The sequence below is a fragment of the Triticum aestivum genome, chromosome 6A, assembly GCF_018294505.1.
Source record: "Triticum aestivum cultivar Chinese Spring chromosome 6A, IWGSC CS RefSeq v2.1, whole genome shotgun sequence".
Classification (NCBI taxonomy): Eukaryota; Viridiplantae; Streptophyta; class Magnoliopsida; order Poales; family Poaceae; genus Triticum; species Triticum aestivum.
In genome coordinates this window covers 225237139-225309227 of record NC_057809.1, presented here as the reverse complement: position 1 = coordinate 225309227, position 72089 = coordinate 225237139, and positions in this window count along the sequence as shown.

Genomic DNA, 72089 nt, shown 5'->3' with positions numbered 1-72089 from the left:
TTTCTTTTATAGCCCTTAAAGGCTCATCTAGTAACGCGCCACTCGCGCTCATTAAACCTGGGGGCTTCTTTAATAGAAGCTTATTTATACAGGCTTCATGCCCAACACATGCGTCAAACTTCCGCATGTACCTTTTTCTTCACCATTATATGCATCGATATGACTTAAGTTTTGGCCAAGCTGGGTTGCCTGGCTCCTGTGCTTACCCCTACGTTCCCGATTGTTCGGCTAGGTGGTAAAGGGAGCACCTCTGCGATTGTTACTACCGGGTCAGCCGGATGTGTACCTCAGACTGGGTAAAGCCGAAAGCTAGCGTTCTTAAGGGAATATTCGGTCGGTGAGATAAAATGTAGCGACCAGACCTCAAACAGTCTGATCTCTGTGCTCTGGTGTCATCCCTAGATCAGTAATGCTGACACCACACAGTACTCGAAGGATTTATAGCAGAGTAGCAATCACACACTTATTACATCAGGTGTCTCAAAAGAGAACTTATTACAATAAATATGGCTTAAAGCCACCTAATAACGATAACAGCGGAAGGCTTGGAAGATAAGTGAGTCCATCAACTCCAACGGCATCACTGAGTATAGAACCACGACCTAAAAACTCCTTAATCGTCGTCTGAAAAGTCTGCAACATTAACGTTGCAGCCCGAAAACGGGTCAGCACATGGAATATGCTGGCAAGGTAACACATAGAGAGTAATGGAATGCAACAGCTATACTATATGCATATTTGGCTGGTGGAAAGCTCTATGGTTACAGTTTTTGCGTAAAGCCAATTTTTCCCTACTTCAAAGGAATAAATTTAATTACTATCATGGTGGTTGTTAAACATTGAGAATGGTTGACAGCATTCTCAATCCCAATTAAGTAACATCATTAAACCCAACAAAATTAACTTTAGAGTAACATGTTGAGATTCACATGATAATCCAGGTACTAGATACTCAAGATGTCCATAACCGGGGACACGGCTAACCATGATTAGTTTATTACACTCTGCAGAGGTTTGCGCACTTTTCCCCACAAGACTCGATCGCCTCCGTTGGATTTCTCGCACTACATGGTGTTTGAGAAACGGATGACCGAGACATAGTCTTTCAGAAGCGCTAGCACCTTACGATCGGGTAGACCGTACCACCTACATCCCCTACATCTGCTAGTCTACCACTGTAAGAGTTCGCACAACTTAATCAACTATGCCAGAGCCCATAATGGCTTGTGGCTGCACACGGAAGTTTCTAGTATGAATAATCTCATGATCCCTTTGAGCCTGGGTGGCGGTCCAAAAGAAAAACAGGCAAGTCCTGGAATACCCAGGTGCCTCAATCCACCCAGATGTGTGTTTAGGTTGCCACCTTAGATAAACCATTAATTAACAATCTCACATCTGTCATGGATATCACTCACCCAATCCACGTCTACTAGCATAGCATGGCATAATAAGCAAACGTAGAAGTAACTCCCAAAGGTTTGATAATAAACAGGTAATAGGTACTACCTCATCTACTTCCCATCCCACAATTTAATTAGATCCTAATCATGCAATGTGTGAGGATTGATCTAATGCAATAAAACTGGGTTGTAGAAAAAGGTATGATCAAAGTGTTACTTGCCTTGCTGATGATCCGCGAAACCTAGAGATTCAAAGTAACAGGCGGCGCACTCCGGGTATTCTATCGCAGACAAACAAACAAGCATACAATAAGTACTCATCTAATGCACAGGTAAAACTCAAATAGAAGATCTAACCAGAAAGTTCAACTTAAGAACCCTGGTTTGCAAAAAGAATCAAATCGAACGAAGCAAAAGAAATCAAACGGCGAAAGAAAACAACTTCGTTCTAGTAATCTGGATCTAAGTCAAATTTTACAGTAGCAAAAACTTGTTTAAGTTGATTATTCGGAAAGAGGGTTTCGAGACGAAACTCCAGGCGCTTGAATCGCCTGATTCCGATAAACGAGCGAAAAGTTATACTAAAACGAAAATCGGATCAGAAATCGCGATCAGAAAATAACCGCGGAAAAATCCGACGAAAAAGAAAAACGACGAACGGAATTTTTTTTAAAAACGGCACGGATTCGAGGGCGGCGAACCTCGGGCGACGCGCGGCTCCGGCGGATCGGCGGCGGGGCGGCGGCGGCGGCGGCGGCGGCTGGCGGCGGGCTGGGCCTAGGGTTTCGGGGCGGCTGGCCTTCGGGCTGGCTTGCCCCGGCTTATAAAGGCCCCGGCCAGGGGAGTCCTGGCCGAGTACGGCCCATAGTCGGTTCCGCTCTTTTTTTTAATAATTACGCTCGGAAAAAAAGTAAAATAAAAAATACTAAACGGACTCCAAAAATCCTGAAATAAATTTTCCGGGTTTCTAAAATCAAGCCCGATAAAGTGAACATTTATTTGGGCCCTAAATGCAATTTTGAAAAACGCGCATTTTTCCTAAATTCAAATAAAAATACCGAAAAACTCCGAAATAAATCTTATTTGATTTTTTATTAAATCCTCAATATTTCTATATTTTGGGAAAGTCATTTTATTCCCTCTCTCATATTTTTGTAATAGAAATAATTGATGATAAAATAAATAAAATCAAATGATCCTGTTTACAAAATTTGAGAAAACTCAAATATGTAAATAACGAAATCCCCAACTCTCTCCGTGGGTCCTTGAGTTGCTTAGGATTTTCTAGGATCAAAACCAAAAGCAAAATAAAATATGATATGCATGATGATCTAATGTATAACATTCCAAATTGAAAATTTGGGATGTTACAAACCTACCCCCCTTAAGATGAATCTCGCCCTCGAGATTCGGGTTGGCTAGAAAATAGGTGAGGGTGGTCCTTGAGCAAATCTTCCTCTCGCTCCCAGGTGGCTTCATCCTCCGTGTGGTGGCTCCACTGAACTTTGCAAAACTTGATAACCTTGCTGCGAGTGACTCGGCTGGCAAACTCGAGAATCTTGACTGGTTTCTCCTCATAGGTCAAATTGTTATCCAACTGAATTGCTTCTAATGGCACTGTGTCTCTCAAAGGTATGTCAGCCATCTCCGCGTGACACTTCTTCAACTGAGAAACGTGGAACACATCATGAACTCCTGTCAATCCTTCTGGCAATTCCAACTTGTAGGCCACTTCTCCCATACGCTCCAAAACTCGATATGGCCCTACAAATCGTGGCGCTAACTTCCCCTTAACTCCAAAGCGCTTAATCCCTCGAAGTGGGGATACTCGAAGATAAGCTCTGTCTCCGACTTCGTAAACTGTCTCCTTGCGTTTAGAATCTGCGTAGCTCTTCTGCCTGGACTGGGCTACCTTGAGCCTATCGCGAATCAACTTCACCTTCTGTTCAGACTCTTTAATCAGATCTGGTCCAAACAACTGGCGGTCTCCAACTTCGTCCCATGACAACGGTGTCCTGCACCTCCTTCCGTACAGAGCTTCGAAAGGGGCCATCTTCAAACTGGTCTGATAGCTATTATTGTAAGAGAACTCTGCATATGGCAAATTATCGTCCCAACTAGATCCATAATCTAGCGCACAAGCTCTCAGCATATCCTCCAAAATCTGATTGACTCTCTCGGTCTGTCCATCTGTCTGCGGATGAAAAGCTGTACTAAATTCTAGCCTAGTACCCAAAGTCTCATGCAACTGCTTCCAGAACTTTGAGGTAAACTGGGTTCCTCTATCTGATACGATGCTCCTCGGAACTCCATGCAAACATACGATCCTGGTCATGTATATCTTTGCCAACTTAGCACTGGTGTAAGTGGTCTTTACTGGGATGAAATGAGCTACCTTCGTCAATCGATCAACTACAACCCAAATCGAGTCATAGCCTGAACGAGTCCTTGGTAATCCCGTGATAAAATCCATGCCTAGCTTATCCCACTTCCATTCGGGTATCGGCAATGGTTGCAACAATCCTGCTGGCTTCTGATGCTCTGCCTTTACTCTCTGACATACGTCACAAACTGCTACATACTCCGCAATATCCTTCTTCATTCCGGTCCACCAGAAAATATCCTTCAAATCCAAATACATCTTGGTATTTCCTGGGTGAATCGAATACGGTGAATCATGTGCCTCTTGCAGAATCAACTTTCTGATCTCCGGGTCATTGGGTACATAAACACGGTCTTCAAACCATAGGGTGTCGTGCTCATCCTCACGAAATCCTTTAGCTTTTCCTTGCTCATTTTCTCCTTTATAGAAGCAATCTCCTTGTCAGTTTTCTGAGCTTCTCTGATTCTATCCATCAAAGTTGACTGAATCTCCAAGTGCTGCTACATAGCCTCTCGGAACTATTTCCAAACATAGTTCACGAAGATTTTCTGCTAACTCCTTGGGTATTTCTCCCGTCATTAACGTATTGACATGGCTCTTGCGGCTTAATGCATCAGCTACTACATTAGCCTTCCCGGGATGATAATGCAATCTCATATCATAATCCTTGATGAGCTCCAACCATCTCCTTTGTCTGAGGTTCAACTCCTTCTGCGTGAAAATGTACTTCAAACTCTTGTGATCCGTGTACACCTCACAATGATTTCCAATGAGGAAATGTCTCCATGTCTTCAATGCATGCACTACGGCTGCTAACTCCAAATCATGCGTGGCATAATTCAATTCGTGAGGCTTCAGTTGTCGTGAAGCATACGAAACAACTCTCCCTTCCTGCATAAGCACTGCTCCAAGTCCTCGACGTGAAGCGTCGCAATACACCTCATAATCCTTGGTTTGATCTGGCAAAATCAACACTGGTGAGGTAACCAAACGGTTCTTCAATTCCTGAAAACTTGCCTCACACTCCTCAGTCCATTTGAACTTAGTATCCTTCTTCAACAACTCCGTCATAGGCTTCGCAATCTTTGAGAAATTCTCAATAAACCTCCGGTAGTATCCTGCGAGTCCAAGAAAACTCCGGATCTCTCCAACTGTTGTTGGGGCTTCCCACTTGGTCACGGTTTCAACTTTAGCGGGATCTACTGCTATACCTTCTCCGGATATAACGTGTCCGAGGAATCCTACTTCCTTCAACCAAAACTCACATTTGCTGAACTTGGCGTATAATTGGTGTTCTCTGAGCTTTCCAAGTACCAAACGCAAATGCTCCTTATGCTCCTCTTCATTCTTTGAATATACCAGGATATCATCAATGAACACTATGACGAACTTATCCAAAAACTCCATAAACACTTTGTTCATCATGTTCATAAAATAGGTAGGCGCGTTAGTCAGACCAAATGACATAACGGTATACTCATACAGCCCATACCTGGTGGTAAAAGCTGTCTTCGGAATATCATGTTCTCGAATCTTCAACTGGTGGTATCCTGATCGCAAATCGATCTTGGAAAATACTTTAGCTCCTTGCAATCGATCAAATAGATCGTTGATCATTGGTAGTGGGTACTTGTTCTTGATTGTTACTTCGTTCAATCCTCGATAATCAACAACCATCCTTAACGATCCATCCTTCTTCTCCACTAGAAGTACTGGCGATCCCCAAGGCGAAGAACTTGGGCGAATGTAACCTTTATCCAGTAACTCCTTAATCTGCTTCTTAATTTCCACCAAATCTTTTGCTGGCATCCTATATGGTCTCTTCGATATTGGCCCAGTGCCTGGCAAAAGCTCAATCAAAAACTCAATGTCTCTATCCGGTGGCATGCCTGGCAACTCTTCGGGAAATACATCAGGAAAATCCTTTACCACTGGTACTTCCTCCTGCACAACTCCTGATAAGGAATTTACTTGTGTCCTCTTTGGCACATGCCGGGATACATACTTGATCCTTCTCCCTTCTGGTGTGGTAAGAGAAATTGACTTACTAGCACACTCAATATTCCCTTCATACTTTGATAACCAATCCATGCCTAATATCACATCCAATCCTTGAGATTCCAATACTACTAGGTCTGAGGGAAAAACATAGTTACCAATCCTTAATGGTAACCGATCACACCATAGACTAGCCACATACTCTGCTCCTGGCGAGGTTACTAACATGGGTGACCTAATGGCTTGGGTTGGTAGGTTATACTTATCCACAAATCCCCTTGAGATGTATGAATGCGATGCACCAGTATCAAAAAGAACGAGTGCAGTAAATGACTTAACCAAAAACTTACCTATTACTGCATCGGGCTGAGTTTCAACCTCCTCCACATTAACGTGGTTCACCTGTCCCCTGTTGAAAGGGTTCGGCTTCTTTCCATAGCTTCCATTGCCGTTTTGGCCTTCAGGACATTCATTGGCATAATGTCCGGTCTTGGAACACTTGAAACAGGTGACTTGACTCAGATCTCTCTTGGCTGGGGTTGATGGGGTGCTGCGGTTCTGGCCATTGCTTCCTCCATTCCCATTACCATTCTTGGTGCCATTGTGATTGTGCGAGCTACCTACTCCATGGGTATGCTGAAAATGTCCTCCCGGTCTAGGGGTAAAACGTGGCTTCTGCTGAGCTCCTGAATTATACTTTCCTTGTCCATACTTCCTCTTGCGGTTCTCAATTTGCTGCTGCTTCCCTTCAATCATAAGAGCACGATCTACCAACTCCTGGTAGTTGTTGAAGGTGGCTACCATCAACTGCATACTCAACTCATCATTCAGTCCTTCCAGGAATTTCTCCTGCTTAGCTGCATCCGTAGCAACGTCATCTGGGGCATAACGTGCTAGCTTACTAAACTCCTCCACATACTGGCCAACTGTCCGTCCTCCTTGGCGCAAGTTACGAAACTCACGCTTCTTCATGGCCATTGCTCCTGCTGAAACATGGGCAGTACGGAAAGCCTGCTGAAACTGGTCCCATGTGACAGTGTCGACTGGGAAGGTGGCTGTGAAATTCTCCCACCATGATGCTGCGGGTCCTTCTAACTGATGTGCGGCAAACTTCACCTTCTCCGCATCTGTGCATCCTGCTGTGGTCAACTCCCTAGCTGTCTTGCGGAGCCAATCATCTGCTACTATCGGCTCGGTGCTACTGGAAAACACCGGCGGATTCAGCCTAAGAAAACGGGCTAAGTGGTTAACAGGTGGTGGTGGTGGTGGTGGGTTGTTGTTGTTGTTCCCCTGATTCTGATTCTGAACTAGCAACTGCATCAAGGTGTTCTGCTGCTGGATCAACTGGGTGAGCTCCGGCGGAAAGGCAAATCCGGGGTCACGTCTCGGAGGCATCTGAGGGTTTAGAAAAGATGAGATATAAGAATAGAGGGGGTCTAAAGAGAAAACACTACCCATATGCACATGAGGCAAAAGCAAACAATTCACTTCACTCAATCAAACAAAGGCATACAATCGATCTAGTTATCACAAGAGTGCTCGGACTACTATATTTACATGGTGGACTACTACTACTGATGAGGTGGTCTACTAGAAATATTCTACGGTTGTAGACTCCATGATATCTGCTCCTGCTTCATCAACATAGTCATCATTGCTACTATCTTGTTCCGAGTCGGTGCCGTCAATGATGATGTAGTCTTCCGGGCTAATCTCCTTGGGTTCTTCGTCTTCATCTACTGGTGTCGGGCCTCCCATAAATATGCCAATCTTCTTGATCAGATCGTCATTCTTCTCCACCAATACTTCAATTTCTTCTTCATAATCTTCGCGTGTAGCCTTGAGTTCTTCCTCCAGTTCCTTGATTCTAGTCTTAGCCTTCTTCAGATCTATCATGTCGGCGCACATCTGATTCTCCTGTCGTCGAATGTGCTGATTTAACTCCTGAATAAAAGCTGCAATTGATCTATCTTTCCTGGTGCTGATCATCTCCCAGTGTTCATCTCGGCGCCCACAAATCTGGTAGATAGTATCCTTGAGATCCTTGCGGTAGACTTCTCCAATGCGTCCCATGGCGATGTGAGCTGCCATACTCTTTCCTAGACTCCAAGTTGGTGCATCAAAAGAAAACTCTATGGGCTCAGTGACTGGCATGAACGTCCTTCCTGGAACTTGAACTTGAATCATCCAGCGCTCTTCTTCAGGTAAAGTGGCGTTGTAGGTTCCCGTGAAGCTTGGTATTCCTATGTTCAGGTATCTAGTGACTTCCTTCAAGTGGCGTCCAAAGGGTGTATCTTCATCTGGTTGGGTGAACTTGTTCCTTGCATCCGCCATCCTAAAGAGTAGAAAAGATGAGAGGTCAGAAGAGAAGAGAGTGAGTAGTGATCTAGGTCTTTAGCTTAGTGGTCGTGTCCTACAGTCAGCGTGTGCTCTGATACCATCTCTGTAGCGACCAGACCTCAAACAGTCTGATCTCTGTGCTCCGGTGTCATCCCTGGATCAGTAATGCTGACACCACACAGTACTCGAAGGATTTATAGCAGAGTAGCAATCACACACTTATTACATCGAGTGTCTCAAAAGAGAACTTATTATAATAAATATGGCTTAAGGCCATCTAATAACGATAACAGCGGAAGGCTTGGAAGATAAGTGAGTCCATCAACTCCAACGGCATCACTGAGTATAGAACCACGACCTAAAAACTCCTTAATCGTCGTATGAAAAGTCTACAACATTAACGTTGCAGCCCGAAAACGGGTCAGCACATGGAATATGCTGGCAAGGTAACACATAGAGAGTAATGGAATGCAACAGCTATACTATATGCATATTTGGCTGGTGGAAAGCTCTATGGTTACAGTTTTGCGTAAAGCCAATTTTTCCCTACTTCAAAGGAATAAATTTAATTACTATCATGGTGGTTGTTAAACATTGAGAATGGTTGACAGCATTCTCAATCCCAATTAAAGTAACATCATTAAACCCAACAAAATTTACTTTAGAGTAACATGTTGAGATTCACATGATAATCCAGGTACTAGATACTCAAGATGTCCATAACCGGGGACATGGCTAACCATGATTAGTTTATTACACTCTGCAGAGGTTTGCACACTTTTCCCCACAAGACTCGATCGCCTCCGTTGATTTCTCGCACTACATGGTGTTTGAGAAACGGATGACCGAGACATAGTCTTTCAGAAGCGCTAGCACCTTACGATCGGGTAGACCGTACCACCTACATCCCCTACATCTGCTGGTCTACCCTGTAAGAGTTCGCACAACTTAATCAACTATGCCAGAGCCCATAATGGCTTGTGGCTGCACACGGAAGTTTCTAGTATGAATAATTTCATGATCCCTTTGAGCCTGGGTGGCGGTCCAAAAGAAAAACAGGCAAGTCCTGGAATACCCAGGTGCCTCAATCCACCCAGATGTGTGTTTAGGTTGCCACCTTAGATAAACCATTAATTAACAATCTCACATCTGTCATGGATATCACTCACCCAATCCACGTCTACTAGCATAGCATGGCATAATAAGCAAACGTAGAAGTAACTCCCAAAGGTTTGATAATAAACAGGTAATAGGTACTACCTCATCTACTTCCCATCCCACAATTTAATTAGATCCTAATCATGCAATGTGTGAGGATTGATCTAATGCAATAAAACCGGGTTGTAGAAAAATGTATGATCAAAGTGTTACTTGCCTTGCTGATGATCCGCGAAACCTAGAGATTCAAAGTAACAGGTGGCGCACTCCGGGTATTCTATCGCAGACAAACAAACAAGCATACAATAAGTACTCATCTAATGCACAGGTAAAACTCAAATAGAAGATCTAACCAGAAAGTTCAACTTAAGAACCCTGGTTTGCAAAAAGAATCAAATCGAACGAAGCAAAAGAAATCAAACGGCGAAAGAAAACAACTTTGTTCTAGTAATCTGGATCTATGTCAAATTTTACAGTAGCAAAAACTTGTTTAAGTTGATTATTCGGAAAGAGAGTTTCGAGACGAAACTCCAGGCGCTTGAATCGCCTGATTCCAATAAACGAGCGAAAAGTTATACTAAAACGAAAATCGGATCGGAAATCACGATCAGAAAATAATCGCGGAAAAATCCGACAAAAAAGAAAAACGACGAACGGAATTTTCTTTTTCCAAAAAAAAACTGCACGGATTTCGAGGGCGGCGAACCTCGGGCGACGCGCGGCTCCGGCGGATCGACGGCAGGGCGGCGGCGGTTGGGCCTAGGGTTTCGGGGCGGCTGGCCTTCGGGCTGGCTTGCCCCGGCTTATAAAGGCCCCGGCCAGGGGAGTCCTGGCCGAGTACGGCCCATAGTCGGTTCCGCTCTTTTTTTTAATAATTACGCTCGGAAAAAAAATAAAAAATAAAATACTAAATAGACTCCAAAAATCCTGAAATAAATTTTCCCGGGTTTCTAAAATCAAGCCCGATAAAGTGAACATTTATTTGGGCCCTAAATGCAATTTTGAAAAACGCACATTTTTCCTAAATTCAAATAAAAATACCGAAAAACTCCGAAATAAATCTTATTTGATTTTTTTTATTAAATCCTCAATATTTCTATATTTTGGGAAAGTCATTTTATTCCCTCTCTCATATTTTTGTAATAGAAATAATTGATGATAAAATAAATAAAATCAAATGATTCTGTTTACAAAATTTGAGAAAACTCAAATATGTAAATAACGAAATCCCCAACTCTCTCCGTGGGTCCTTGAGTTGCTTAGGATTTTCTAGGATCAAAACCAAAAGCAAAATAAAATATGATATGCATGATGATCTAATGTATAACATTCCAAATTGAAAATTTGGGATGTTACATAAAAGATGATCTTTTTTACTCATTTTATGCGCCCCCAGATGCCTTTTTCTGCGTCTTTTTACGCAGTACGGATATGCACTTTAGGGCATGCCTCCCAGCGAAAGGAACCCCTAACGGAACTATTCTCTCTGGAAGATGTTTCTTACTAACCATGTAATATAACATAACTAGTTGGGCACTTGTCTGATAAAGCACTAATGACCCATACGCCTGGTCTCCACGCATACCACGGTTCTTATATAACCGCTATGGTATTCGGACACACTCCGGACTGTCAGGTCCCGAGGTTGAAGCGAAAAGGTCGGCAACGACAAACGATCTACAGTCCGGCTAGAAGGCATTACACATGTCAATTCAAAATTACATAGTCATTCTGACTAATTGTATTCCTCTTCTATACCATCTAACAGGCTGTCTAATTTACAATCCTGCTGGGAATACTTCACGATCAACTCTACTTGGCCGTATACTAAGCTCACAGGGATCTCCTTCCCATCAGGCCCCACTGGTCCGACCTCGGCCATGTGGTTTGGGTCAGACTTCGTAAAACGGGTCTTCACCATGGCCCAGGCTTCCCTAGCGCCTTGTCGGTAGGCCGATATCTTCCACAACCGAAAGCGCCGCCGAGCTCCCTTCAGCTTCTCCGCAAGCTCTCCAAGGCCCTCAGGCATGGAGTGGGTAGGCCATAAGGCTTGGGCAACACCTCGCATCGCCTACCGAATTCGCTCGCGCAGTTGCATGAGTTCGGGAAGAAGGTCACCCGTAGAACCGGGCATCTCCTCTGCAGGGCGACCTGTGAGCATACCTACAAACATTACTCTGTTAGTCGACTTCCTCGCCGAACTCTTTTTTCAAAGTTCGTTCAAGCACTTACTAAAAATGCCGCGTCGAAGCCGCTGATTCTCCTTCGTGGAGTCCGATAGCTGGCCACGAACATCTTTAAGTTCGATGTCCAGCTTGGTGTTGAACTCCGCCTATGTTGTCTCAACATAGCCGGTCCCAAGCCCGGGTAAAGGAGGAGGGTTGTGATAGGCTTGGCGAGCCAACGTAAAAACTCAGCCACTCTTATGGAGATGAAACCCAAAAGATTTTCGTTGGGGCGTAACCCTCTCAGTGACGCGCCACATCGGAACCCGGGTGTGGTGGAAAATGGGCAAGGGCCGGGCCGTCACCCCCCAGGTGGCGCGCCGTATCTTGATCCGGATACGGTGGCAAGTGAGCGAGGATCGGGTCGTCGCATCCTTAGTGGCGCGCTACATCGGCGCCCGGATGTAGTGGAAAATGAGCAAGGGTCTTCGCATTTGACTCGACGAGTGCGAAGGGTAAGGAAGCTAGCCGAGCCTAGGAGGATTCGCTTAGGTAGCTGGAACGTAGGGTCTCTGACAGGGAAGCTTCGGGAGCTAGTTGATGCAGCGGTGAGGAGAGGTGTTGATATCCTTTGCGTCCAAGAAACCAAATGGAGAGGACAGAAGGCGAAGGAGGTGGAGGATACCGGCTTCAAGCTATGGTACACGGGGACGGCTGCAAACAGAAATGGCGTAGGCATCTTGATCAACAAGAGCCTCAAGTATGGAGTGGTAGACGTCAAGAGACGTGGGGATCGGATTATCCTGGTCAAGCTGGTAGTTGAGGACTTGGTTCTCAATGTTATCAGCGCGTATGCCCCGCAAGTAGGCCACAATGAGAACACCAAGAGGGAGTTCTGGGAAGGCCTGGAAGACATGGTTAGGAGTGTACCGATTGGTGAGAAGCTCTTCATAGGAGGAGACCTCAATGGCCACGTGGGTACATCTAACACAGGTTTTGAAGGGGCGCATGGGGGCTTTGGCTATGGCATCAGGAATCAAGAAGGAGACGATGTCTTAAGCTTTGCTCTAGCCTACAACATGATTGTAGCCAACACCCTCTTTAGAAAGAGAGAATCACATCTGGTGACTTTTAGTAGTGGCCAACACTCTAGCCAGATTGATTTCATCCTCTCGAGAAGGGAACATAGGCGTGCGTGCCTAGACTGTAAGGTGATACCTGGAGAGAGTGTTGTACCCCAGCATAAGCTGGTGGTTGCTGACTTCCGCTTTCGGATTCGTGTCCAGCGGGATAAGCGGGCTAAAGTTGCTAGAACGAAGTGGTGGAAGCTCAAGGGGGAGGTAGCTCAGGCGTTCAAGGAGAGGGTCATTAAGGAGGGCCCTTGGGAGGAAGGAGGGGATGCGGACAATGTGTGGATGAAGATGGCGACTTGCATTCGTAAGGTGGCCTCAGAGGAGTTTGGAGTGTCCAGGGGAAGGAGAAGCGAAGATAAGGATACCTGGTGGTGGAATGATGATGTCCAGAAGGCGATTAAAGAGAAGAAAGATTGCTTTAGACGCCTATACCTGGATAGGAGTGCACACAACATAGAGAAGTACAAGATGGCGAAGAAGGCCGCAAAGCGAGCTGTTGGTGAAGCAAGGGGTCGGGCGTATGAGGACCTCTACCAACGGTTAGGCACGAAGGAAGGCGAAAGGGACATCTATAAGATGGCCAAGATCCGAGAGAGGAAGACGAGGGATATTGGCCAAGTCAAATGCATCAAGGACGGAGCAGGCCAACTCTTGGTGAAGGACGAGGAGATTAAGCATAGATGGCGGGAGTACTTCGACAAGCTGTTCAATGGGGAGAATGAAAGCTCTACCATTGAACTGGACGACTCTTTTGATGAGACCAGCATGCGTTTTGTGCGTCGAATCCAGGAGTCTGAGGTCAAGGAGGCTTTAAAAAGGATGAAGGGAGGCAAGGCGATGGGCCCGGATTGTATCCCCATTGAGGTGTGGAAAGGTCTCGGGGACATAGCGATAGTATGGCTAACCAGGCTTTTCAATCTCATTTTTCGGGCAAACAAGATGCCAGAAGAATGGAGACGGAGTATATTAGTACCAATCTTCAAGAACAAGGGGGATGTTCAGAGTTGTACTAATTATCGTGGAATTAAGCTGATGAGCCATACAATGAAGCTATGGGAGAGAGTCATTGAGCACCGCTTAAGAAGAATGACAAGCGTGACCAAAAACCAGTTTGGTTTCATGCCTGGGAGGTCGACCATGGAAGCCATTTTCTTGGTACGACAGCTTATGGAGAGATATAGGGAGCAAAAGAAGGACTTGCATATGGTGTTCATTGACTTGGAGAAGGCCTATGATAAGATACCGCGGAATGTCATGTGGTGGGCCTTGGAGAAACACAAAGTCCCAGCAAAGTACATTACCCTCATCAAGGACATGTACGATAATGTTGTGACAAGTGTTCGAACAAGTGATGTCGACACTGATGACTTCCCGATTAAGATAGGACTGCATCAGGGGTCAGCTTTGAGCCCTTATCTTTTTGCATTGGTGATGGATGAGGTCACAAGGGATATACAAGGAGATATCCCATGGTGTATGCTCTTTGCGGATGATGTGGTGCTAGTTGACGATAGTCGGGCGGGGGTAAATAGGAAGTTAGAGTTATGGAGACAAACCTTGGAATCGAAAGGGTTTAGGCTTAGTAGGACTAAAACCGAGTACATGATGTGCGGTTTCAGTACTACTAGGTGTGAGGAGGAGGAGGTTAGCCTTGATGGTCAGGTGGTACCTCGGAAGGACACCTTTCGGTATTTGGGGTCAATGCTGCAGGAGGATGGGGGTATTGATGAAGATGTGAACCATCGGATCAAAGCTGGATGGATGAAGTGGCGCCAAGCTTCTGGCATTCTCTGTGACAAGAGAGTGCCACAAAAGCTAAAAGGCAAGTTCTACAGGACGGCGGTTCGACCCGCAATGTTGTATGGCGCTGAGTGTTGGCCGACTAAAAGGCGACATGTTCAACAGTTAGGTGTGGCGGAGATGCATATGTTGAGATGGATGTGTGGCCACACGAGGAAGGATCGAGTCCGGAATGATGATATACGAGATAGAGTTGGGGTAGCACCAATTGAAGAGAAGCTTGTCCAACATCGTCTGAGATGGTTTGGGCATATCCAGCGCAGGCCTCCAGAAGCTCCAGTGCATAGCGGATGGCTAAAGCGTGCGGAGAATGTCAAGAGAGGGCGGGGTAGACCGAATTTGACATGGGAGGAGTCCGTTAAGAGAGACCTGAAGGATTGGGGTATCACCGAAGAGCTAGCTATGGACAGGGGTGCATGGAAGCTTGCTATCCATGTGCCAGAGCCATGAGTTGGTTGCGAGATCTTATGGGTTTCACCTCTAGCCTACCCCAACTTGCTTGGGACTAAAGGCTTTGTTGTTGTTGTTGTTGTTGTCCAGCTTGGTGTTGGCATCCTGAAGATCATTCTTCTCTCGCCTCACCCTTGTCGACATACTCTCACCGGCCTTTAGCTGGCGTAAGAGCTGTTGTTTGTCCGGATCGAGTCCGGCGCCATCTGCAATATGATTTGTCAGATTTACACCCGCACCGCACAATACTAATCTTTCGAAGTGTATCTTACCTGAGGGGGTCTCTTTGGACTCCCCTGCTGCGGCTAGTGTGGCTTCTAGTTGAGCCTTGCACTTTTCCAGCTCCTGGGACAGTACAGTATTCTTCTCTGTAAGAACCTGCATATTAAATGATCCTTAAATCAGTTGCTCTAACTGTTTCAAGTCTCGGGGGCTATTGGTATATATATATGTGACCAAAATTTTCTTACCCGTATGTCTTTTACATACTGCTCCGTGGCTCTGGCTAAACCATTTTGAGCGGCACGAGGTACGCATCTCCCGAATTAAAGGCATCTAAAGCCTCTTGGGAGAAACAAGCGTCGCGTAGAATTGTCCGGCGACGCTTGTGGTTCATGGCACTCTCCACTTCAGAATTTGTGGCAGACAACCTGTCCTCATCCTCTGTCGGAGGAGTGTCTGGTACGTGCCTTGTGCTCGCCTCTGCTTCCTGGCCAGCCGTTGGAGCCTGGCTGGTGGAGGCGCGATTGGCAACCTCTCCGGATGTAGTCCGGGGAGGTCTCTTCGTTCTAAAGATAGCACGAACGTTAATATGCCCTGACAGAATAACACCAGGGAAATAGAGGGTGCGCTATACCTTTGTGCCGGCATCTCAGCCCGGACTTCATTCCTTTTTGCCCCACGGGGCCCTGCGGCCCCTCGTTGGCTAGCCGCCGCAGGTTCGGCCTCCTGCCTCGGAAAACTCCCCTGCAAAACACGGTTGTCGTCAGAAAACACCGGAATACGCAAGAATGCGATCTCTCTCAAGGGAATGAGACTCCAGATTCTGTCACCTGGGAGGCCGGAATTAACCCTGGGTAATCAGCCATGATGGCTACCAAGGTATTGTCCTTGCTTAGCTGATGGAACACCCCGTCGATAAGATCCACCGATATGTCCGGATCCTCTTTGGAGTCCAGATCGAGGGACCGTTCTGGGTCCTCGGGCTGTGGAGGACGGTTGTTCATATCCTTTACCTCCTGTCGCAGTTCCTGCACTGAAGTCGTTAGACTACATATCTAACCGTGGGAGTATAGAACAAACGGGCAAGGGCAATTATTCACTTACCCAACTTGGAGTATCGTACATAGTAAATCAGGCCTGCGGATTGACACGGAGGAATTCCTCCTTTTCTCCCTTATACAAAGAGGACAAGATCTTTACTAAGGCGGCGGCTAAGTCCGGCCCCTTACGACCATAACATGTGGCGTCATCCTCCCCGTTGAAATCCCACATGGGGTGGCCTCTATATTGAAGCGGCTGCACCCCCCGCATAATGCATGCAACCATGACTCCAATCATGGTTAGTCCGGAATGAGCCAACAGTCTTATCCGGCCCATCAGGTAAAGGACGTCTCTGTCACTTTCTCTCTGAGAGCTCCGCGGACGCCAGCTCAAGCGTTTCTTCAATGGAGCACTGTTGAACTCAGGGAGACCGACCCGGATAGGGTCCGATAGCGGGACGTCATCTATGTAAAACCATTCCGAAGGCCAGTCCTCGGACGCCTTCTTTGGGGTTCCGGATAGGTATCCGGTCCCGGCGATGCGCCATACTTTGGCTTCGCCCACTTGATATATAGACCCCTTTTCAGAATGGGGCACCAGGCAGAATAATCTCTTCCACAGCACGAAATGAGACTCAACGCCTAAAAATAGCTCGCAAAGGGCGACGAAACCCGCGATGTGCAATACAGAGGCGGGCGTGAGATTGTGCAGCTGGAGGCCGTAGAACTCCAGAAGCCCGCGGAGAAATGGGTGAATTGGAAATCCCAGTCCCCTTATTAGATAGGGGACAAGGCACACCCGCTCTCCTTTAGAAGGATTGGGGGTGCTCTCCGCTTGTTTTCTGCCATTATAGGTGGCGAGACCGGCTCGGACCGGGACCATGCATGCCTGAGGGAGGAATCCCTGGGCCTGAAGTGACGCTAACTTGCTATGTGGGATGGTGCAACTCTCCCAGTCCCCGGGTTTGGGACCGGAGGGGCGAGGGGAGGAGCTGCGACGACTGGTCATGTTGGAATGGACCTTTGCTGGAAGCACTCTGATGATAACTCGCGGAGAGGAGAAGATGTGGTTTGGACCTAAATCCCCATCCCGTTAAATAGGTGGCTCGTTTATACGGCTAGGGGTGTGGATGTAAAAATTCCCCGGCTTTTTCGCATTTGAACACGTGGAAGACGGCCATTATTGGGCATGGGAGCCGAGGAGCACTACGTTACAAAAATCGGACATTATTCTATAGGTACACAAGATTTGGAGAAGAACCCGCCTTGCAATGCCGAACAATCTACGCGCCGGACTCATCGTCATTGAAGCCTGGTTTGGGGGCTACTGTGGGAGTCCTGGATTAGGGGGTGTTCGGATAGCCGGACTATACCTTCAGCCGGACTCCTGGACTATGAAGATACAAGATTGAAGACTTCGTCCCGTGTCCGGATGGGACTTTCCTTGGCGTGGAAGGCAAGCTTGGCAATCCGATATTCAAGATCTCCTACCATTGTAACCGACTCTGTGTAACCCTAACCCTATCCGGTGTCTATATAAACTGGAGGGTTGTAGTCCGTAGGCAATCAACTCCATACACAACAATCATACCATAGGCTAGCTTCTAGGGTTTAGCCTCCTTGATCTCCTGGTAGATCTACTCTTGTACTACCCATATCATCAAGATTAATCAAGGAGGAGTAGGTGTAAGGGCATATCTTTCCCTAAGTGTTTTGGTGATTGATGACAATGCTCGTGCAGACTAATCGTGTGCTTTGAGTTCCTCAGACTCCTCATCATTAGGCACAAGACGATTCCGTGCCCCTCGGAGACTGTTGAAGCCGGCGTTGTTATACGTTTCTCCTTGGTGGAGTTGAGTCGTAGGAGAGCCGTACTATTAAGAGGGGGTCCGCGGCGGAAAGGAAGGGTGGAATCACACATACACTTGTCCCTCCTTTCCTTGCACTTTGGAGCTACCCGTCGTTATCTTGGTTGTGTGGAAATCTGGCGACTACTGCTGTACTTGCGGTAGTACCGCAGGTACAAGCGGTAGTACCGCGGCGCTTCACGGTAGTACCGCCCCTTGGTGCGGTAGTACCGCGGCTCCCTGGCCTAGTGCCGCTCCGGTGCGGTAGTAGGGGCGAATGTAATTTTTTACATCCGCGCCGCCCACGGTAGTACCGCTCGTCCAGCGCGGTAGTACTGTGGCGGCCCATGGTAGTACAGCTCCCTTGGAGTCGTAGTACCGTGGCCCATAGGCCTAGTACCGCAGTGTCACGGTAGTAGGCGCGGATGAAATTTTTTACATCCGCGCCGACCACGGTAGTACCGCGCCTCGCAGGCGGTAGTACCGCGTCGGGTTTTCGCACCACCCTAGTTTCTGCGGAAGTTTGCACGGATGTATTTTATTTCATCCGCGCCCTTCCGAGGCCGTGACCCTCCTGCCTTGCGGTAGTACCGCAAGGGGAGCGGTAGTACCGCGCAAGCGGTAGTACTGCTCCTTCTTCAGGCTTGTTCCGGCCTGTGCAGTTGCCACGGTAGTACCGTGGTGGTCCACGGTAGTACCGCGCGGCGCCGCGGTAGTACCGCTTCCTTGGAGCGGTAGTACCGTGAGTCGCGGGCAGAACTAGTGGATAACGGTTGGATTCTTTCCACGACTATATAAGGGATGTCTTCTACCTCTAGTTGACTATCTCTTCCACCTCTAAGCTCCATTGTTGCTCCAAGCTCCATTTTCGCCCGATCTCTCTCCCTAGCCAATCAAACTTGTTGATTTGCTCGGGATTGGGTGACAAGGGCCCGATCTACACTTCCACCAAAGGATATTTGATTCCCCCCACTTATCCCTTGCGGATCTTGTTACTCTTGGGTGTTGAGCACCCTAGACGGTTGAGGTCACCTCGAAGCCATACTCCATTGCGGTGAAGCTTCGTGGTGTTGTTGTTGGGAGCCTCCGATTGTTGTGGAGATTGCCCCAACCTTGCTTGTAAAGGTTCGGTCGCCGCCTTCAAGGGCACCAATAGTGGAATCACGGCATCTCGCATCGTGTGAGGGCGTGAGGAGAATACGGTGGCCCTAGTGGCTCCTTGGGGAGCATTGTGCCTCCACACCGCTCTAACGGAGACGTACTTCCCTTTAAAAGGAAGGAACTCCGGTAACACATCCTTGTCTCCACCGGCTCCACTATTGGTTATTTCGTGCCTTTACTTTCGCAAGCTTACTTATTGTTACATCTCTTGTTTGCTTGCGTGCTAGTTGATATTGCATCATATAGGTTGCTCACTTAGTTGCACATCTAGACAACCTATTTGTTGCAAAGTTTAATTTGGTAAAGAAAAGGTTAAAAATTGTTAGTTGCCTATTCACCCCCCCTCTAGTCAACCATATCGATCCTTTCAATTGGTATCAGAGCCTCGTCTCTTTATTAAGGACTTTGCCGTCCGAAGAGTATGGTTGACACCAACGATGGTGCGGAGGAACACTCCGGTGTGAATCCCATCTCATCTTCGGCCGAAGGGGGAACCTCGGTCTCTCGTGAGGAGTTCAATGTGGCTTTAGACACATTGAAAACCTCCATGACGGCCGAGGTTAAAAGCATGTTTAATGATTTCCTAGAGGGACTCAAACTATCTACCGCGCCTATGAAAGTGGGTGATCCTACTAACAAGGTGACGGATGCTATCTCCGACAAAGGGGAAGCTAACAATGAAAAGAGTCCTTCTACTAGTGGTAGAAATGGCACCGGCATCTTTGCCCATGTGGAACCCCCGGTTTATGGAGGGCCTATCCCCTCCACTCATTTGAATCATGCCGGTCCACCTCCTAAATATGAGAAACATGAAGATTTTGATAATTGGGTCTATCGCTTTAAGCGTCATTTGAAACATGTGAACACTAACCTTTGGAGAATCATTGAAGAAGGTTTTTATCCTCATGACCCAAGCAACTTCACCCCCCGAGAAGCCGTGGACAATCAATTCAATGAGAGTGCTCTCTTCATCATCCAAGATGCAATCCTCCCCGAAGATCTCCCTCACCTTCGACCCCATGTCGTGGCTAAAGAAGCATGGAAATGTGTCGAGGGTCTCTATCGTGGAAGTGCTAGCATTCAACGGTCCAACTATGAAGTGGTGCAAGATGAAGCCGATGAGTTTGCAATGAAAGAAGACGAAGAACCTCGTGAGCTCTTTCGAAGAGTGACCAAACTCGCGGTGGCACTCCGAGATCATGGAAGCAAGGACACGGATGACAATTGGATCAAGCGGAAGTTCCTCAAGGCCATGATGCCCTACAACAAAGCCATGTCCTCCGTCATTCGTCAACGACCGGACTTCCACACCATGACCTCAAGTGAAGTGTTGGATGAGTTCGTTGCAATGAGCATCTTGGACAAGACCGCCGACAATGCGGTACTCCGTTCTCAAAGAGTAAAGAAGCCTAACATTGCCTTGAAGGCCAAGGTTATTGTGGAAGAAGAGGAAGAAGTGGAGGATGAGGAAAGCAACCCCGAAGACACCAAGTTTGACTACCATGAGCACATGGCCCTTGCTTCAAGACAATTTTGGAGCAAGAAGAGCTCAAGACCCAACTTCAACAAGAACAACTCAAGTGGCGTCAAGGGCAAGCAACGAGTGAGAACTTGTTTCAACTGTGGCAATGTGAGCCATTTCGTTGCGGATTGTCCTTACGAGAAGCGGGAAGACAATGGTGGCAAGTTCATTCGAAAAGACAAAGCCAAGTACTTCCCCAACAAGAACAACTTCGCCAAGAAGACTCCCACGCGTGGGTTGGTGGTTCAAGAAGAATACCAAGAGGATGACGATGATGATGAGAATGAAGAAGCAACGGCCATGGCATCCATTGCCATTGCTACTCCCCGGGTGTCTCTCTTCGAATCACCCAACGAAAACATCACCGCTAGATGCCTCATGGCTAAGGCTTCAAACAAGGTAACCCCCAACATCACAACCACCATCATTACTAATCCCTCCGTGGAGGATTGCATTGATGGACATGTTGAGTCTAATGAGGAAGTGAATGAATTTGAGTCTTTTATGAGTAAGCTCAAGGGAAAGTCCAAGAAGCACTTTGTTGCTCTCTTGGAACAACTTGGTGAGGCCAATGACATGATCGAGGCTCACGAAGAAACCATCTCCAAGATGGAAGGTCATAGTCGTGACTATGCCGATGAGATATCGGATCTCTCTAATGCTCTTGAGGAAGAGCGTGTGCATCGTTTGACTCTTGAGGAGTCACACAATGATGACCATGCTAAGTTAAAGAAAGATCTTGATCATGCTCTTGTCATGTCTCGTGTGCTAACCTCCGAGAAGGCTAAACTTGGGGTTGATCATGCTAGACTCAAAGAGGAGTTTGAGATACTTGACAAGGCCCACAAGGTCTTGAAGGGTACTCATGCTAGCCTCAAGGAGTCTCATGCTCAACTCCAAGTTAAGCTAATCAAGGAAAAGGCCACCTTTCCTCATATGGTATTAATTGATAATGCATGTGCTACTAACCCTTGTTGTGAGCATGTGCATCTTGTGGAGGAAAATGCCAAGTTGAAGGAACAAATTGAGAAGGGCCTTGTGACTTGTATTCAAGGTGAGAAAACCCTCAACGACCTTTTGAGCAACCAAAAGGAAGTTGTGGGCAAAGAAGGAATTGGGTTTGCACCCAAGTCCAAGAGCAAGAAGAAGAAGAACAACAAGGCCAATCGTCCTCCTCCCCTCAAACAAACGTTCGTGAAAGAGGGAGAGGGTACTTCTAAGAAGAAGAAGGAGAAAGTGAAGGAAGTTGATGTCCAAAAGGGCAAGAACATTTCCTCAAACAAAGCCGGCGACTTTAACCCTTCATATGTGTTGTGCCGTGCTAGTGATGGACATGTTTATGCTAAATTTGTTGGTTCCTCGTATGAATACATTGAATGGTCTATTTGGGTTCCCAAGACCCTTGTTACTAACATCAAAGGACCCATTACTAAATGGGTACCTAAAACCAAGCATTGATCTCGTGTAGGTGTTTGCTTCCGGTGGGGGATCATGGTTGCTCGATAGTGGAGCAACAAATCATATGACCGGGAGCAAGGACTTGGTGGTGGACGTGCAAGAGATTCCATCTATGCCCACCAATGTCGAGTGGGGTGATGCATCACATTCTAAGGTATTGGGTCTCGGCAAGGTTGTCATTTCTCATGATCTAACGATCGAGAAAGTGATGCTTGTTGAGTCCCTTGCATTTAATTTACTTTCCGTTCGTCAACTTGCACTCATGGGCTTTGCCACATTCTTTGATATTGATACCGTGGCCCTCTTGTGGAGCAAGACTCTTAAAGTAGCCTTCGTTGGGCATGTCGAGAACGGTCTCTATGTGGTTAACTTTTCGGAGCAACCTACTAAGACCGCGACATGCCTAATGGCTAAAGTTGACGTGGGATGGCTTTGGCATCGCCGTTTAGCCCACGTCAATATGAGATCTTTGCAAAGTCTTCTCAAGGGGGACCATGTTCGTGGACTAACAAATGTTAGTTTTGCCAAAGATCGTGCTTGCAGTGCTTGTATCGAAGGAAAGCTTCATGAAAAGGCTCACCCTCCCTCAACCATCATCTACTCGAAGAGACCCTTGGAGCTCCTTCACATGGATCTCTTCGGGCCTCCATCTTTTGATAGTCTTGGAGGAAGAAAGTATTGCTTGGTGATTGTGGATGATTATTCAAGATACACTTGGGTATACTTCTTCAAGAGGAAAAGTGAGACCCAACAAGCCGTCATCAACTTTGCAAATGAAGCTCAACGTCAACATGATGCAAAGATCTTGACAATAAGAAGCGACAACGGCACTGAGTTCAAGAACTACACCTTGGATGAGTTTCTTAGTGATGAGGGGATCAAGCATCAATATGCGGCACCTTATACCCCTCAACAAAATGGTGTTGCGGAGAGGAAGAACCGGACGTTGATGGATGCGGCAAGGACCATGATGGCGGAGTTCAAGTCTCCGTACAACTTTTGGGCCGAAGCCATCAACACCGCATGTCATGCATCCAATCGGCTCTATCTTCGCAAAGGCTTGAACAAGACTCCTTATGAGATCCTCACCGGCAACAAGCCCAACCTCAAGTACTTCCGGGTGTTCGGTTGTAAGTGTTTCATTCTCAAGAAAGGTGTTCGGTTGTCTAAATTTGAGGCTAGAGCTCATGAGGGCATATTTGTTGGTTATGCTACAAACTCTCATGCTTACCGTGTCCTCAACAAGTCCACCGGACTCATCGAGGAGACGTGTAACGTGGAGTTTGACGAAAATAACGGCTCCCAAGTGGAGCAAAGTGGTACTTGTGATATAGGTGATGAAATTCCTCCCCAAGCCATAAGAAGAATGGGTATTGGTCAAATCCTACCCATTGAGGAACCCCTTGTGGCCGAAGGAGAAGGACAATGCTCTACTCTAGTAGAGCCATCACCTCATCAAGACCCACACGCTTCCGAAGAACAAAGTGAAGGCCCTCAACCTCGTGAACAAGACCAAGGGCAAGATCCACCTCAAGACGGTGATGAATCACTAATTGATGCCCAAGGTCAAGTTCTCCCCTCGAGCGAGTTCAAGACCAAGATCAACCTCAAGGTCAAGAACAAGCTCAAGACGGCGCTCAAGATCATCAAGTCAACCCTCCTCCTTCCACACCCGAGGAGGAATTAGAGCGTCGTGCCGCGAAGATTGCCTCCAAGCTCACCACCCAAGGCCATCTCATGGAAAATGTGGTTGGAAGCCTAAGAAAGGGGGTAAGCACTCGTAGACAATTGGCAAACTATTGTGAACATCACGCGTTTGTCTCTTGTGTCGAACCCCAAAAGGTCTATGAGGCGCTCGAAGACTCGGATTGGCTCAATGCCATGCATGAAGAACTCAACAACTTCGAGTACAACAAGGTGTGGAGATTGGTGCCAAGACCGTCCGGGAACCACAACGTCATTGGAACCAAGTGGATCTTCAAGAACAAGCAAGATGCTCATGGGAACATCATTCGCAACAAGGCGAGATTGGTAGCACAAGGCTACTCCCAAGTCGAGGGTATCGACTACGGTGAAACCTTTGCTCCCGTTGCTCGTCTTGAATCCATTCGTTTGTTGATTGCTTATGCTTCCCATCACAACTTTAAGTTGCAACAAATGGATGTGAAAAGTGCTTTTCTTAATGGTCCTATTAATGAGTTGGTCTATGTCAAACAACCCCCCGGGTTCGAGGATCCCTACTTTCCGATCATGTGTATCAACTCGATAAGGCACTCTATGGCCTTAAACAAGCCCCACGTGCGTGGTATGACCACCTTACCGAGTTGCTACAAGATCGTGGATTTGAAGTAGGGCTAATCGACCCCACTCTTTTTACTAAGAAGGTCAACGGGGAGTTGTTTGTATGCCAACTATATGTTGATGATATTATCTTTGGTTCTCCTAACAAAGCTTTCAATGAAGAATTTGCCGCTCTCATGACCTCCAAGTTTAAGATGTCTTCGATGGGAGAGTTGAAGTTCTTCCTTGGTTTCGACATCAAACAAAGAAGAGAAGGAACCTTCATCAACCAAGCCAAATACACTCAAGACATGCTTAAAAGATTCAAGCTAAGTGATGTCAAGCCGGCTACTACACCAATGCCTACCAAGTGCCAACTTGACATCGATCCCAATGGTAAAGCGGTGGATCAAAAGGTATATCGCTCCATGATTGGCTCCTTGCTTTACCTTTGTGCATCTAGACCGGATATCATGTTGAGTGTGGGGATGTGTGCACGTTTTCAAGCCGCACCAAAGGAAAGTCACTTTGTGGCGGTCAAGCGAATCTTTCGATATTTGGCTCATACCCCAAACTTTGGCTTATGGTACCCAAGAGGAGCAAACTTCAAGCTTGAAGGTTTCACGGATTCCGATTGGGCGGGAGACAAAGTGGATAGGAAGTCCACTTCCGGAGGGTGCCAATTTCTTGGTTGCTCCTTGGTAAGTTGGTCTTCCAAGAAGCAAAGTTGTGTGTCTCTCTCGTCCACCGAAGCGGAGTATGTGGCGGCCGGTAGTTGTTGTGCTCAACTCCTATGGATGAGGCAAACTTTAACGGAGTACGGTGTCATTTGTGACAAAGTGCCTCTTTGGTGTGACAATGAAAGTGCCATCAAGATCTCTCTCAACCCGGTGCAACACTTCAAGACGAAGCACATTGAGATTCGGTATCACTTCATCCGGGATCACATTAGGCGAGGGGAGATCGAGCTCAAGTATGTCAACACTCATGATAACCTTGCAGATATTTTCACGAAGCCCTTGGATGAAGCAAGATTTCGCGAGTTAAGGCATGAGCTAAATATCATTGATTTGAGCAATGTGACTTGAACCCGTGCACCCCCCACCACACTCAACTTGTTGTCTAGTTTAGGTGTAGGCATGGACATAGGGGGAGTGTTGTTCTCTCAATGAACTCTCCCTCCCCCCATTATGCATAAATAGATCACCTCTTTCACATTAGCCATTTTTGATGGTACTTGTGCTTCAAAGACGAGTTTTGGTCATGGGCCCAAGGATAATTCTTCGCGGTGCCATACCATCCAACTCAAACATAGGTGGCTTCGGCCACCGCCCTCTCTCCTCGAGAGGTTTTGTCGCTTAGGGTTTTTCTGTTGTTTCCTTGGTTTGTGCTTGTTTTTGTGTAGTTTTGGGTTGTGTCTGCTTTTCCGTGCAAAGGCGTTTTTCTTTTCTCTTGTTTGAAACCTTCGGTGGCGTGAGCTCACGGTACTACCGCAATCGGCCACGGTTCTACCGCAGCCAACCACGGTACTACCGCTGATGGGAGCACGGTACTACCGTCCCCAAGCGGCAGTAATTTTTTACTGCCGCCTGGTGGAGCGGTACTACCGCCACGGCGCGGTACTTCCGCCCGGGCGGTACTACCGCGATGACCCGCGGTACTACCGTGCCGGTTCGAGCGCGTGGGGATAAGGCCGGGCAGGGGGAGTTCTAACTTCCCATACCCTTTCGTCCTCTTTCTCTCCACGTTGTCTCTTCCTCTCTCGTGCTCACGAACGGAGCCGGCGTTCGTCGCCGGATCTCCTCCACCGGCTGCCCTCCCGTGATTCCGTCCGGTGGGATCGTTCCCCACCACGTGCTCTTGCTATGGACCAAGGTTTTTCCCCAATTCCTTCCCCTTTTTGTTTGTGTTTGGTCCTTCTAGGTTTTGGGGGAGGCTTGTATGTTCTTGAGATTCCTAGACTAAATCTCTGCAAGATTAGGATGAAGGAGTGTGGTATTGCATAGGATTTACACTTGCATTGTTGTCTAGCGCTAGATCTGATCTCCATAGCACCGCCATGGCTTCGCGGTTCTTTTTCAGATTCAAATCCTGTTAGATCTGTCGCGACGCGGTACTACCGCCCCTACGGTGCGGTACTACTGCGCATTGTGTGGTACTAAAACTTTACTACTGCCCCAGCCACGGTACTACCGTGACCCCGCACGGTACTACCGCGTCTGGAGCTGTACTAGGCCTTTAGTACCGCAAACCATGGCAGATCTACCGTGGTTCACATCTATCGCATGCCAACTTTCTCGTTTATCTTCTATGGGTTTCTTGTGCTGTCTTTGGCCTTTGCATTGATTCTTTTCGCCTTTTGTTTTGGTGTCTTGCGTGTGTGTCTCAGGTGGTGGCTCTCGCCGGGCCAATCCCGTTCGTGACACTGGCTCCAAGCGTCTGCGCAACCCAGGAGAAGTTCCCGAGGGATCATCTGCGTCCAAGCGAAATGTCAAGACCACAGCTAGCAAGCACAAGGAGCCCGCCAGGGGTATGGATGAGATAGGCCCTACAGAGTATGTCCGTCTCAGGCAGCTTCACCCTTATGCGACCCCTCGCTCCACTGTCAGAGGGTGTGAACTGTTCTGGAACAAGACCCAAACCCAGATCTACTTGGATGTCATCAAGAACAAGCAAAATACCTATGTGGAGGTAAAGTGGATTGATATGCACCACATGAGGAAGGACAAGTTTCGTGACTACTTTGGGGAAGCTCTGGACTTGGTGGAGCAGTTTGGAATTGAGCATGTGCTCTCTTTCCACTTGGACTATGACCCTGAGATCATCTGTCAGTTCTTTGCCTCAGTGTATTTTCACACCAATGATGAAAGGAGGATGACTTGGATGACCAATGGCCGCAAGCTGTCTGCTACCTGGAAGGAGTTCATGGATTTGCTTCAAGTTGTTGATGATGGACTTGACACTCCCGTTGGTGTTCGCCCTCACGGCAATGCTGACTCTGCTGACAAGGACAAGCTCACCCCGTTCATGGTTGAGAAGACGCTCGCCAATAGCAAGACAATCTTGGTTCTCAACCCCTTTCTGGATATCATGTACCGCATCTTCCGCAACTCCTTGTTCCCCCGCATCGGTGACAAAGACAAGGTTCATGCCTATATGGTGGACATGATGCTTATTTGCCAGGAGGCTCGCTCGTCTCAGACTCAGCCACTTGATGTCTCTCACATCATGTGGTGTGAGCTTCGGTTTGCTGTGTTCAACCGCAAGGTGCCTATTTATGGGCCCTACCTGTTTCTGCTGATTTCGAAGACTTGGGAGAAGATGTACCCTGCGGAGGAGTTCCTGGCTCCAGACTGGATTCGCCACGAGCCCATTTGTCTGAGGGTCAAACCCAACTGGGCTAACACCGCTACCCGTGCTGAGGCGTCTGCTGCTAGGGCTGCTGCTGTTGATGAGGATGTTGCTGGCGCCGAGGGCCGTTCTGCTAGGCCCTCTCAGAGTGACTCTAGGCCATCTTGGGCCAAGAAGTTGAAGGATAAGATGAAGTCTCTTTTCTGCATGCAAGCCAAGGGCCAGTACAGGGCTCACGTGGAGTCCAAGGAGAGTCGTCGCCGGCACAACAAGGTCTTGCAGCTCTATGGCGAGGATGTGTCTGGCGGGTCTGAGGAGCACATCACTCCTGAGACCGAGTGGTTGGAGAAGCAAGGATACAGGTGGACTGATTCTAAGGAGGAGGTCGAGGAGTCCATTCCAGCTGCAGAGGCGTCTGACAAAGAGCCATGGGACGACTTCTCTGCTTGAGCCACCTCTTGTGTGTTTAGGTGTCCTCTCTGCCTTTTTGGCGTCTCGATGCCAAAGGGGGAGAGAGTGTAGGGATTTGCGAGTTTGTGTGTGTCGTGTGGTTGCTGCTTTCAGTTGTTCTCTCTGCTTTTGCTTTCGTTTGAACCTTGGTTACTTACCTCATATGGTGTAAGACATATGCACTCTATCTATCCTAGCTAGCTTGTGTTATTGTGCTACTTTCATGCTATGCTATGCCTATTATCCTGTCTTGGTCTCTAAAATATAGGGGGAGTGTTGATCCTAGTTTGTGTGCCATGCAGTCCAAAGCATTCTTCTAAAGTGCACACATCTAGGGGGAGCCCCGTCTATATTTTAGAGAAGTGGGGTTTGCCACTGCTCTAATATTATCTTATCTTTGTGCAAATCCCGTGTTGTCATCAATACACCAAAAAGGGGGAGATTGTAAGGGCATATCTTTCCCTAAGTGTTTTGGTGATTGATGACAATGCTCGTGCGGACTAATCGTGTGCTTTGAGTTCCTCAGACTCCTCATCATTAGGCACAAGACGATTCCGTGCCCCTCGGAGACTGTTGAAGCCGGCGTTGTTCTACGTTTCTCCTTGGTGGAGTTGAGTCGTAGGAGAGCCGTACTATTAAGAGGGGGTCCGCGGCGGAAAGGTAGGGTGGAATCACACGTACACTTGTCCCTCCTTTCCTTGCACTTTGGAGCTACCCGTCGTTATCTTGGTTGTGTGGAAATCTGGCGACTACTGCTGTACTTGCGGTAGTACCGCAGGTACAAGCGGTAGTACCGCGGCGCTTCACGGTAGTACCGCCCCTTGGTGCGGTAGTACCGCGGCTCCCTGGCCTAGTGCCGCTCCGGTGCGGTAGTAGGGGCGGATGTAATTTTTTACATCCGCGCCGCCCACGGTAGTACCGCTCGTCCAGCACGGTAGTACTGTGGCGGCCCACGGTAGTACAGCTCCCTTGGAGTCGTAGTACCGTGGCCCATAGGCCTAGTACCGCAGTGTCACGGTAGTAGGCGCGGATGAAATTTTTACATCCGCGCCGACCACGGTAGTACCGCGCCTCGCAGGCGGTAGTACCGCGTCGGGTTTTCGCACCACCCTAGTTTCTGCGGAAGTTTGCACGGATGTATTTTATTTCATCCGCGCCCTTCCGAGGCCGTGACCCTCCTGCCTTGCGGTAGTACCGCAAGGGGAGCGGTAGTACCGCGCAAGCGGTAGTACTGCTCCTTCTTCAGGCTTGTTCCGGCCTGTGCAGTTGCCACGGTAGTACCGTGGTGGTCCACGGTAGTACCGCGCGGCGCCGCGGTAGTACCGCTTCCTTGGAGCGGTAGTACCGTGAGTCGCGGGCAGAACTAGTGGATAACGGTTGGATTCTTTCCACGACTATATAAGGGATGTCTTCTACCTCTAGTTGACTATCTCTTCCACCTCTAAGCTCCATTGTTGCTCCAAGCTCCATTTTCGCCCGATCTCTCTCCCTAGCCAATCAAACTTGTTGATTTGCTCGGGATTGGGTGACAAGGGCCCGATCTACACTTCCACCAAAGGATATTTGATTCCCCCCACTTATCCCTTGCGGATCTTGTTACTCTTGGGTGTTGAGCACCCTAGACGGTTGAGGTCACCTCGAAGCCATACTCCATTGCGGTGAAGCTTCGTGGTGTTGTTGTTGGGAGCCTCCGATTGTTGTGGAGATTGCCCCAACCTTGCTTGTAAAGGTTCGGTCGCCGCCTTCAAGGGCACCAATAGTGGAATCACGGTATCTCGCATCGTGTGAGGGCGTGAGGAGAATACGGTGGCCCTAGTGGCTCCTTGGGGAGCATTGTGCCTCCACACCGCTCTAACGGAGACGTACTTCCCTTTAAAAGGAAGGAACTCCGGTAACACATCCTTGTCTCCACCGGCTCCACTATTGGTTATTTCGTGCCTTTACTTTCGCAAGCTTACTTATTGTTACATCTCTTGTTTGCTTGCGTGCTAGTTGATATTGCATCATATAGGTTGCTCACTTAGTTGCACATCTAGACAACCTATTTGTTGCAAAGTTTAATTTGGTAAAGAAAAGGTTAAAAATTGTTAGTTGCCTATTCACCCCCCCCTCTAGTCAACCATATCGATCCTTTCAGTAGGGTATTACCTCCATCGAGAGGGCCCGAACCTGGATAAAACAAAGTGTCCCTGCCTCATGTTACCATCCGGCCTAGACGCACAGTTCGGGACCCCCTACCCGAGATCCGCCGGTTTTGACACCAACAGGCGCCACAAATGGCTAACAATGTTTGTTGTGTGCTCTAGCGGTGCCCCCCTCATATATATATATATATATATAGGTTGGAGGGGAGGAGAGGCAGCCAAGGGGCCGCCCCAAGTAGGAGGAATCCTACTTGGGCGCCTCCTAATTCGGCCTCCCCTTTTTCCTATTCCTATTCGGAGGGGGTAAGGAAAGAGGGGAGAGGGGAAAGGAAGGGAGAATCCTATCCCCTCTATTTCCTTTCCTCCCCCCTTTTCCTTTCTACACATTTTTGAGGGGTTTTTCCTTTCTACACATAGACTGGCTCATATGGGAGCGCACCAGCCCACTAGGGGCTGGTCTGTCCTGCCCTTGGCCCAATAAGGCCCATATCTTTGTCGGCGGGTGCCCGGAACCCCTTCCGGTGACCCGATACGTACCCGGTACCCCCAGAACACTTCCGATGTCTGAATACTATCATCCTATATATGAATCTTTACCTCTTGACCATTTAGAGACTCCTCGTCATGTCCGTGATCTCATCCGGGACTCTGAACAACATTCAGTCACCAAATCGCATAACTCATATAATACAAAATCGTCATCGAACGTTAAGGGTGCGGACCCTAAGGGTTCGAGAACTATGTAGACATGACTGAGACACCTCTTCAGTCAATAACCAACAGGGGAACCTGGATTCTCATATTGGTTCCCACATATTCTACGAAGATCTTTATTGGTCAAACCGTAATGACAACATACGTTATTCCCTTTGTCATTGGTATGTTACTTGCCCGAGATTCGATCGTCGGTATCTTCATACCTAGTTCAATCTCGTTGCCAACAAGTCTCTTTACTCGTTCTGTAATGCATCATCCCACAACTAACTCATTAGTCACATTGCTTGCAAGGCTTATTATGATGTGCATTACCGAGAGGGCCCAGAGATACCTCTCCGATACCCGGAGTGACAAATCCTAATCTCGATCTATGCCAGCCCAACAAAAACCTTCAGGGATACCTGTACAACATCTTTATAATCACCCAGTTACGTTGTGACATTTGATAGCACACAAGGTATTCCTCCGGTATCTGGGAGTTGCATAATCTTATAGTCGAAGGAATATGTATTTGACATGAAGAAAGCAATAGCAATAAAACTGAACGATCAACATGCTAAGCTAATTAACGGATGGGTCTTGTCCACCACATCATTATCCTAATAATGTGATCCCGTTCATTAAATGACAACACATGTCTATGGTTAGGAAACTTAACCATCTTTGATTAACGAGCTAGTCTAGTAGAGGCTTACTAGGGACATGGTGTTTTTTCTATGTATCCACACATGTATCAAGTTTACGGTTAATACAATTCTAGCATGAATAATAAACATTTATCATGATATAAGGAAATATAAAATAACAACTTTATTATTGCCTCTAGGGCATATTTCCTTCACTCTCCCACTTGCGCTGCAGTCAATAATCTAGTTCACATCGCCATGTGATTTAACATCAATAGTTAACATTACCATGTGATTAACACCCATAGTTCACATCGCCATGTGAACAACACCCAAAGGGTTTACTAGAGTCAGTAATCTAGTTCACATCGTTATGTGATTAACACCGAAAGAGTACTAAGGTGTGATCATGTTTTGCTTGTGAGAGAAGTTTAGTCAATGGGTCTGCCACATTCAGAGCCGTATGTATTTTGCAATTTTTCTATGTCTACAATGCTCTGCATGGAGCTACTCTAGCTAATTGCTCTCACTTTCAATATGTATCCAGATCGAGACTCAGAGTCATCCGGATCGATGTCAAAGCTTGCATCGATGTAACTCTTCACGACAAACTCTTTATCGCCTCCATAACCGAGAAATATTTCCTTAGTCCTCTAAGCATAATTTTGACCGTTGTCCAGTGATCTACTCCTAGATCACTATTGTAATCCCTCGCCAAACTCATGGCGAGGTATACAATAGGTCTGGTATATAGCATGACATACTTTATAGAACCTATGGCTGATGCATAGGGAATGACTTTCATTCTCTCTCCATCTTCTGTCGTGGTCGGGTTTTGAGTCTTACTCAACTTCATACCTTACAACTTAGGCAAGAAGTCCTTCTTTGACTGATCCATTTTGAACTCCATCAAAATCTTATCAAGGTATGTACTCATCGAAAGTCTTATCAAGCATCTTGATCTATCTTTATAGATCTTGATGCCCAATATGTAAGTAGCTTCACCGAGGTCTTTCTTTGAAAAACTCCTTTCAAGCACTCCTTTATGCTTTCTAGAAAATTCTACATCATTTCCGATCAACAATATGGCATTCACATATACTTATCAGAAAGGTTGTAGTGCTCCCACTCACTTTCTTGTAAATACAGGCTTCACCGCAAGTCTGTATAAAACTATATGCTTTGATCAACTCATCAAAGCGTATATTCCAACTCCGAGATGCTTGCACCAATCCATAGATGGATTGCTAGAGCTTGCACACCTTGTTAGCACCTTTAGGATTGAGAAAACCTTCTAGTTGCATCATATGCAACTCTTCTTTAATAAATCCATTAAGGAATGTAGTTTTGACATCCATTTGCCAGATTTTATAAAATGCGGCAATTGCTAACATGATTCAGACAGTCTTTAAGCATCGATACGAGTGAGAGAATCTCATCGTAGTCAACACCTAGAACTTGTCGAAAACCTTTTGCGACAATTCGAGCTTTGTAGATAGTAACACTACTATCAATGTTTGTCTTCCTCTTGAAGATCCATTTATTCTCAATGGCTCGCCGATCATTGGGCAAGTCAATCAAAGTCCATACTTTGTTCTCATACATGGATCCTATCTCATATTTCATGGCCTCAAGCCATTTATCGGAATCTGGGCTCATCATCGCTTCCTCATAGTTTGTAGTTTCGTCATGGTCTAGTAACATGACTTCCAGAACAGGATTACCATACCACTCTGGTGCGGAACGTGCTCTGGTTGACCTACGAGGTTCGGTAGTAACTTGATCCGAAGTTTCATGATCATCATCATTAGCTTCCTGTCTAGTTAGTGTAGGCATCACGTGAACGGTTTTCTGTGATGAGCTACTTTCCAATTTGAGAGAAGGTACAATTACCTTATCAATTTCTACTTTCCTCCCATTCACTTCTTTCGAGAGAAACTCCTTCTCTAGAAAGTATCCATTCTTAGCAACAAAGATCTTGCCTTCGGATCTGTGATAGAAGGTGTACCCAATAGTTTCTTTTGGGTATCCTATGAAGACGCACTTCTCCGATTTGGGTTCGAGCTTATCAGGCTGAAGCTTTTTCACATAAGCATCACAACCCCAAACTTTAAGAAATGACAGCTTAGGTTTCTTGCCAAACCATAGTTCATACGGTGTGGTCTCAACGGATTTAGATGGTGCCCTATTTAACGTGAATGCAACTGTCTCTAATGCATAACCCCAAAACGATAGTGGGAAATCGGTAAGAGACATCATAGATCTCACCATATCCAGTAAAGTACGGTTACGACGTTCGGACACACCATTACACTGTGGTGTTCCAGGCGGCGTGAGTTGTGAAACTATTCCGTATTGTTTTTAAATGAAGGCCAAACTCATAACTCAAATATTCGCTTACGCGATCAGATCGTAGAAACTTTTATTTTCTTGTTACGACGACTCTCCACTTCACTCTGAAATTCTTTGAACTTTTAAAATATTTCAGACTTGTGTTTCATTAAGTAGATATACTCATATCTGCTCAAGTCATTTGTGAAGGTCAGAAAATAACGATACCCGCCGCGAGCCTCAACACTCATCGGGCCGCATACATCGGTATGTATTATTTCCAATAAGTCGGTGGCTTGCTCCATTCTTCCGGAGAACAGAGTTTTAGTCATCTTGCCCATGAGGCATGGTTCGCAAGCATCAAATTATTCGTAATCAAGTGATTCCAAAAGTCCATCTGCATGGAGTTTCTTCATGCGCTTTACACCAATATGACCTAAACGGCAGTGCCACAATTATGTTGCACTATTATTATTAACTTTGCATCTTTTGACACCAATATTATGAATATTTGTATCATTATGATCGAGATTCAATAAACCATTTATATTGACTGTATGACCATAGAAGGTTTTATTCATGTAAACAGAACAAGAATTATTCTGTGACTTATATGAATAACTGTATCGCAATAAACATGATCCAATCATATTCATGCTCAACACAAATACCAAATAACATTTATTTAGGTCCAACACTAATCCAAAGGTAGAGGGAGTGTGCAATGGTGATCTTATCAACCTTGGAATCACTTCCAACACACATCGTCACCTTGCCCTTAACTAGTCTCTATTCATTTTGCAACTCCTGTTTTGAGTTACTAATCTTAGTAACTGAACCGGCATCAAATACCCTGGGGTTACTATGAACACTAGTAAAGTACACATCAATAACATGTATATCAAATATACCTTTGGTCACTTTGCCATCCTTCTTATCCACCAAGTATTTGGGGTAGTTCCGCTTCCAGTGACCATTCCCTTTGCAGTAGAAGCACTCAATTTCAGGTTTGGGTCTTGCTTTGGGCTTCTTCACGGGAGTGGCAACTTGCTTTCCATTCATCTTGAAGTTCCCCTTCTTTCCCTTGCCCTTTTTCTTGAAACTAGTGGTCTTGTTAACCATCAACACTTGATGCTATTTCTTGATTTCTACCTTCGCCGATTTCAGTATCGCGAAGAGCTTGGGAATCATTTTCATTATCCCTTGCATTTATAGTTCATCATGAAGTTCTAGTAACTTGGTGATAGTGACTAGAGAACTTTATCAATCACTATCTTATCTGGAAGATTAACTCCCACTTGATTCAAGTGATTGTAGTACCTAGACATTCTGAGCACATGCTCACTGGCTGAGCTATTCTCCCTCATCTTGTAGGCAAAGTACTTGTCAGAGGTCTCATACCTCTCGACATGGGCATGAGTCTGAAATACCAATTTCAACTCTTGGAACATCTTATATGCTATATGGCATTCAAAACATTTTTGAAGTCCCGATCCTAAGCCATAAAGCATGGTGCACTAGACTATCTAGTAGTCATCATACCGAGCTTGTCAAACGTTCATAACATATGCATATGCTCCTGCAATAGGTCTGTCACCTAGCGGTGCATCAAGGACATAATACTTCTGTGCAGCAATGAGGATAATCCTCAAATCACGGACCCAGTCTGCATCATTGCTACTATCATCTTTGAACTTAGTTTTCTCTAGGAACATATCAAAAATAAAACAGGGGAGCTATACGCGAGCTATTGATCTACAACATAGATATGCAAATACTATCATGACTAAGTTCATGATAAATTAAGTTCAATTAATCATATTACTTAAGAACTCCCACTTAGATAGACATCCCTCAAGTCATCTAAATGATCACGTGATCCATATCAACTAAACCATGTCTGATTATCACGTGAGATGGAGTAGTATTCCATGGTGAACATCTCTATGTTGATCATATCTACTATATGATTCACGTCCGACCTTTCGGTCTCAGTGTTCCGAGGCCATGTCTGTACATGCTAGGCTCGTCAAGTTTAACCCGAGTATTCTGCATGTGCAAAACTGTCTCGCCCCCATTGTATGTGAACATAGAGCTTATCACACCCAATCATCATGTGGTGTCTCGGCACGACGAACTGTCGCAACAGTGCATACTAGGGAGAACACTTATACCCTGAAATTTTAGTGAGGGGTCATCTTATAATGCTACCGTCGCACTAATCAAAATAAGATGCATAAAAGATTAACATCACATGCAATCAAAATATGTGACATGATATGGCCATCATCATCTTGTGCCTTTGATCTCCATCTCCAAAGCACCGTCATGATCTCCATCGTCACCAGCTTGACACCTTGATCTCCATCGTAGCGTCATTGTCGTCTCGCCAACTATTGCTTCTACAACTATCGCTAACACATAGTGATAAAGTAAAAGCAATTACATGGCGATTGCATTTCATACAATAAATCAACAACCATAACTAAAATAATTTTTTTGAAAGGGCTATTTTGGATTTTTGTTGTGCATCTAGAATAGCAGTTCCGATGTGCTTTCTACACATATTTGCCTCATTTATTAATACACCCAGTTATATTTTATGATCTTAGAAATATCACAAACTCACAATGCATCCATGGATTCAAAGATTCAAAATACCGAGGCGCCCCACCTTTGATGTCTGAAAAACGGTGGGAGTAATTAAGAAGTGATTTGACATGCTAAACACTTGACGTAGCTCTGTAATTGGAACCAGAAGGTTCCCCTTGTTAGGAATATAAACTGAAATTTACTCATCGCCTTGATCTATAATTCAAGGTGCACTCATGGCTTGGTTAAAAAAGAATATGGAACAACTAGCTCACTTTTGAGCACCTATCATTTTTCTGGTCCATAGAATGAGCAACTTTTTTGGAAAATGAGGTTAAGACCCTCGGCCTCTGCATCAATCGATGCATACGACCATATTTATTTACTATTCAATATAGGTCTAACAAGAACATACATCAAGCCACACGAAGCCACCACTCACACCTACAAAACTCGATAGTGTGGAGTGCTCTCACTCCCCATATCTAGAACCGGTGCCATAGCCGATCCATCCACATAACGTATCAGAACCCACAGCTGGTGCAGCAGACCTGAAGTGTACACCACATGCACATGTTTTAGACACCGCCATCATCATCGAACCGCTGACCCATCTTCAGGAGAGAGATCTGCATCATCTTGTCAGTCCCTCCATCCGTCGATGCCATCACGGCGCCCAACGGCGCCACCGCCCTGCGCTTGTCCGTCCAGACGCAAAGATTATGAAAGATCTGTCATGCGTAGCACCTACTGTTGGGGAACGTAGTATTTCAAAAAAAATCCTACAATAACACAAGATCTATCTAGGAGAAGCATAGCAACGAGAGGAGGGAGTGTGTCCATGTACCTTCGTAGACCATAAGCGGAAGCGTTTAGTAACGTGGTTGATGTAGTCGATCGTCTTCGCGATCCAACCGATCCAAGTACCGAACGTACGGCACCTCTGCGTTCAGCACACGTTCAGCTCGATGACATCCCTCGATCTCTTGATCCAGTTGAGGACGAGGGAGAGTTTCGTCAGCACGACAGCGTGGCGACAGTGATGATGAAGTTACCGGCACAGGGCTTCACCTAAGCACTACGACGATATGACCGAGGTGTGTAACTATGGAGGGGGGCACCACACACGGTTAAAAGAAACTTGTGTGTTCTAGGGTGCCCCCTGCCCTCGTATATAAAGGAGGGGAGGGGGAGGCTGTCCAGCCCTGTAGGGCGTGCTAGGAGGAGGGAGTCCTACTAGGACTCCAAGTCCTAGTAGGATTCCACCTAGAGGAAAAGGGGAAGAAGGAAGGAAGAGGGGGAAGGGAAGGAAAGGGGGGCGCCGCTGAGGGAGTCCTGGATTAGGGGGTCCTCGGACAGCCGGACTATATTCTTTGGCCGGACTGTTGGACTATGAAGATACAAGATTGAAGACTTCGTCCCGTGTCCGGGTGGGACTCTCCTTTGAGTGGAAGGAAAGCTTGGCAGTTCGGATATGTAGATCTCCTCCCTTGTAACCGACTCTGTGTAACCCTAGCCCCCTCTGATGTCTATATAAACCGGAGGGTTTAATCCGTAGGACAACAACAATCATAATCATAGGTTAGCTTCTAGGGTTTAGCCTCTACGATCTCGTGGTAGATCAACTCTTGTAATACTCATATCATCAAGATCAATCAAGCAGGACATATGGTATTACCTCCATCGGGAGGGCCCGAACCTGGGTAAACATTGTGTCCCCCGCCTCCTGTTACCATCCGCCTTAGACGCACAGTTTGGGACCCCCTACCCAAGATCCGCCAGTTTTGACACCGACATTGGTGCTTTCATTGAGAGTTCCACTATGTCGTCACCATAAGGCTTGATGGCTCCTTTGATTATCGGCAACAATGCGATCCAGGGTGAGGTTTTTCTCCCCGAACAAATCTTCGTATTCGGCGGCTTCGTACCGCGGGCCAACTCGCTTGGCCATCTGGAGCAGATCGAGAGCTACGCCCCTGGCCATCAGGTCAGGTTTGGAAACTTAAACTATACTGCCGACATCTGCGTAGACTTGATCTTCGACGGATTCGAGCCCGTGTTAGGTGCACCGCACAGTCACGACGAGCATGACTTAGCTCTGCCGCCGGACGGTGTTCGGGAGATTACACATGTGGCTACTCCGACCCTCAATCCGGAGCAGATCGTGCCGTCCGAGGACGGGTGGATGGACCCCGCCACGGAGGCCGCACACCCAGCGGCGATAGAGCCGAATACTAACTTCACCTCCTGTGAGACCTGTGTTACCGGACCCTTGGATTCGTCCCCGGCCACAGGCTCTGAGCCGCCTGCGTCCGTGCCTATCGAATCTAATTGGGCACCGATCATGGAGTTCACCTCCACGAATATCTTTCAGCACTCGCCCTTGGGCGACGTGCTAAATTCATTGAGGTCTCTCTCCTTGTCAGAGACCCTTGGCCGAACTATGTCCGGCTTGAGTGGGAAGCAGAGGACAAAGAAATTCATCCCCCACCCACCACCCACTTGATAGCCACTGTCGATGACTTAACCGACATGCTTGATTTCGGCTCCGAAGACATCGACGGTATGGACGATGATGCAGGAGAAGAACAGGAACCACCGCCCATAGGGCGCTGGACAGCCACCTCATCATATGATATATACATGGTGGACACCCCCAAAGAAAGCGATGACAATAAGGCAACGGAGGATAATCCCCTCGAGAAGCAATCCAAGCACCGACATCATCGGTGCCGCTCTAAGCCCCGCCATAGCAAAAGCAGCGATACCGGCACAAGAGACAATAACGCTGCGGACAGTGCCGAAGACAATCCCCTCCAGCCAAGCTTCGAGTTGGAGGATTGGCAAGCTAGCCCTAAGGAACAGGCAGCAGACGGAGAATCAGAGGATGAAAATTACATGCCTCTCTCCGATGACGAGGTAAGCCTCGATGATGAAGAATTTATCTTGCCTGAGGATCCCGTCGAGCAGGAGCGCTTCAAGCTCCGGCTTATAGCCACAACAAAAAGCCTGAAGAAAAAGCAACAACAGATTCAAGCTAATCAAGATCTGCTAGCGGATAGATGGACTGAAGTGTTGGCAGCCGAGGAATACGAACTCGGGCGCCCAACCAAAAGTTACCCAAAGCGCATGTTGCTACCCCAACTCGAGGAGGAAGCATTAAAGCCTACAATACCGGCGTACGATGCGGCTGACCGGCCACCTCGTGGCTGAGACAAAGCGGCGTATCAGCCCGAAGTCCAGCCGCACCCCGTCGCCAGTTAAACAAAAACACCAAGGCCCGGGGCAACACACTGGACCTGCAAGAAGTATTGGAAAACAAAGCAGGACATACAAGATCGATCTACGGATCACGGGGGCGCGCCCCAACGAATGACGACGAACGTCATGCCAGATATACTAAAACCAAATCCGGCCGGGCCGAATATAGCAGACAAGACTCATATGAACTGCGTCGTGATATAGCCTGGCACAAAGGCGCCGCACACCCCCTATGCTTCACTGATGAAGTAATGGATCACGAATTCCCAGAAGGTTTTAAACCCGTGAATATTGAATCCTACGATGGCACAACAGACCCCGCGGTATGGATCGAAGATTTCCTCCTCCACATCCACATGGCCCGTGGTGACAATCTACATGCCATCAAGTACCTCCCATTAAAACTCAAAGGACCTGCTCGGCATTGGCTGAATAGCCTGCCGGCAAACTCCATTGGCAGTTGGGAGAACTTGGAAGATGCATTCCTTGATAACTTCCAGGGCACTTATGTGCGACCATCGGATGCCGATGACTTGAGTCACATAACCCAACAGCCAGGGGAATCAGCCAGGAAATTCTGGACTCGGTTCCTACAAAAAAGAACCAAATCATCGACTGTCCGGATACCGAGGCCTTAGCGGCATTTAAGCATAACATCCGTGACGAGTGGCTCGCCCGACACCTCGGCCAAGAAAAGCCGAAGTCCATGGCAGCCCTCACGACACTCATGACCCGCTTTTGTGCAGGCGAGGATAGCTAGCTGGCTCGCAGCAACAACACTTCAAGAAAACATAGCAATTCATATGCTAAAGATAGCAATGGTAGGCCACGTCGCAACAGACACAAGCGCCGCAACAATGGCGACAACGCCGAAGACACGACAGTTAATGCCGGATTCAGCGGCTCTAAATCCGGTCAGTGGAAAAAGCCATTCAAAAGAAGCAATCCGGGCCCGTCCAGCTTGGACCGCATACTCGATCATTCGTGTCAAATTCACGGCACCCCCGATAAACTGGCCAACCACACCAACAGAGAATGATGGGTGTTCAAACAGGCCGGCAAGTTAAATGCCGAAAACAAGGAAAAGGGGCTGCATAGCGACGACGAGGAGGAGCCCCGACCGCCGAACACAGGAGGACAGAAGAAATTTCCTCCCCAAGTGAAAATGGTAAACATGATATACAGTGAAAACGGTAAACATGATATACGCAACCCATATTCCCAAGTGGGAATGGAAGCGTGCACTGAGGGACGTCTATGCGATGGAGCCGCTCGCCCCAAAGTTCAACCCATGGTCTTCTTGTCCGATCACCTTCGATCGCAGGGACCACCCCACCAGTATCCATCATGGCAGTTCTGCCGCATTGGTCCTTGACCCCATCATCGACGGATTTCACCTCACTCGAGTCCTTATGGACGGTGGCAGCAGCCTGAACCTGCTCTATCAGGATACAATGCGTAAAATGGGCATAGACCCCTCGAGGATCAAACCCACCAAAACCACCTTTAAAGGTGTCATCCCAGGTGTAGAGGCGTGTTGCACGGGCTTAATCACATTGAAAGTGGTCTTTAGATTACCGGACAACTTCCGAAGCGAGGAGTTAATCTTCGACATCGTCCCCTTCCGTAGTGGCTATCACGCACTGCTCGGACGAACCACATTTGCTAGATTCAATGCGGTACCGCATTATGCATACCTCAAGCTCAAAATGCCCGGACCTCGCGGGGTTATAACAGTTAATGGAAACACAGAACGCTCGCTCCGCACGGAGGAGCACACTGCGACCCTCGCAGCAGAAGCACAAAGCAGCCTTATGAGGCAAACCGCCAATTCAGCGAAAAAGACCCTGGACACCTTCAAGCGAGTCCGGAGTACCCTGCAAGAGGATCGCTTGGCACGTTTAGACCTAGCCTAGCAATTCGGCCTCCGTCCCAGCCCCAGTCAAGCGGCGAAATTTGCGCCACGCGTACATAATTACGCACTCAAGATACCATGGGCATAGGCGAGGCACGACCATGGCACGGCCCGCAATGCGGCTCAACCGCTTCAGGACCCATATACCTTTAACATTTTCTTCCTTTCAGGACCCTATTCTCTGAAGGCCCTCTTCGATCGTCTGATTATCGGACCCGTGACAGGAAAGAAACACCATGGAAGCAAGAAGCTTTGACGTACAAGGGAATCCTCAGGTGGTCTCTGATAATGATCGATATACCTGTTTTACATACCCACACGCAGCTTGACCTTGGATAGGACATGTCAAATAATCCTATTTTTGACTTATTGCACTACATGTATACATACGCTTTGACGTATCAGTTAAATAACAATATATAGCATCAACTCATTATTGCATTCCTTTATCTCTTTTTTTCCTGTCTGCTTACTTATGACAAGTTGCACCCGTACATTCTGATACGACCAGTGCGCCAGGGGCTTCAATTTACCCCATAACACGGCATGAAAAGTTCGAACACTTTCGACAGTGCGGCACCCCGAACTTATAGCATCATATGCTTCAGCTCCGAATCATGTCTTGGGTCAATAGTTGGGTTTGCCCGGCTCCCATGTTTTGGTACCTTACGTTCCACTATATCGGCTAAGATAACACTGGGAGAACTACTGCGATTGTGTCCCAGTTCTTCCGGACGAGTACCTCAGTAAAGAAAGCCAAAAACTGACTGTCATGATGCGGCGAGAGCTGGTCGCTATTCAAGAGGTCTCAAATCCTTAAAGATTTTTTCCGCTTCGGGCAAGGAGTCGGCCTTGTCCGATTTAGGCGTACATAGCGCCCCAAGTTCGGCCTTCCGAATACTAGGGGCTTCGCCAAAATTTAAAATTGTAGACTTCTATGGCTAAGTGAGAGTGATAAAGCCTTATAGTCCGATTACCTGGTTCGTTGTGCTGAACACCTCCTTCGAAGGACCCAAAACTGGGATAAAGAGTGATCAGGTTTATCCCGAACACCTCAGTACTAGTTACATGGGGGCAGAAGCCGACGACTGGCCAACTCTCAAATTTCATAAACGACCGCACAGAAGGTAATATTTTGAATTAACAAGCGTTACATAGCACACATGAACTCGTTTCATATTACAGGATCAAAGAGTACATTCATTCAAATATCACATCCTTAGCACATTCATCTGCCACAAGGCGAGCACCCTTCAGGACATTGTCATAATACTTTTCGGGGTGGCGATGCTCCTTGCCCTTCGATGGCCCCTCCTTCACCAGCTTTTCAGCGTCCATCTTCGCCCAGTGCACTTTCACCCGGGCAAAAGCCCTGCGCGCACCCTCAATGCAGGCGGACCGCTTTATGACTTCAAGCCGGGGGCAGGCGTTTACAAGCCGCCTTACCAGGCCGAAATAGCTGCCGGGCAGGGGCTCGCCAGGTCACATCCGGACTATGAGGCCCTTCATGGCCAGTTCGGCCACCTTGTGAAGCTCGACCAGCTGCTTCAACTGGTCGCTCAAGGGCATCGGATGTTCGGTTCCAGTATACTGATACTAGAACAACTTCTCCATCAAGCTCCCTTCCTCGGCCCGTTAGAACTCCGCGGCATCCGACACACTGCGGGGTAGATCTGCGAACGCTCTTGGAGAGCTCCGAATTCGGGTGAGTAAAAGGAAAGTTTCCTTCACATGCTTGCTTTGCATAAAGAATGCCTTACCCGCCGCTATCTTCATGACCGCCTCAATTTCCTGGAGGGCCTTTTGGGCTTCGGCCTTAGCATTTTGTGCGTTCTCGAGGGCATTTCCAAGCTCGGACCCTTGCGTATTAGAGTCATGCTCCAAGGACTCGTATTTCTTGACAAACTCCTGGAGCTCTTGCTGAACCTCGCCGACTCGGGCCTCTTGCTTCTCGCACTCGGCGTGCTCCTTGGCCGCTTTGCCTTCGGCCTCAGACAGCGCCTTCTTCAAGGTCACCACCTTGGTCATGGCCCCTAGCAAGATTCATGACGTTCTTGTGATCTAATAACCAGTTTCCTTTTTCTTTATGAATAAACAGATGAGGTATCACTTACCTTTGTTCTCCTCGAGCTGCCTCCTGGTAAGGCCGAGCTCTTTCTCGGACCGCTCAAGGTCCCGCTTCAGTGCAGAGACCTCCGCCGTGTGAGCGGCAGCGACCAGCAGTGAAGCCTGCTTATTCACATAGACATATTCTGATTAGACTCTTGTGATTATTATTTGATCCTCTGTTCGGCCTTTCTTCCGAACACCAAACAGAGCATCAGGGGCTACTGTCTATGTTGTAACATTTTCTCACAATTTGATTACTTACCTCAAAGCCTGTTAGGAGGCTGGCACAGGCTTCAGTCAGTCCGCTTTTGGCGGACTGAATCTTCTTGACCATCACACTCATGATAGTGCGGTGCTCTTTGTCAATGGAAGCGCCGCGAAGCGCTTCCAGCAAATTGTCCGATGACCCTGGATGGACAGAGGCCATCGGCACAGACTTGCTGCCCCCGGCATTAGAGCCCATGGGAGTCTTGCCCCTCGTGCGCCCAGCGTCCGGAATGTCGCCTTGGGGCGCTTCCGGAACTGTCTCCCCTTGGTTCGGTACCCTTTGAGACAGCACCTCGACGTCGTCCGTAGGGCGGGGGGAGGAGGCGGTCGGGAGTGAATAGCTGTTCATCTCCGACGGGCCCAAAGACTCATCTGAAGAGGATACGTCGATACGAGCTTTGGAGGGGCTGCATGATCATGTTTGACATGATAAGAAGTAATAGAATAAAACATACCAAGAACTATTACGGTATCCGGATACTTACGACTTCGCCAGGGGCTTGTCCCTGGGTAACCACTCCTCGTCGCTAAAAGCGGCCGATGTGGAGCAGTCCGGAAGGAGAATCCTCCCCTTCCTGGACCCTTCAGCTTCCCTTGACGGGGCGGCCTTCCTTTTCTTGTCTCCCCCGACTGGGGGGGGACTTTCCTCTTCCTCCTCCTAGTTTTCGTGGAGGAGGGCGCCTCGGAGTTATCAGATGATGATTCTGATACAACCTTGCGCCGGACACCTTTCCTGGTCCCTGTGGCCTTCTTCTTGGCCTTCTTAGGCGCCGGAACCAGCATCTCCGTTAAGAGAGCACTTGTTGGATCCTTGGGCAGTAGGGCCGGACAATCAATCCGCTCCGCTGTCGCGACCCATTCCTGTTAAATGGTGTGGAGGCTTAGATCCACCACATGATTATACTGAGGAAAGAAACATCTTATGAGATATAGGGAGCTTACCGGATTGGCAGGGCACTTTGCGCTGAGTCCGCGGTCCTCGGTAAGGGAAGGAGGTACCTCGACGGACTTGAACAACACCCTCCAGACGTCCTGGTGTGTCGTGTCGAAGAACTCTCGCAGCATCTGGTGCTTCGTCGGGTCGAACTCCCACATATTGAATGCCCGTCTTTGACACGGGAGGATCCAGCGGAAGAACATGACCTGGACCATGTTGACAAGCTTGATTTTCTTGCTTATCATGTTTTTAACACAGTTCTGGAGTCCGATCAGCTCCACCGATGAACCCCAGGATAGGCCCTTCTCTTTCCAGGAGGTGAGCCGCGTGGGGATGCCGGATCAAAATTCGGGGGCCGCCACCCAGTTGGTGTCGCGCGGTTCGGTGATGTAGAACCACCCCGATTGCCACCCCTTCACTGTCTCCACATAGGATCCTTCGAGCCAGGTGACGTTGGGCATTTTTTCCACCATGGCACCTCTGCACCCCGCTTGCTGGACGACCACCACCTTCGGTTTCACGTTAAAGGTTTTCAGCCACAGACCGAAGTGGGGCTTGATGCGGAGGAAGGCCTCGCACACGACAATAAACGCCGAGATGTTGAGGATGAAATTTGGGGCCAGATCGTGGAAGTCCAGCCCGTAGTAGAACATGAGCCCGTGAACAAATGGGTGGAGGGGAAATCCCAGCCCGCGGACGAAATAGGTAAGGAACACAACCCTTTCGTAGGGTTCGGGGTGGGGACAATCTGCCTCTGGGAGCCGGTGCACGATGTCTGCCGCCAGGTATCCAGCTTCCCGGGGCTTCGTAATGTTCTCCTCCGTAACGGAGGAGACCATCCACTTGCCTCCCGCTCCAAACATGTTTGGAGTGGTTTTACGAAGAAAATGCGAACATGTGCGCTGGAGCTCGAGTGTGCAAGAATGGATGGGCAGGGAAGAAGAAGGAGTGGGTGAAAAGGAGGAGTCCTTGTCCCTTTATAAGGGCGGAAGAAGCTCGCCTCCCCACCTGCCTGGTAAACTCGCTTATTCCCCAAGCGTCGTAATTGATGGTGCGGTTGGGTTACCCACACCCATATTGATGAGAATCCCATGATAAGGGGACACGATCTTTGCTTCAACAAGACGTGCCACGAAAACCGCCTCGCAATATGTCTAGTAGCTGGTTGAGAAAAACGGTTCAAATAATGACCGGACCATGGCGTGATGTCACGTTATGAAAAGTTGTCAGCAGATTAGATTTGTGGAAATATTATACTCTCTGTGGTGGTATGTGGAATTTGTTTTGCAGAGCCGGACACGATCCTTGTGTTCAAAAATCTTCTGTGGAGTATTCGGAGGAGGAACCCGCCTTGCAATGTCGAAGACAATCTGCGCGCCAGACTCATCGTCATTGAAGCCAGGTTCAGGGGCTACTGAGGGAGTCCTGGATTAGGGGGTCCTCAGACAGCCGGACTATATTCTTCGGTCGTACTGTTGGACTATGAAGATACAAGATTGAAGACTTCGTCCCGTGTCCGGGTGGGACTCTCCTTTGTGTGGAAAGCAAGCTTGGCAGTTCGGATATGTAGATCTCCTCCATTGTAACCGACTCTGTGTAACCCTAGCCCCTCCGATGTCTATATAAACTGGAGGGTTTAGTCCGTAGGACAACAACAATCATAATCATAGGTTAGCTTCTAGGGTTTAGCCTCTACGATCTCGTGGTAGATCAACTCTTGTAATACTCATATCATCAAGATCAATCAAGCGGGACGTAGGATATTACCTCCATCGAGAGGGCCCGAACCTGGGTAAACATTGTGTCCCCCGCCTCCTATTACCATCCGCCTTAGACGCACAGTTCGGGACCCCCTACCTGAGATCCGCCGGTTTTGACACCGACAGCCGCCCCCTTCCCCTAGTCCAATTAGGACCCAAGGGGGGGACCAGCCCCTTGTGGCCCTTCCTCTCTTCCCACTAAGGCCCATCAAGGCCCATTAGTTCCCCCGGGGGGTTCCGATAACCCTCCGGCACTCTGATAATTATTCGATACCTCTCGGAACTCATGCGGTGTCCGAATAACATTGTCCAATATATACATCTTTATATTTCGACCATTTCGATACTCCTCGTCATGTCTGTGGTCTCGTTCGTGTTGGGGAACGTAGTAATTTCAAAAATTTCCTACGCACACGCAAGATCATGGTGATGCATAGCAACGAGGGAAGAGTGTGATCTACGTACCCTTGTAGACCGACAGCGGAAGCGTTAGCACAACGCGGTTGATGTAGTCGTACGTCTTCACGGCTCGACCGATCAAGCACCGAAACTACGACACCTCCGAGTTCTAGCACACGTTCAGCTCGATGACGATCCCCGGACTCCGATCCAGCAAAGTGTCGGGGAAGAGTTCCGTCAGCACGACGGCGTGGTGATGATCTTGATGTACCACCGTCGCAGGGCTTCGCCTAAGCACCGCTACAATATTATCGAGGATTATGGTGGAAGGGGGCACCGCACACGGCTAAGAATATGATCACGTGGATCAACTTGTGTCTCTAGGGGTGCCCCCTGCCCCCGTATATAAAGGATCAAGGGGAGGAGGCCGGCCATAGGAGGGGCGCGCCAGGGAGTAGGATTCCTACTCCTAGTTGGAGTAGGTTTCCTCCTTTCCTACTCCAACTAGGAGAAGGGGGAAAGGGGGGAAGAGGGGAAGGAAGGGAGAGAGGGGCCGCGCCCCAAACCCCTTGTCCAATTCGGACTGGGCTTGGGAGGGGTGCGCGCCACCTCCTGGTCCTTTCCACTAAGGCCCATTAAGGCCCATTGCTTCTTCCTCGTATTCCCGTAACTCTCCGGTACCTCCGAAAATACCTGAATCACTCGGAACCTTTCCGATGTCCGAATATAGTCGTCCAATATATCGATTTTTACGTCTCGACCATTTCGAGACACCTCGTCATGTCCCCGATCTCATCCGGGACTCCGTACTCCTTCAGTACATCAAAACTCATTAACTCATAATATAACTATCATCGAAACCTTAAGCGTGCGGACCCTATGGGTTCGAGAACAATGTAGACATGACCGAGACACGTCTCCGGTCAATAACCAATAGCGGAACCTGGATTCTCATATTGGCTCCTACATATTCTACGAAGATCTTTATCGGTCAGACCGCATAACAACATACGTTGTTCCCTTTGTCATCGGTATGTTACTTGCCCGAGATTCGATCATCGGTATCTCAATACCTAGTTCAATCTCGTTACCGGCAAGTCTCTTTACTCGTTCCGTAATACATCATCTCGCAACTAACTCATTAGTTGCAATGCTTGCAAGGCTTATGTGATGTGCATTACCGAGAGGGCCCAAAGATACCTCTCCGACAATCGGAGTGACAAATCCTAATCTCGAAATACGCCAACTCAACATGTACCTTTGGAGACACCTGTAGAGCTCCTTTATAATCACCCAGTTACGTTGTGACGTTTGGTAGCACACAAAGTGTTCCTCCGGTAAACGGGAGTTGCATAATCTCATAGTCATAGGAACATGTATAAGTCATGAAGAAAGCAATAGCAACATACTAAACGATCGAGTGCTAAGCTAACGGAATGGGTCAAGTCAATCACATCATTCTCCTAATGATGTGATCCCGTTAATCAAATAACAACTCTTTGTCTATGGTTAGGAAACATAACCATCTTTGATTAACGAGCTAGTCAAGTAGAGGCATACTAGTGACGTTTAGTTTGTCTATGTATTCACACAAGTATTATGTTTCCGGTTAATACAATTCTAGCATGAATAATAAACATTTATCATGATATAAGGAAATAAAATAATAACTTTATTATTGCCTCTAGGGCATATTTCCTTCAGTCTCCCACTTGCACTAGAGTCAATAATCTAGTTCTCATCGCCATGTGATTTAACATCAATAGTTCACATCACCGTGCGATCAACACCCATAGTTCACATCAACATGTGACCAACACCCAAAGGGTTTACTAGAGTCAATAATCTAGTTCACATTGCTATGTGATTAACACCCAAAGAGTACTGAGGTGTGATCATGGTTTGCTTGTGAGAGAATTTTAGTCAACGGGTCTGCCACATTCAGATCCGTAAGTATTTTGCAATTTTCTATGTCAACAATGCTCTGCACGGAGCTACTCTAGCTAATTGCTCCCACTTTCAATATGTGTCTAGATCGAGACTTAGAGTCATCCAGATCTATGTCAAAACTTGCATCGACGTAACTTTTTACGACGTATGTTTTGTCACCTCCATAATCGAGAAATATTTCCTTATTCCACTAAGGATAATTTTGACCGTTGTCCAGTGATCTACTCTTAGATCACTATTGTACTCCCTTGCTTAACACAGTGTAGGGTATACAATAGATCTGGTACACAACATGGCATACTTTATAGAACCTATGGCTGAGGCATAGGGAATGACTTTCATTCACTTTCTATCTTCTGCCGTGGTCGGGCTTTGAGTCTTACTCAATTTCACACCTTGTAACACAGCCAAGAACTTCTTTCTTTGACTGTTCCATTTTGAACTACTTCAAAAACTTGTCAAGGTATGTACTCATTGAAAAAACTTATCAAGTGTCTTGATCTATTTCTATAGATCTTGATGCTTAATATGTAAGCAGCTTCACCGAGGTCTTTCTTTGAAAAAAAACTCCTTTCAAACACTCCTTTATGCTTTGCAGAATAATTCTACATGATCTCCGATCAACAATATGTCATACATATACTTATTAGGAATGCTATAGTGCTCCCACTCACTTTTTTGTAAATACAGGCTTCACCGCAAGTCTGTATAAAACTATATGCTTTGATCAACTTATCAAAGCGTATATTCCAACTCCGAGATGCTTGCACCAGTCCATAGATGGATCGCTGGAGCTTGCATATTTAGTTAACACCTTTAGGATGGACAAAACCTTCTAGTTGCATCGTATACAACTCTTCTTTAATGAATCCATTAAGGAATGCAGTTTTGTTTATCCATTTGCCAGATTTCATAAAATGCGGCAATTGCTAACATGATTCGGACAGACTTAAGCATAGATACGAGTGAGAAACTCTCATCATAGTCAACACCTTAAACTTGTCGAAAACCTTTTGCGACAATTCTAGCTTTGTAGATAGTAACACTACTATCAGCGTCCGTCTTCCTCTTGAAGATCCATTTATTTTTCTATGGCTTGCTGATCAACGGGCAAATCCATCAAAGTCCATACTTTGTTCTCATACATGGATCATATCTCAAATTTCATGGCCTCAAACCATTTCGAGGAATCTGGGCTCATCATCGCTTCCTCATAGTTCGCAAGTTCGTCATGGTCTAGTAACATGACTTCCAGAACAGGATTACCGTACCACTCTGGTGCGGATCTCACTCTGGTTCACCTACGAGATTCGGTAGTAACTTGATGTGAAGTTACATGATCATCAGCATTAGCTTCCTCACTAATTGGTGTAGTAGTCACAAGAACAGATTTTTGTGATGAACTACTTTCCAATAAGGGAGAAGGTACAATTACCTTACCAAGTTTTCTACTTTCCTCCCACTCACTTCTTTCGAGAGAAACTCCTTCTCTGGAAAGTATCCATTCTCAGCAACGAATATCTTGCCTTCGGATCTGTGATAGAAGGTGTACCCAACATTTTCTTTTGGGTATCCTATGAAGACGCACTTCTCCGATTTGGGTTAGAGCTTATCAGGTTGAAATTTTTTCACATAAGCATTCAACCTCAAACTTTAAGAAATGACAGCTTAGGTTTCTTGCCAAACCATAGTTCATACGGTGTCGTCTCAACGGATTTAGATGGTGCCCAATTTAATGTGAATGCAGCTGTCTCTAATGCATAACCCCAAAATGATAGTGGTAGATCGGTAAGAGACATCATAGATCGCACCATATCTAATAAAGTACAGTTATGACGTTCGGACACACCATTATGTTGTGGTGTTCCAGGTGGCGTGAGTAGTGAAACTATTTCACATTGTTTTTAACTGAAGGCCAAACTCATAACTCAAATATTTTACTTCTGCGATGATATCGTAGAAACTTTTATTTTTATTACGATGATTCTGCACTTCACTCTGAAATTCTTTGAACTTTTCAACTGTTTCAGACTTGTGTTTCATTAAGTTGATATATACCCATATCTGCTCAAATCATCTGTGAAGGTCAGAAAATAACGATACCCGCCGCGAGCCTTAACAGTCATCGGATCGCATACATCAGTATGTATTATTTCCAATAAGTCAGTTGCTCGCTCCATTGTTCCGGAGAACGGAGTCTTAGTCATCTTGCCCATGAGGCATGGTTTGCAAGCATCAACTGATTCATAATCAAGTGATTCCAAAAGCCCATCAGCATGGTGTTTCTTCATGCGCTTTACACCAATATGACCTAAACGGCAGTGCCACAAATAAGTTGCACTATCATTATTAACTTTGCATCTTTTGGTTTCAATATTATGAATAGGTGTGTCACTATGATCGAGATCCAACGAACCATTTTCATTGGGTGTATGACCATAGAAGGTTTTATTCATGTAAACAGAACAACAATTTATTCTCTTACTTAAATGAATAATCGTATTGCAATAAACATGATCAAATCATATTCATGCTCAATGCAAACACCAAATAACACTTATTTAGGTTCAACACTAATCCCGAAAGTATAGGGAGTGTGCGATGATGATCATATCAATCTTGGAACCACTTCCAACACACATCGTCACTTCACCCTTAACTAGTCTCTATTCATTCTGCAACTCCCGTTTTGAGTTACTACTCTTAGCAACTGAACCAGTATCAAATACCAAGGGGTTGCTACGAACACTAGTAAAGTACACATCAGTAATTTGTATATCAAATATACCTTTGTTTATTTTGCCATCCTTCTTATCCGCCAAATACTTGGGGCAGTTCTGCTTCCAGTGACCAGTCCCTTTGCAGTAGAAGCACTTAGTCTCAGGCTTAGGACCAGACTTGGGCTTCTTCACTTGAGTAGCAACTTGCTTGCCGTTCTTCTTGAAGTTCCCCTTCTTCCCTTTGCCCTTTTTCTTGAAACTAGTGGTTTCGTCAACCATCAACACTTGATGTTTTTCTTGATTTCTACCTTCGTCGATTTCAGCATCACGAAAAGCTTGGGAATCGTTTCTGTTATCCCTTGCATATTATAGTTCATCACGAAGTTCTACGAACTTGGTGATGGTGACTAGAGAATTCTGTCAATCACTATCTTATCTGGAAGATTAACTCCCACTTGATTCAAGCGATTGTAGTACCCAGACAATCTGAGCACATGCTCACTAGTTGAGCGATTCTCCTCCATCTTTTAGCTATAAAACTTGTTGGAGACTTCATATCTCTCAACTCGGGTATTTGCTTGAAATATTAACTTCAACTCCTGGAACATCTCATATGGTCCATGACGTTCAAAACATCTTTGAAGTCTCGATTCTAAGCCATTAAGCATGGTGCACTAAACTATTAAGTAGTCATCATACTGAGCTAGCCAAACGTTCATAACGTCTGCATATGCTCCTGCAATAGGTCTGTCACCTAGCGGTGCATCAAGGACATAATTCTTCTGTGCAGCAATGAGGATAAACCTCAGATCACGGATCCAATCCGCATCATTGCTACTAACATCTTTCAACACAATTTTCTCTAGGAACATATCAAAATAAACACAGGGAAGCAACAACGCGAGCTAGTGATCTACAGCATAATTTGCAAAATACTACCAGGACTAAGTTCATGATAAATTTAAGTTCAATTAATCATATTACTTAAGAACTCCCACTTAGATAGACATCCCTCTAATCCTCTAAGTGATCACGTGATCCAAATCAACTAAACCATGTCCGATCATCATGTGAGATGGAGCAGTTTCATTGGTGAACATCACTATGTTGATCATATCTACTATATGATTCACGCTCGACCTTTCGGTCTCCGTGTTCCGAGGCTGTATCTGTATATGCTTGGCTCGTCAAGTATAACCTGAGTATTCCACATGTGCAACTGTTTTGCACCCGTTGTATTTGAACGTAGAGCCTATCACACCCGATCATCATGTGGTGTCTCAGCACGAAGAACTTTCGCAATGGTGCACTCAGGGAGAACACTTCTTGATAATTAGTGAGAGATCATCTTATAATGCTACCGTCAATCAAAGCAAGATAAGATGCATAAAAGATAAACATCACATGCAATCAATATAAGTGATATGATATGGCCATCATCATCTTGTGCTTGTGATCTCCATCTTTGAAGCACCGTCGTGATCACCATCGTCACCGGCGCGACACCTTGATCTCCATCGTAGCATCATTGTCGTCTCGCCAATTTTATGCTTCCACGACTATCGCTGCCGCTTAGTGATAAAGTAAAGCATTACAGCGCGATTGCATTGCATACAATAAAGCGACAACCATATGGCTCCTGCCAGTTGCCGATAACTCGGTTACAAAACATGATCATCTCATACAATAAAATTTAGCATCATGTCTTGACCATATCACATCACAACATGCCCTGCAAAAACAAGTTAGACGTCCTCTACTTTGTTGTTGCAAGTTTTACGTGGCTGCTACGGGCTTAAGCAAGAACCAATCTTACCTACGCATCAAAACCACAACGATAGTTTGTCAAGTTGGTGCTGTTTTAACCTTCGCAAGGACCGGGCGTAGCCACACTCGGTTCAACTAAAGTTGGAGAAACTGTCAGCCGCTAGCCACCTTTGTGCAAAGCACGTCGGGAGAACCGGTCTCGCGTAAGCGTACGCGTAATGTCGGTCCGGGCCGCTTCGTCCAACAATACCGCCGAACCAAAGTATGACATACTGGTAAGCAGTATGACTTATATCGCCCACAACTCACTTGTGTTCTACTCATGCATATAACATCAACACAAAAAACCTAGGCTCGGATGCCACTATTGGGGAACGTAGTAATTTCAAAAATTTCATATGCACACGCAAGATCATGGTGATGCATAGCAACGAGGGAAGAGTGTGATCTACGTACCCTTGTAGACCGACAACGGAAGCGTTAGCACAACGCGGTTGATGTAGTCGTACGTTTTCACGGCTCGACCGATCAAGCACCGAAACTACGGCACCTCCGAGTTCTAGCACACGTTCAGCTCGATGACGATCCCCGGACTCTGATCCAGCAAAGTGTCGGGGAAGAGTTCCGTCAGCACGACGGCGTGGTGACGATCTTGATGTACTACCGTCGCAGGGCTTCGCCTAAGCACTGCTACAATATTATCGAGGATTATGATGGAAGGGGGCACCGCACACGGCTAAGAATATGATCACGTGTGTCAGCTTGTGTCTCTAGGGGTGCCCCCTGCCCCCGTATATAAAGGATCAAGGGGAGGAGGCCGGCCCTAGGAGGGGTGCGCCAGGGAGTAGGATTCCTACTCCTAGTTGGAGTAGGTTTCCTCCTTTCCTAGTCCAACTAGGAGAAGGGGGGAAAGGGGGGAAGAGGGGAAGGAAGGGAGAGAGGGTCCGTGCCCCAAACCCCTTGTCCAATTCGGACTGGGCTTGGGAGGGGCGCGCGCCACCTCCTGGTCCTTTCCACTAAGGCCCATTAAGGCCCATTGCTTCTTCCTCGTATTCCCGTAACTCCCCGGTACCTCCGAAAATACCTGAATCATTCGGAACCTTTCCGATGTCCGAATATAGTCGTCCAATATATCGATTTTTACGTCTCGACCATTTTGAGACTCCTCGTCATGTCCCCGATCTCATCCGGGACTCTGAACTCCTTCGGTACATCAAAACTCATTAACTCATAATATAACTGTCATCGAAACCTTAATCGTGCGGACCCTACGGGTTTGAGAACAATGTAGACATGACCGAGACACGTCTCCGGTCAATAACCAATAGCGGAACCTGGATTCTCATGTTGGCTCCTACATATTCTACGAAGATCTTTATCGGTCAGACCGCATAACAACATACGTTGTTCCGTTTGTCATCGGTATGTTACTTGCCCGAGATTCGATCGTCGGTATCTCAATACCTAGTTCAATCTCGTTACCAGCAAGTCTCTTTACTCGTTCCGTAATACATCATCTCGCAACTAACTCATTAGTTGCAATGCTTGCAAGGCTTATGTGATGTGCATTACCGAGAGGGCCCAGAGATACCTCTCCGACAATCGGAGTGACAAATCCTAATCTCGAAATACGCCAACCCAACATGTACCTTTGGAGACACCTGTAGAGCTCCTTTATAATCACCCAGTTACGTTGTGACATTTGGTAGCACACAAAGTGTTCCTCCGATAAACGGGAGTTGCATAATCTCATAGTCATAGGAACATGTATAAGTCATGAAGAAAGCAATAGCAACATACTAAACGATCGAGTGCTAAGCTAACGGAATGGGTCAAGTCAATCACATCATTCTCCTAATGATGTGATCCCGTTAATCAAATAACAACTCTTTGTCTATGGTTAGGAAACATAACCATCTTTGATTAACGAGCTAGTCAAGTAGAGGCATACTAGTGACGTTTAGTTTGTCTATGTATTCACACAAGTATTATGTTTCTGGTTAATACAATTCTAGCATGAATAATAAACATTTATCATGATATAAGGAAATAAAATAATAACTTCATTATTGCCTCTAGGGCATATTTCCTTCAGTTCGGGACTCCGAACAATCTTCGGTCATCAAATCACATAACTCATAATACAAATCGTCATCGAACGTTAAGCGTGCGGACCCTGCAGGTTCGAGAACTATGTAGACATGACCGAGACACATCTCCGGTCAATAACCAATAGTGGAACCCGGATGCTCATATTGGCTCCTACATATTATATGAAGATCTTTATCGGTCAAACCGCATAACAACATACGTTGTTCCCTTTGTCATCGGTATGTTACTTGCCCAAGATTCGATCGTCGGTATCATCATACTTAGTTCAATCTCGTTACCGGCAAGTCTCTTTACGTCTTCTGTAATGCATCATCCGACAACTAACTCATTAGTCACATTGCTTGCAAGGCTTATAGTGATGAGCATTAACGAGAGGGCCCAGAGATACCTCTCCGAAACACGGAGTGACAAATCCTAATCTCGATCTATGCCAACTCAACAAACACCATCAGATACACCTGTAGAGCATCTTTATAATCACCCAGTTACGTTGTGACATTTGATAGCACACAAGGTGTTCCTCCGGTATTCGGGAGTTTTGTAACCTCATAGTCAGAGGAACATGTATAAGTCATGAAGAAAGCAATAGCAATAAAACTAAACGATCATATATGCTAAGCTAACGGATGGGTCTTGTCCATCACATCATTCTCTAATGATGTGATCCCATTCATCAAATGAAAACACGTGGCTATGGTCAGGAAACTTAACCATCTTTGATTAACGAGCTAGTCTAGTAGAGGCATACTAGGGACACTCTGTTTGTCTATGTATTCACACATGTACTAAGTTTCCGGTTAATACAATTCTAGCATGAATAATAAACATTTATCATGATATAAGGAAATATAAATAACAACTTTATTATTGCCTCTAGGGCATATTTCCTTCAGTCTCCCACTTGCACTAGAGTCAATAATCTAGATTACATAGTAATGATTCTAACACCCATGGAGTCTTGGTGCTGATCATGTTTTGCTCGTAAGAGAGGCTTAGTCAACCGGTCTGCAACATTCAGATCCGTATGTATCTTGCAAATCTCTTTGTCTCCCTCCTTGACTTGATCGCGGATGGAATTGAAGCGTCTCTTGATGTGTTTGGTTCTCTTGTGAAATCTGGATTCCTTCGCCAAGGCAATTGCTCCAGCATTGTCACAAAATATTTTCATTGGACCCCATGCACTAGCTATGACACCTAGATCGGATATGAACTCCTTCATCCAGACTCCTTCATTTGCTGCCTCCGAAGCAGCTATGTACTCTGCTTCACACGTAGATCCCGCCACGACGCTCTGCTTGGAATTGCACCAATTGACAGCTCCACCATTCAATATAAATACGCATCTGGTTTGTGACTTAGAGTCATCCGGATCAATGTCAAAGCTTGCATCGACGTAACCGTTTACGACGAGCTCTTTGTCACCTCCATAAACGAGAAACATATCCTTGTTCCTTTTCAGGTATTTCAGGATGTTCTTGATCGCTGTCCAGTGATCCACTCCTGGATTACTTTGGTACCTGCCTGCTAAATTAATAGCAAGGCACACGTTAGGTCTGGTACACAGCATTGCATACATGATAGGACCTATGGCCGAGGCATAGGGAATGGCTTTCATTTTCTCTCTGTCTTCTGCAGTGGTCGAGCATTGAGTCTGACTCAACTTCACACCTTGTAACACAGGCAAGAACCCTTTCTTTGACTGATCCATTTTGAACTTCTTGAAAACTTTATCAAGGTATGTGCTTTGTGAAAGTCCAATTAAGCGTCTTGATCTATCTCTATAGATCTTGATGCCCAGTATATAAGCAGCTTCACCGAGGTCTTCCATTGAAAAATTCTTATTCAAGTATCCTTTTATGCTATTCACAAATTCAGTATCATTTCCAATCAACAATATGTCATCCACATATAATACCAGAAATGCTACAAAGCTCCCACTCACTTTCTTGTAAATACATGCTTCTCCAAAAGTCTGTATAAAAACATATGCTTTGATCACACTATCAAAGCGTATATTCCAACTCCGAGAGGCTTGCACCAGTCCATAAATGGATTGCTGGAGCTTGCACACTTTGTTAGCACCTTTTGGATCGACAAAACCTTCTGGCTGTATCATATACAACTCTTCTTCAAGATATCCATTAAGGAATGCAGTTTTAACATCCATTTGCCAAATTTCATAATCATAAAATGCGGCAATTGCTAACATGATTCAGACAGACTTAAGCATCGCTACGGGTGAGAAGGTCTCATCATAGTCAACTCCTTGAACTTGTCGAAAACCTTTCGCAACAAGTCGAGCTTTGTAGACAGTAACATTACCATCAGCGCCAGTCTTCTTCTTGAAGATCCATTTATTCTCTATTGCTTGCCGATCATCGGGCAAGTCAACCAAAGTCCACACTTTGTTCTCATACATGGATCCCATCTCAGATTTCATGCCCTCAAGCCATTTCGCGGAATCTGGGCTCATCATCGCTTCCTCATAGTTCGTAGGTTCGTCATGGTCAAGTAACATGGCCTCTAGAACAGGATTACCATACCACTTTGGTGCGGATCTTACTCTGTTTGACCTACGAGGTTCGGTAGTAACTTGATCAGAAGTTTCATGATCATCATTGTTAGCTTCCTCACTAATTGGTGTAGGAATCACTAGAACTGATTTCTGTGACGAACTACTTTCCAATTCGGGAGAAGGTACAATTACCTCATCAAGTTCTATTTTCTCCCACTCACTTCTTTCGAGAGAAACTCCTTCTCTAGAAAGCATCCATTCATAGCAACGGATATCTTGCCTTCATCTGTGATAGAAGGTGTACCCAACTGTCTCCTTTGGATATCCTATGAAGACACATTTCTCCGATTTGGGTTCGAGCTTATCAGGTTGAAGCTTTTTCACATAGGCATCGCAACGCCAAGCTTTAAGAAACAACAATTTGAGTTTCTTGCCAAACCACAGTTCATATGGTGTCGTCTCAACAGATTTAGATGGTACCCTATTTAACGTGAATGCAGCCGTCTCTAAAGCATAACCCCAAAACGATAGCGGTAAGTCAGTAAGAGACATCATAGATCGCACCTTATCTAATAAAGTATGATTACAACGTTCGGACACACCATTACGCTGTGGTGTTCCAGGTGGCGTGAGTTGCGAAACTATTCCACAATGTTTCAAATGAAGACCAAATTCGTAACTCAAATATTCTCCTCCACGATCAGATCATAGAAACTTTACTTTCTTGTTACAATGATTTTCCACTTCACTCTGAAATTCTTTGAACTTTTCAAATGTTTCATACTTATGTTTCATCAAGTAGATATACCCATATCTTCTCAAATATCTGTGAAGGTCGGAAAATAACAATACCTGCCGCGAGCCTCAACACTCACCGGACCGCATACATCAGTATGTATTATTTCCAATAAGTCTATTGCTCGCTCCATTGTTCCAGAGAATGGAGTCTTAGTCATCTTGCCCATGAGGTATGGTTCGCAAGCATCAAGTGATTCATAATCAAGTGATTCCAAAAGTCCATCAGCATGGAGTTTCTTCATGTGCTTTACACCAATATGACCCAAACGGCAGTGACACAAATAAGTTGCACTATCATTATTAAACTTGTACCTTTTGGCTTCAATACTATGAATATGTGTATCACTACTATCAAGATTCAATAAAAATAGACCACTCATCAAGGGTGCATGACCATAAAAGATATTTCTCATATAAATAGAACAACCATTATTCTCTGATTTAAATGAATAACCGTCTTGCATCAAACAAGATCCAGATATAATGTTCATGCTTAACGATGGCACCAAATAACAATTATTTAGGTCTAAAACTAATCCCAAAGGTAGATGTAGAGGTAACGTGCCGACGGTGATCACATTGACTTTGGAACCATTTCCCACGCGCATCATCACCTCGTCCTTAGCCAATCTTTGTTTAATCCGTAGCCCCTGTTTCAAGTTGCAAATATGAGCAAGAGAACCAGTATCAAATACTCAGGCGCTACTACGAGCATTAGTAAGGTACACATCAATAACATGTATATAAAATATACCTTTCACTTTGCCATCCTTATTATCCGCCAAATACTTGGGCCAGTTCCGCTTCCAGTGACCAGCGCCTTTGCAGTAGAAGCACTCAGTCTCAGGCTTAGGTCCAGATTGGGCTTCTTCACTTGAGCAGCAACTTGTTTGCCATTCTTCTTGAAGTTCCCCTTCTTTCCTTTGCCCTTCTTCTTGAAACTAGTGGTCTTGTTAACCATCATCACTTGATGCTCCTTCTTGATTTCTACCTCCGCAACCTTTAGCATCGCGAAGAGCACGGGAACTGTCTTATCCATCCCTTGCATATTATAATTAATCATGAAGCTTTTGTAGCTTGATGGCAGTTGATATGTCTCCAACGTATCTATAATTTTTTATTGTTCCATGCTTTTTTATTATCAATCTTGGATGTTTTATAATCATTTTATAGTCATTTTATATCATTTTTTGGTACTAACCTATTGACACAGTGCCAAGTGCCAGTTGCTATTTTTCCATGTTTTTTACATCACAGTAAATCAATATCAAACGGAGTCCAAATGCCACGAAACTTTACAGAAATTTTTATGGACCAGGAGGAAGACATTGGGCCCTGGTTGCACCTGGGAGGAGTCCCGAGGAGGGGACAACCCACCAAGGCGCGCCAGGATGCCAAGGCGCACCCTGGTGGGTTGTGCCCACCTCGGGTGCCCCCGGACCGCCTCTTTGCTCTATAAATACCCCAATATTCCAGAAACCCTAGGGGGGTCGATGAAATATTCATCCAGCCGCTGCAGAGTCCAGAACCACCAGATCCAATCTAGACACCATCACGGAGGGGTTCACCACTTCCATTGGTGCCTCTCCGATGATGTGTGAGTAGTTCTTTGTAGACCTTCGGGTCCATAGTTAGTAGCTAGATGGCTTCATCTCTCTCTCTCTCTCTTGATTCTCAATTCAATGGTCTCTTGGAGATCCATATGATGTAACTCTTTTGCGGTGTGTTTGTTGGGATCGATGAACTTTATGTTTATGATCAGATATATCTTTTTATATCCATGAAAGTATCTGAGTTTCTTTGATCTCTTTTATGCATGATCTCTTATAGCCTCGTATTTCTTCTCCGAGATTTGGGTTTTGTTTGGCCAACTTGATCTATTTATCTTGCAATGGGAAGAGGTGCCCGGTAGTGGGTTTGATCTTATGGTGCTTGATCCCAGTGATAGAAAGGGAACCGACACGTATGTATCGTTGCTAATAAGGATCTATATCTACCGCCATAGATAAACGGATCTCGTCTACATCATGTCATCGTTCTTATTGCATTACTCCATTTTTCCATGAACTTAATACACTAGATGCATGCTGGATAGCGGTCGATGTGTGGAGTAATAGTAGTAGATGCAGGCGGGAGTCGGTCTACTAATCTTGGACGTGATGCCTATGTAATGATCATTGCCTGGATATCATTATAATTATTTGAGATTCTATCAATGCCCAACAGTAATTTGTTCACCCACCACTTTGCTATTTTTCTCGAGAGAAGCCACTAGTGAAACCTACGGTCCCCGGGTCTCTTTCTCATATTATTTGCCTTCGCGATCTATTTTTATTTACTTTTATTTTCAGATCTATTAAACCAAAAACCCAAAAATACCTTGCTGCAATTTATTTTATTTGGCGTTCGATCTATCAATATTTACAACTTTCTCCCGTCCATGTGCCATTTGGCGCCGTTACCCGAAAGGGATTGACAACCCCTTTAACACGTCGGGTTGCGAGTGGTTGTTATTTGTGTGCAGGGGCTGTTTACGTTGTGTTGCTTGGTTCTCCTACTAGTTCGATAACCTTGGTTTCATATCTGAGGGAAATACCTACCGCCGCTGTGCTGCATCATCCCTTCCTCTTTGGGAAAAAACCGACGTAGCTTCAAGCGACATCAAAAGGAATTTCTGGCGTCGTTGCCGGGGAGGATCTTCAACACATACCAGGTTCCTAATCAAAAATCTCATCTCCTTGCAATTTACATTATTTGACATTTGCCTCTCGTTTTCCTCTCCCCCACTTCACAAAAATTTGTCATTTTATTCGCCTCTCTTTTTCCGTTCGCCGTTTTCTTGCCGGGTCTGTTTTTGTGTGAGATTTTGTTTGACGTTATGGATAATTCCTCCTCTATTGCTTGCACTCCCGAGAACGAGGTTCTCAACTTTAAACAAAGGGGAGGAGAAAGTTTAAAAGATGCTTGGTATAGAATTTGCAATGCTCATAATAGATCTATCCGTAAGCAATCTACCATTGTGCTTCTGCGTTGTTTTTATGTTGGCATCACCACTTGGTATAGATTCGTCCTTGATACGATTACTGGTGGAAATTTCTTAATGAGTCCTCCTTTTGATGCTCTTAATGCTATGGGAAATTTAGTGGGCTCACCACCTCTTATGGTTAATGAAACAATTTTGACTCTTGAGCATGTTATGGAAAGACTAGATGCTATCAAAGAGAAAATGCTCACTGAAGATCATATGGAAATTATACATAAAAATATGCATAATTTTGCTACTAATCTTGGGTCAAAATCGGGAGATATTTTTAGGTTGTTAAAAGAGAGGGGGTACCTTAATCCATGAAAGAATAGAAGAAAGTCCGTCTCGGATCGATAAATTGGAAGAAATCTTTAGTAATCTAAGCATGGCTTTTACTACCACTAAACTTACTAAGGAAACTCCCATAAAGAGTAGGAGATCCAGGAACAAGGGTGCAACTTCTAGTAATAGTAATAATGGAGATCTTAAGATGATTAGTATCCATCCTGATTTTGAAGTGATAAGAGATCCTTTTTCCAAGAATGAAATCTTTAAATTTACTCCTAGAAGTATTGTTATTGAAAGTATTTATGTTAAATATTTGAAGGGTTCTAAGTGTTGGATTGAAGAGTTGGACAAAGATGACAAAACTTAGATCCTTGCTTTATGCCTAGCTAAGGGTGTAAAACTATAGCGCTTGTTGGGAGGCAACCCAATGAATAAAATTTATTTTTGCTTTTTGCTTCCTGTTTTTGAGTGTTAGCACAATTATGCTACTGTTATAATTGTGTTTTTTATGTTTTAATTAGTGTTTGTGCCAAGTAAATACTTTAGGATCTTCTTGGGCAGTAGTTGTTTGATCTTGCTAAAAAATAGAAACTTTTAGGCTCACGAAATTAATTTTCATTTTTTTACCAGAGAGCGATAAAATACCATTCCACTTGCAGTAGATCAATATACAAATTTCTCAGGTCATCCTAATTTTTCAGAGTTTTTTGAGTTGCATAAGTATTCGAAATAGTCAGGTTTCTACAGACTGTTCTGTTTTGACAGATTTTGTTTTCTTTGTGTTATGTGCTTATTTTGATGGCTCTATGGTTTTCTTTGATGAGTTTTTGCCATAGAAAAGTTGGAATACAGTATATATAATACAAAAACAAAATATGAATTGGTTTGATACATCACTTATAGTAGTGATTTATTATTCTTATACTAATGGATCTCACGAAGGCTTTGTTGAGTTTTGTGTGATTGAAGTTTTCAAGTTTTGGGTTATCTTACGATGGATGAAGGGAGGATGTAAGAGCATAAACTTGGGGATGTCCCGACATCCCAAGCTATTATCCAAGAATGAGCAACCAACTAAGCTTGGGGATGCCCCCGAGTGGCATCCCCGCTTTCTTCCAACAACTTTCGGTATTTTACTCGAGACTATATTTTTATTCGTCACATGATATGTGTTTTGCCTGGAGCGTCTTGTATGATATGTGTCTTTGCTTGTTTTATTTTGTGTTTTAAGTCATCAATCCTTGCTGGACACACCTATTTGATAGATCCAAAATTATGTCATGACTTGTTAGAATTGCTCTCTATGCTTCACTTAAATCTTTCATGAGCAATGGACTTGCTCTAGTGCTTCACTTATATCTTTTTGAGCATGGTGTGCTATGTTATGCCCTCTTGCTTCACTTAGATTTATTTGAGAGTTAGTAAAGTTTTGAAGAAATTCTCTCTTGCTTCACTTAAATTAGTTTGAGAGAAAGAAAATTTGTTATGCTCATGATCTTCACTTATATTTATCTAAGCTTATGAAAATCAACACATGAAAATTAGTCACAAAGTGATAGATATCCAAGAAGGATAAAGAAAAATGTCATGAAGATCATTGGACAAAATAAGCTTGATTCTTAGTAATAGTTTTGAGATATGATGATGTGATATGTGAGTCATCTTGATGAGTAATTATGCTTTAGTAAGAATATTGGTGTTAAGGTTTGTGATTCCCTATGCATGCACGAAAGTCAATAATCATGCAATAAAATTATATCCTACTTGTGGTGCATTATTCGGTGTTAATTATGCTTAATGCTTGCTTATGAGATTATTCGTTTCTTGGTTGGTCGCTTCCCAATCTTTTGCTAGCCTTCATTTTGCACTAAGTATGATCACTACTTGTGCATCCAAAATCCTTTAAACTAGTTTTGCCACATGAGTCCACTATATCTACCTATATGTGGTATTCTTTTGCCGTTCTAAGCAAATTTGCATATGCCATCTCTAATTTTCAAAATAAACCTCTCTTTCGTGTGTTTGTTTCGCTCGCAGAGCGGTGAGGGGTGGCTAATATTTTCCATCCTAGATGTGTTATTCTCAAGATGAGTGTTTATTCACTTGTCATTGCACGAGAGTAAGGTAAAGGTATTAGGGATGCCCAGTCCTGAAATGCAAAAACAAATGAATTTACTTTATGTTGTCAAATAATAAATTCCTTGGAAAGTGTTGGTATGGAGGGCACCCGTGGATACGGTTAGCCATGGAAAGTGAAAGTTATGATGGAAAAAGGAACAAACTTTATTTTCCGTTTGGGAACCGCCTATGATATATCTATGCATGGAAAGTGTTGGGAACTCTAAGTCGTTTTCGTTGGTGGGATGGATACACTGCAACCTCTTGAGCATGCGTTGGTTTTCCCTTGAAGAGGAAAGGGTGATTCAGCAAAGTAGCATAAGTATTTCCCTCAGTTTTTGAGAACCAAGGTATCAATCCAGTAGGAGACTACATGCAAGTCGCCTAATACCTGCACAAACAAATAAGAACCTTGCAACCAACGCGATAAAGGGGTTGTTAATCCCTTCACGACCACTTGCAAAAGTGAGATCTAATAAAGATAATAAGATAAATATTTTTGGTATTTTTGTTGTATAGATTGGAAAATAAAGATTGCAAAATAAATAGTAAACTAGAATTGTAGATCGGAAACTTATATGATGTAAAGTAGACCCGGGGGCCATAGGTTTCACTAGTGGCTTCTCTCAAGATAGCATATATTACGGTGGGTGAACAAATTACTGCCGAGCAATTGATAGAAAAGCGCATAGTTATGATGATATCTAGGCATGATCATGAACATAGGCATCACGTCCGTGTCAAGTATACCGAAACGATTCTGCATACACTACTATTACTCCACACATCGACCGCTATCTAGCATGCATCTAGAGTATTAATTTCACAAGAACATAGTAACACATTAGGCAAGATGACATGATGTAGAGGGATAAACTCAAGCAATATGATATAAACCCCATCTATCCTCGATGGCAACAATACAATACGTGCCTTGCTGCCCCTACTGTCACTGGGAAAGAACACCTTAAGATTGAACCCAAAGCTAAGCACTTCTCCCATTGCAAGAAAGATCAATCTAGTAGGCCCAACCAAACTGATAATTCGAAGAGACTTGCAAAGATATCAAATCATGCATATAAGAATTCAGAGAAGAATCAAATATTCTTCATAGATAATCTTAATCATAAACCCACAATTCATCGGATCTCGACAAACACACCGCAAAAAGAATTACATAGAATAGATCTCCAAGAACATCGAGGAGAACTTTGTAATTGAGAACCAAAGAGAGAGAAGAAGCCATATAGATAATAACTATGGACCCCGAAGGTCTGTGGTAAACTACTCACACATCATCGGAGAGGCTATGGTGTTGATGTAGAATCCCTCCGTGATCGAATCCCCCTCCGGCAGATCGTCGAAAAAGGTCCCCAGATGGGATCTCACGGGTACAGAAGGTTGCGGCGGTGGAAAAGTGGTTTCATGGCTCCCCTGGATGTTTTCAGGGTATAAGAGTATATATAGGCGAAGGAAGTAGGTCGGTGGAGCTACGAGGGTCCCACAAGGGTGGGGGCGTGCCGCCCTACCTCGTGGCCGCCTCGTTGCTTCCTTGACCTCCACTCCAAGTCTCCTGGATTGCGTTTGTTCCAAAAAAAGATCCTCGCGAAGGTTTCATTCCGTTTGGATTCCGTTTGATATTCCTTTTCTGCGAAACACTGAAATAGGCAAAAAAACAACAACTGGTACTGGGCCTCCGGTTAGTAGGTTAGTCCCAAAAATAATATAGAAGTGCATATTAAAGCCCATTAAACATTCAAAATAGATAATATAATAGCATGGAACAATCAAAAATTATAGATATGTTGGACACGTATCAACATCCCCAAGCTTAATTCCTGCTCGTCCTCGAGTAGGTAAATGATAAAAACAGAATTTTTGATGTGGAATGCTACCTAGCATAATTTTCAATGTAATTTTGTTTATTGTGGCATGAATATTCAGATCCGAAAGATTCAAGACAAAAGTTTAACATTGACATAAAAATAATAATACTTCAAGCATACTAACAAAGTAATCATGTCTTCTCAAAATAACATGGCCAAAGAAAGTTATCCCTACAAAATCATATAGTCTGGCTATGCTCTATCTTCATCACACAAAATATTTAAATCATGCACAACCCCGATGACAAACCAAGCAATTGTTTCATACTTTTGATGTTCTCAAACTTTTTCAATCTTCACGCAATACATGAGCTTGAGCCATGGACATAGCACTATAGGTGGAATAGAATGGTGGTTGTGGAGAAGACAAAAAGGAGAAGATAGTCTCACATCAACTAGGCGTATCAACGGGCTATGGAGATGCCCATCAATAGATATCAATGTGAGTGTGTAGGGATTGCCATGCAACGGATGCACTAGAGCTATAAGTGTATGAAAGCTCAAAAAGAAACTAAGTGGGTGTGCATCCAACTCGCTTGCTCACGAAGACCTAGGGCATTTTGAGGAAGCCCATCATTGGAATATACAAGCCAAGTTCTATAATGAAAAATTCCCACTAGTAGATGAAAGTGACAAAATAGGAGACTCTCTATCATGAAGATCATGGTACTACTTTGAAGCACAAGTGTGGAAAAAGGATAGTAGCATTGCCCCTTCTCTCTTTTTCTCTCATTTTTTTATTTGGGCCTTTTTTCTCTTTTTTATGGCCTCTTTTTTTTGTCCGGAATCTCATTCCGACTTGTGGGGGAATCATAGTCTCCATCATCCTTTCCTCACATGGGACAATGCTCTAATAATGAATATCATCACACTTTTATTTACTTACAACTCAAGAATTACAACTCGATACTTAGAACAAAATATGACTCTATGTGAATGCGTCCCGCGGTGTACCGGGATGTGCAATGAATCAAGAGTGACATGTATGAAATTATGAACGGTGGCTTTGCCACAAATACGATGTCAAATACATGATCATGCAAAGCAATATGACAATGATGAAGCGTGTCATAATAAACGGAACGGTGGAGAGTTGCATGGCAATATATCTCGGAATGGCTATGGAAATGCCATAATAGGTAGGTATGCTGGCTGTTTTGAAGAAGGTATATGGTGGGTTTATGGTACCCGCGAAAGTTGTGCGGTACTAGAGAGGCTAGCAATGGTGGAAAGGTGAGAGTGCGTATAATCCATGGACTCAACATTAGTCATAAAGAACTCACATACTTATTGCAAAATTCTATTAGTTATTGAAACAAAGTACTACGCGCATGCTCTTATGGGGATAAATTGGTAGGAAAAGACCATCGCTCATCCCCGACCGCCACTCATAAGGAAGACAATCAATAAATAAATCATGCTCCGACTTCATCACATAACGGTTCACCATACGTGCATGCTACGGGAATCACAAACTTTAACACAAGTATATCTCAAATTCACAACTACTCAACTAGCATGACTCTAATATTACCATCTTATATCTCAAAACAATCATGAAGTATCAAACTTCTCATAGTATTCAATGCACTCTATATGGAAGTTTTTATTTTACCCATCTTGAATGCCTATCATATTAGGACTAATTTCATAACCAAAGCAAATTATCATGCTGTTCTAAAGGACTCTCAAAATAATATAAGTGAAGCATGAGAGATCAATAATTTCTATAAAATAAAACCACCACCGTGCTCTAAAAAGATATAAATGAAGCACTAGAGCAAAATTATCTAGCTCAAAAGATATAAGTGAAGCACATAGAGTATTCTAATAAATTTCGATTCATGTGTGTCTCTCCAAAAGGGTGTGTACAACAAGGATGATTGTGGTAAACTAAAAAGCAAAGACTCAAATCATACAAGACGCTCCAAGCAAAACACATATCATGTGGTGAATAAAAATATAGCTTCAAGTGAAGTTACCGATAGACGAAGACGAAAGAGGGGATGCCTTCCGGGGCATCCCAAGCTTAGGCTTTTGGTTGTCCTTGAATTTTACCTTGGGGTGCCTTGGGCATCCCCAAGCTTAGTGAGGGAGTCCTGGATTAGGGGGTGTCCGGATAGCCAGACTATAACCTTTGGCTGGACTCTCGGACTATTAAGATACAAGATTGAAGACTTCGTCCCGTGTTCGGATGGGACTTTCCTTGGCGTGGAAGGCAAGCTTGGCAATACGGATATATAGATCTCCTCCCATTGTAACCGACTCTGTGTAACCCTAACCCTCTCCGGTGTCTATATAAACCGGAGGGTTTTAGTCCATAGGACGAAGAACAATCATACCATAGGCTAGCTTCTCGGGTTTAGCCTCTTTGATCTCGTGGTAGATCTACTCTTGTACTACCCATATCATCAATATTAATCAAGCAGGAGTAGGGTTTTACCTCCATCGAGAGGGCCCGAACCTGGGTAAAAACATTGTGTCCCTTGTCTCTTGTTACCATCCGCCTAGACGCATAGTTCGGGACCCCCTACCCGAGATCCGCCGGTTTTGACACCGACATTGGTGCTTTCAATGAGAGTTCCTCTGTGTCGTCACCTTTAGGCTCGATGGCTCCTCCGATCATCAACAACGATGCGGTCCATGGTGAGACCTTCCTCCCCGGACAGATCTTCGTGTTCGGCGGCTTTGCACTGCGGGCTAATTCGCTTGGCCATCTGGAGCAGATTGAAAGCTACGCCCCTGGCCATTAGGTCAGATTTGGAAGTTTGAACTACACGGCCGACATCCGCGGAGACTTGATCTTCGACGGATTCGAGCCACAGTCGGGCGCGCCGCACTGTCACGATGGGTATGACCTAGCTCTGCCGCCGAACAGTACCCTAAGGCCGCGCCCGCATCAGCTTCGACCCTTAGCTCGGCGCCAACTGCGCCGATCGAGGACGGGTGGCTAGACACCGCCTCGGGGGCTGCAGTCTCAATGGCGATCTGAAAGTGCGTTATATCGACTAGAGGGGGGTGAATAGGCGATTTTTATGAAAGTCTTCAAAACGTGGAAGTTTCGAAGACAAACGATAGAAATAAACCTATGACCATGCAGCGGAAGGTAGACTACACTAGGCAAACCATAGTCAAGTATTCAATGAAGTGAAAGCACAATGACTAATAGCAGCTAGGTAGTAAGGATCATGTAGGAAGATATTATGAAGCCAAACAGTACACGTAGTCACTCAGTGAAGACAAAAGATAGTGCAATCATACAATGACTTCACAAGGACAACAGTAAGTAAAGGGAAGGGAAGGATGAAACCAGTGACTCGTTGAAGACAATGATTTGTTGGACCAGTTCCAGTTGCTGTGACAACTGTACGTCTGGTTAGGGCGGCTAGGTATTTAAACCTGAGGACACACAGTCCCGGACACCCAGTCCTGAACACGCAGCTCAGGACACCCAGTCCTCACCGTATTCCCCTTGAGCTAAGGTCACACAGACCTCGCCCAATCACTCTGGTAAGTCTTCAAGGTAGACTCCCAAACCTTCACAGACTTCGTTCACCGGCGATCCACAATGTCTCTTGGATGCTCAGAACGCGACGCCTAACCGGCTGGAGGATTCACAGTCCTCAAGTGTAATAAGTCTTCAGATCACACAGACAAGAAGACTTAAGTGATGCCTAACACTCTTTGGCTCTGGGTGGTTAGGGCTTTATCCTCGCAAGGAATTCTCTCTCAAAGGCTTCGAGGTGGGTTGCTCTCAAACGACAAAAGCCGTACTCTAACTCTGAGCAGCCAACCGTTTATGGTTGTAGGGGGTGGGCTATTTATAGCCACTAGGCAACCCGACCTGATTTGTCCGAAATGACCCTGGGTCACTAAGGAACTGACACGTGTTCCAACGGTCAGATTTCAAACTCACACGGCAACTTTACTTGGGCTACAAGCAAAGCTGACTTGTCCGACTCTGGACAAGATTCGCTCTCATAGTCTTCACTCGAAGACATAGGTTTTGGTTAAGCATCACTTCAGTCATTCTGACTGGTTCTCTTGGACCCCACTTAACAGTACGGTGGTTCCTATGACTCAACAAAGAAGAAAAAGAACTACGAAAGATCTAAGTCTTCGAGCTCCATAGGCTTCATGCGATGTCTTCTCTTGTCATAGTCTTCAATGAGAATATCTTCATATACCACCTTTGACATCAATGTCTTCATACATTTTTAGGGGTCATCTCTGGTAGGAAAACCGAATCAATGAGGGACTTCTACCTGTGTTATCCTGCAATTCTCACAAACACATTAGTCCCTCAACTAGGTTTGTCGTCAATACTCCAAAACCAACTAGGGGTGGCACTAGATGCACTTACAATCTCCCCCTTTTTGGTGATTGATGACAAACTAGTTGAAGTTTTCAACGGGGAATATAATATGTGAAATTGTAAAGGATAAGGAATTGTCTTCATAAGTTGCAAGGGCTCCCCCTGAAGATGTGCATATAAGTAATTTGCTTTTGGAATGCAAATGCACATGGCAGGTTGTGCTTGTGGAGATCCTCTTCAACTTATGATGACAATCCACTATGCATGTGAAGGTATGTGAAGATAATGACATGCATAATGGAAAATGGACGTCTGCAAAATGATCTAAGTGCGGAATTTATCGTCGCACATGCGGAATTTATCATCGCATCACAAAGTGGCAAATAAGTAGCAGACGACCATCGAGTTTAAGTGTTACAACTCAAAGAACCAAATGTATCAAAACGAGAGTTGTAAACACGAAGCAAAATATAAAGCAACCGCCCATATGGACCCGCTTGAAGACTATCAAACTCATATGCTTCTCCCCCTTTTGTCAGTAAGGACCAAAAAGGTTTGAAGACATAGAGCATCTACTCGTTCCCATGAAGAGTAGGTGAAGCAGCAGGGTCGTCGGTGGTGTTGGCGATGCAGAAAAACTTGGAGCAGTGTCGAAGCATGCTGAAGGAGGTGGCGGTGAAATAGCATCATCTTCATCCTCGACAACTCTGGCATTCACAGTTGCAGCAGAGGAAGAGAACTCAGAGTCTTCAAGAGATGGAGTTCGTCACAGCACTGCCCTTCGAGGAGGTGTGGAGTCAAACTTGAAGCTTTCAGAGAAGCCATCCTCTTGAAGATCATCTTCAGAGCACATTAGCGTCAGCCCTTTCCAGGTGCGTCGAGAGGTTTCATGTGCAACAAAGGCATTCTTGGTGGCAAGATTGCGAATGTGGTTAACATCCACCAAGAGACTTTGCATTTGGCGCTTCAGCCAGTCATGATGCCTATCCTGTTTCTGATGAAGAGCCACAAGAAGCTCTCGGTCATTGAGAACACGAGTGCGCTTCTTTGGTCGTTGGGCAATTGTGCTATCGGTGGCTTCAGTAAGGCAGGATGTGGTGCACGTGTAGTTCCAGCCAAAGGATAAACATGAGTGACTGCTTCAACTCCTTCAATATTCTGAGAAAAACTTTGATGCTCCGCATTCTGAAGACTTAGAGGTTCCTTGGCAGGCTCAGGATAAATGGCTTCAACAGACATATCCACATCAGGCAGAAAAGATCCGATGATTGCGAGCAGATGGCTGATATGAGATAGCGGAGTGGAGTTTAATCAGCCGCATTATCCATGGAGCGTAGAACTTCAAGCCAAAAAGATCAGAGCCTGATGCAGCAAGTTGG